This window comes from Pan paniscus, chromosome 19 (genome assembly GCF_029289425.2).
Source record: "Pan paniscus chromosome 19, NHGRI_mPanPan1-v2.0_pri, whole genome shotgun sequence".
Classification (NCBI taxonomy): Eukaryota; Metazoa; Chordata; class Mammalia; order Primates; family Hominidae; genus Pan; species Pan paniscus.
In genome coordinates, this window is record NC_073268.2 from 14,491,161 (window position 1) to 14,562,580 (window position 71,420).

The 71,420-nt window shown below is 42.3% G+C and overlaps 1 protein-coding gene and 1 pseudogene across 1 annotated transcript in view; one reads left to right on the top strand and one right to left on the bottom strand.

Moving 5' to 3' along the window:
* The window catches only part of LOC100993999 (polyunsaturated fatty acid (12S)/(13S)-lipoxygenase, epidermal-type-like), a 7,084-nt gene extending 4,370 nt beyond the window's left edge, over positions 1–2,714 (top strand). Inside the window, 5 exon segments of the mRNA XM_055101414.2 lie at positions 375–544; positions 653–775; positions 1,220–1,319; positions 1,422–1,589; positions 1,697–2,714. Coding sequence (XP_054957389.1) covers positions 375–544; positions 653–775; positions 1,220–1,319; positions 1,422–1,589; positions 1,697–1,876 — 741 coding nt within the window. The 3' untranslated portion in view covers positions 1,877–2,714.
* A 25,374-nt stretch (positions 2,715–28,088) lies between these two features.
* Positions 28,089–60,547, bottom strand: LOC129394420 (transcription factor Spi-C-like; annotated as a pseudogene).
* Between the last annotated feature and the right edge of the window lie 10,873 nt (positions 60,548–71,420).

Below are 71,420 nucleotides of genomic sequence, written 5' to 3' on the forward strand. Positions count from 1 at the left end.
TGGGAACTCTCTTATTTGACCATGTCCCATTTCTTTCTTCCATAATCAGCTCCTGATCCCCCACTTCCGCTACACCATGGCGATCAACACGCTGGCCCAGAGTAGTCTTGTCTCCGAATGGGGAATTTTTGACCTCGTATGGAAATGGATGGGTGAAGGGGAGGATGGTTCAATATTGGAAGAATCCTAGGGGTTGTTCCCCTTTCCCACTCATCCCCCAAGCTCTCCTTCCTCCATGGAAGGCCTCTCCCAAACCTGCCTCATGCCTGAAGAGCTTCCTGCTTAAAAGGGCTAGAGTAGGATCATAGGCCTGGAGTTTCCTGATACTCATCTCCCTCCCTCTGCAACTTGGCATGCCTGTGGATTATCCTCAGGTGGTGGGCACTGGTAGTGGAGGCCACGTGGACATTCTTCAGAGAGCCATGGCTTGTTTGACCTATCATTCCCTCTGTCCTCCTGATGACCTGGCTGACCGTGGGCTCCTGGATGTGAAATCTTCTTTTTATGGCTAAGATGCCATCAGGCTGTGGGGAATCATCAGCCGGTAGGTGAAGGTGGCACAGAGAGGCAATGAACGGAGGGGCGGGGGACTGTAGGTCCAGAAGGTCCTGCATTGGCCCCTGAGACTGAGTGTCTTCTTCCCAGGGAACAGGTACGTGGAGGGGATGGTTGGGCTTTTCTACAAGAGTGACCAAGCCATGAAGGATGATCTAGAGCTGCAGGCCTGGTGCAGAGAGATGACTGAGACTGGACTGCAGAGGGCCCAAGACCAGGGGTGAGACATGGATCCCTCCCCACTGACCCCTGTCAATACCCACTCCTCTGCAAACAATCTGCTTCTTCTCACATCATCATGAGACACCCCACCTGCCCAAGGAAGCTGAGAATTCTCCAGAGTGTGTCCAGAAATGCTAACAAGCACTCCTGATCTCCCCAGCCCTGTTCCTACACAGTGTTCTCTCTCCTCTGCACTAAGAGCTTCCTCTGGAACTAGATACAAAACTTCTCTTAGGTATTTTCCCTCACTCTTCCCTCCCCTCTCCCCATAGCTCAAGGTTCATCCCAAGTGCATTAACCTTTGAGCACACACAAGGTGGGAGTCCTAGGGTGTGCAGGCCAGAACCACAGAAAAGTTCTTTTCTGTATCTCCACATAGCTTTCCCTGCCTGAGACCTATTTCGTGTTCTGGTTTCGAGATCTCTGATTCTCATTTCACCAGGTTCCTCATCTCCTTAGAGTCCCGGGCTCAGCTCTGCCACTTTGTCACCATGTGCATCTTCACATGCACAGGTCAGCATGCTTCTAACCACCTGGGCCAGGTAACCTATGTGATCATCCCACAAGGGCTCCTGGGATGGAGAAGTGGGGGATCAAATGCCCAGGTCATCAGCCTGCATTTCTCTGGGCTCTCCTCCCTGCAGCTGGACTGGTGCTCCTGGATCCCTAATGGCCCATGCACTATGCAGAAGCCCCCGCCCATCTCTAAGGATGTGACAGAGAAGGATATAGTGGACTTACTGCCCAATCTCCACCAGGCACGTATGCAAAAGACCTTCACAAAGTTCCTTGGCAGACGCCAGCCTGTCATGGTGAGAAGGAAATGCCTGGGTCCTGGGAAGGAGGCAGCTCAAAGGAGGGGAAGTATTCTGGGCTGAGAGTCCCAAGGGGCTGAGCCAACTTGTCTTCTGCCTCTCAGGTGGCCCTGGGGCAGCGTGAGGAGACATATTTCTCTGGTCCTGAGCCCCAAGCTGTGCTGAGACAATTCCAGGAGGAACTGGCTGCCATGGACAAGGAGATTGAGGTCCGGAATGCAGTCCTGGACCTGCCCTGTGAGTACCTTTGACCCAGCATGGTAGAGAACAGCGTGACCATCTGAGAGGCCTTGCCCGCCTCAGCTCCAAAGCTCCACCATCCCTGAGTGCCGTTGAGTATTCCGTCCTCCTCACATCCTCTGGTGAACAAATCGTCCCCAAAGCTTTGTGGTCAGGGTATCCAGAGCTGCTCACCACACAACTATGGGGAATACACAGTGATGGTCCCCATTTCATTTGGAAGCGGCATCCCCCAAAGCTGCCCTACCTTAAATTTCCATCCAGTCCTGTACTTCCTCACCCCGATCCCTGCACACCTCCTCATTGCCAAAGGACCTGGCTTAGATACAAGTAAAAATACATGATTAAATAACAAAACGGATTATATGTGTGGTGGTGGAAGGTGGGAGGAGAGACCTTGCTTTGTTTCCTGCCCCTTTATTCAGATTCCAAAGAAGGAAAGAAAAGTTTTCCTGGAATGAAAATTTTTTCTAGCAATCAATGCTTTTTCCAAGGGTATCTTGGAACCTCTCTAAGTTAAATGACAAGTGTTCTGGATGACTGAGTCCACTGGGGCTAAGAAACCTGGCTCTTGACAAGGGTTTTTGGCTTGAGGCCTCTCTGAATCCTCAATAAGCCGTCCCTTAGGCTACCTGCAGCAACGCCTCTGGTGCAACTCCCAGCACAGCCCTCCTGCATGATCCCTCCCCAGCTGCATCCCAGCCTTCCTCTCAGTCCTGTCCCAGGACTCTTGATAAACCCTCTTCTTATCATGCTCTATCCTTGCATCCTTAAAACATACCATCTAGCCCACAGTCCTAGATATTGGAGATAAATGGATAAAGAAGGAACTAGTAGGCCAGACTCTATGTTAGAAATTTTAAATATATAATCTCAATTTATCACACCAGGCGCAGTGGCTCATGCCCGTAATCCCAGCACTTTGGGAGGCCCAGGCGGGCAGATCATCTGAGGTTGGGAGTTCGAGACCAGCCTGACCGACTTGGTGAAACCCCTTCTCTACTAAAAATACAAAACTAGCCAGGTGCGGTGGCAGGTGCCTGTAATCCCAGCTACTTGGGAGGCTGAGGCAGGAGAATCACTTGAACCCAGGAGGCAGAGGTTGCAGTGAGCCGAGATTGCACCATTGCACTCCAGCCTATACAACAAAGAGTGAAACTCGGTCTCAAAAAACAAAAAAAATTTATCCTCACAACTTCTCTGTGAGGTTGGTATCACTATCACCATCTTATAACAGGAAAATGAAGGTTGGAGAGATAAGGGCAGAAATGACCTGGGGCCAAAATGCAGCAGAGTCAGATTCCATTTGCTAGAAGGAAGCAAAGCCCAGGATTGTGGTCATAGCAATAACAGTTAAAAGACTGATCATAAAATCTAGAGGCCAATGAAAGCCTCGGATGGATCTGATGTAATGGGAAAAAAAGGAGAGAGAAAGATTCTTTGAGTCTTTTAAAGAATCTTACCCATTCAAATTACTTATGTCCCATATATTTTTAAAAGGAACATATACAATACGGTTAATACAGTAGAAATAGACATGTGTGAGCCATCCAGATTCACCTACTGATGCCCTCAACCTTCTAATGTCCCGTCCTGTTCTGTGTATTGCTTCCGTCCATCATATGGCTTTTTTCAGTAGATGACAAAAGAATTTTAAGATAGCCACAGACCATAGACTCACAGAATCTTTGACTTGGTTGCTAGAAGTTTTTGTGGTTGCATGGAATGGTAGCAAGGAGAGTCAGAAGAGAGGGAGGGGATGAGGCAGAGGTCACGCTGAGGTTTTCAGTTGCGGCACAACTGGCGAGAAATACAAAGATTCAGAAGGAAGGTTGTTTAAGTTTGATGTAATACTGTGGTTCTTATGGGAAGAAATTAAACAGGTAATTGGAGAGGCTGAACTGAAAAGAGAAAGGAGGTGAGTTCTGGCTGGGCGCGGTGGCTCACGCCTGTAATCCCAGCACTTTGGAAGGCCAAGGTGGGCGGATCACGAGGTCAGGAGATGGAGACCATCCTGGCTAACATGGTGAAACCCCGTCTCTACTTAAAAAAAATACAAAAAATTAGCCGGGCGTGGTGGCGGGAGTCTGAGGCATGAGAATGGCGTGAACCAGGAGGCGGAGCTTGCAGTGAGCCGAGATCGAGCCACTGCACTCCAGCCTGGGCGACAGAGAGAAACTCCGTCTCAAGAGAAAAAAAAAAGTGGAGGTGAGTTCTACAGTTCGGATGATTTATAAGCTGAATTTATGAACAAGGGAAAAAGAAGAGTCAGACGGCCAAGGTGTCCTTGGCCCTAACAAGAATTAGGGATATAAAAAAGAACATGAGGCCAGGAATGGTGGCTCATGCCTGTAATCCCAGCACTTCGGGAGGCCGACTTAGGTGGATCACCTGAGGTCAGGAGTTCAAGACCAGCCTGACCAACAAGGTGAAACCCCATCTCTACTAAAAGTACAAAAATTAGCTGGGCGTGGTGGCACGTGCCTGTAGTCCCAGCTACTCGGGAGGCTGAGACAGGAGAATTGCTTGAACCCAGGAGTTGGAGGTTGCAGTGAGCTGAGATCGCACCACTGCACTCCAGCCTGGGCGATGGAGCGAAACTTGTCTCAAAAAAAGAAAAAAGAAAATGAAGCCAGGAAGTGAGAATGATCCTAGTTTGAAAGGTGAGAAGAAAAGCTGGATGATGCAGGTCACGGAAGCCCTGTCATCACTCCCTATGACTGGGTTGTCTCCCTGAGCTCTCTCATTTTCTTTTTTCTTTTCTTTTTTTCTTTTTTTTTTGAAATGGAGTTTCACTCTTGTTGCCCAGGCTGGAGTGCAGCGGCACAATCTTGGCTTACCGCAACCTCCGCCTCCCAGAATCAAGCAATTCTCCTGCCTTAGCCTCCCAAATAGCCGAGATTACAGGCATGTGCCACCAAGCCTGGCTAATTTTTATATTTTTAGTAGGGATGAGGTTTCATCATATTGGTCAGGCTGGTCTCAAACTCCTGACCGCAGGTGACCCACCCGCCTCGGCCTCCCACAGTGCTGGGATTACAGGTGTGAGCCACCGCACCCAGCGGCTCTCCCATTTTCTAGATGCGTCACCTCACTCCCATTTTCCTCCCCAGTCTACTCCCCATCCTCACGTGTTTCCTCAGCAAGTGTCCCCATCTCTGCACAGCACAGTCATATCCTCAGTCCAGCTTTCAAATTCTCCCACCTCATCTCTCAGGAGGGTCTGATATAACTACTCTTTTACTCAGATAATCTGTTCAGGCACCTGTGCCTATGAGAGGCTTACTGTGATCTCTGAATCTATGTTTGTGGTAATCCTACGTGGACTGCTCACCTCTAGATGTCTTATGAAATCACCTCTCCTTATTTCTACAACAGGCTCAAATTGCCTTCGGGAATCGTTAAAGCTCAGTGTCCTGGCTTTGATCGGTCCTTCGCTCCCTAGTCCGCCTGCACTCATGTAGGGTCATGCTATTACAAAACTCCACAGGGTACCATTTATGTTGTATTCCATGTGGAAGGTGTCCTCTGGAGTTTGGCAATATAGCAGCTGTCTGTAAAAATGATATTGAAAGCATCCTGAGTTCTGGAGTTGCGCCGATTCTATTAGGCTGAGAACCCCAGTTTCAAGTTCATCTCTTCATTTTTCTCTCATTCCATTTCACAGCGGCTTAACAGCAGGTCCTTTGTATTCGTTTCTGGCCCATAGAGGGATCTTTATTCAAAATCACAGGGTTGTCTCTAAATTTCTGCTAAGCTAATGAATGGTGTTAGTATGTTCTCTTCTCCAGGGCAGAGGCAGAGTTTTTTTTTTTTAATTAGCCAAAAGCAACATTACACAATAAATCACATATCATTTTAGAAGAGAAGAGTTAACTATTATAACTAAAAGATAAAATGCCATGGCATTCAGGCAACGGTGGATTAAAAGTACTTCGAACCTATCAGTTCTGTAAAGCCTAGCTTAAGTCTGTTGGTCTAACTTTCTAACTAGACTTACCTTCCTTTAGAAAATATTTGATGTGCAGAGAGCTAGACTGAGGATCTAGCAGTCACAGATCACCTTAATTCAATCAGGAACTAAGATTATTTGATGCTGGGTTTTAACCCCTTTAAGGCCTGAATTTCCACCCCACCTTTACTGCTAGGGTGCAGCTCTTTGAGGTCCCAACCCAAAGTGGGTGAGAAAGAGACAGAGAGAGAGATACAGGGATGGTCGAGAATCCTTCAAAGACATCATCAGCCACAGATCAAAGAGAAATCTTCAATGTGGAGAAAAATCTCATTACTTTCACATGGGCATCAATAATACAGGTAGCATTTTCTCAAATGAAACATTAGCTGCCAGAGACAATGAATAATCTTGGAAGTGTTGAAAGAAAATACCTGCCAGACTAGAATAAAGACTTTCTACAAATCAGTAAGAAGAATAGGCAGTTCAATAAAAAATGGACAAAAGGCCGGGCACGGTGGCTCATGCCTGTAATCCCAGCACTTTGGGAGGCCGAGGCAGGCAGATCATGAGGTCAGGAGATCGAGATCATCCTGGCCAACATGGTAAAACCCCGTCCCTACCAAAAAAAAATAATAATAATTAGCTGGGCATGGTGATGCGTGCCTATAATCCCAGCTGCTCAGGAGGCTGAGGCAGGAAAATCGCTTGAACCCAGGAAGCAGAGGTTGCAGTGAGCCGAGATCGTGCCACTGCACTCCAGCCTGGTGACAGAGCGAGACTCCATATCAAAAAAGAAAAAATTATACTCAAGACTTAAACATACATTTCTCATGGGGACATCCAAATGTCAGTAAATATACGGAAAGGATTATATTTGATGATTCTATTTGTCAGTTTAATATCACATCACCTTTTATGGTATCTAGAGGAGTTGCTCCCATTCTGGGTAAGTCTGATGCCCGTATGGCTCAGTTCGTTGCTTGTATCTCTAGCTTTGGTTACTGCTCCAGAGAACTGCCTGATTCCATACTGCATGAAGTTTTAAGATATTTGAATACTAGAGAAATTTCCAAACCTAGCAAAAGGGTCCTGTATTATACAAATCTTACAGAAATCTCCAAGGCCTCTCATCACATCTCCAGGAGATCTACATCTGTGTCTCTTATATGTGGCCAAAGAGGCTATCCTTGACTAACTCTGGGTCACTGGGATGCCTATTTTCCCCATACCACCTTATTATTTGGATACTTTACCAGAATGGGTAGGAAGTCTGCTGGTCAGATATAGATCATAGTTATCACAGTCAACAGCAGTCTATGTGGATTCTTGGTAGCATTTGACACAGCCACTTTCACTTTGCTTAAATACTTTTATCTCTTACTTTCTATGACATCATAGTCTCCTGGTTGTCCACTTTCCTCAATGGTTCTCTGCCATGCAGGTACCCATTCCAGGGAGTCCCTGGTTCCCAAAGTCATCCTGATTTTCACTCACAAGCTACCCTTAATATTTAAACAAATAGGCTGGAAACTCTGTCTCTAGGCTTTTGGGAAGGGCCCATAGGAGAATGACTGGGTTTCTCATTAATTGATTAGAAGGTACATTGTTAAGGTAACAGCTGCTGTAACAAATCAGCCCAAATAAATAATGGTTCAAAGACCATAGATGTTCTTTTTTAAAATTTAAAACAATGGTTCCTAATTGGTGCGTAGTCCTCCTTCACTAAGTTAGGGACTCAGGCTCCCTTCGTCTTGTGGCTCTGCATATTTAACATGTGGCCACCATACTTAAGAACATTTAGGTAGCAAAATAAGAGAGAACATAAAAGATGACATGTATGATATTTTTATGGGACACACACATAGCAATCAGAATCCCTGGCAGGAAACAGTTGGCATAATCAAAGTCAGTGTTTGTTTGTAAATCTCTTATATTTTCTCTACCATAAAAATTGCTATTGTTATTTTATATTGATATTGATTATTGTTATATTTTTATTGTGAATTATTCCCTCTAGTCTTCAAAAGGCTGGGTGTGGTGGCTCATGCCTGTGATCCCAGCACAATGGGAGGCCGAGGCGGGCAGATCACGAGGTTAAGAGATCGAGACCATCCTGGCCAACACGGTGAAACCCCGTCTCTACTAAAAATACAAAAATTAGCTTGGCATGGTGGCACATGCCTGTAGTCCCAGTTACTCGGGAGGCTGAGGCAGGAGAATTGCTTCAAACCCGAGAGGCGGAGGTTGCAGTGAGCTGAGATCACGCCACTATACTCCAGCCTGGGCGACAGAGTAAGATTCCATCTCAAAAAAAAAAAAAACACGTAGCCTTGCTTTCTGCTCTGAATTCTATAATGTCTAATTTTTTTTTTTTTTTGAGATGGAGTCTTGCTCTGTCGCCAGACTGGAGTGCAGTGGCATGATCTCGGCTCACTGCAACCTCCGCCTCCCGGGTTCAAGCAAGCAATTCTCCTGCCTCAGCCTCCCAAGTAGCTGGGACTACAGGCGCACACGACCACACCCAGCTAATTTTTGTATTTTTAGTAGAGACGGGTTTTCACCATGTTGACCAGGATGGTCTCGATCTCTTGACCTCGTGATCTGCCTGCTTTGGCCTCCCAAAGTGCTGGGATTACAGGTGTCAGCCACGGTGCCTGGCCTATAATATCTAATTTTAAGATTATGAGTGATACTTTTTTTGTTTTTGTCTGTTATACATTTGCCCATCCTTTTATTTTCAACTTCCAGAATCAGTTTATTTTAAATGTACCTTTTGTGTATAGTAGACAGTTGGGTTTTTCTTTGTAATCTAATATGAAAATATTTTTCTTGTAATACATGCTATGTTCATGTACATCATTTATGTAATACATGCTATGTTCATTTACATCATTTACATCTATTGATATGCTCTATTTTTAAGTTTTTCATGTGATTTTTTTATATATATAAATTATAATGTTTTACTCTGTGGCTTCTTATTGCAGTTAGACTATTCAAGAAGGTTTATAATTTTCATCTAGCAATAATCTTTATAGTTTCTATTTGATATAAAGACCTTAATCTCCTCATTTAAAATATTTCTTAGTATGAGCAATGATGAAATTGGCTTGTAGATATTTCCTCCCTCTCATCACCAAATTTTTATGGATATCTTTTAAAAATTTATTCTTAAATGTGTGTGTACTTCTACTACTTGAATTGTCATTATTAAACAGGCAATAGTTGTGTACTAGAGTTCTCTAGAGAGACAGACCCAATAGGATAGAGAGACACACATATAGATTACACACACAGATATATATATAGATTTATAGATACATATACACACACATACACATATATGAGGGGGGTTATTATGGGAATTGGCTCATGTGATTATGGAAGCTGAGAAGTCCCACAACAGGCCATTGGTGAACTGGAGACTCTGGGATGCTGGTAGTATGGCTTAATCCAAGTCTAAAGGCCTCAGGTCTAGGGAAGCTGATTGTGTAATTCTTGGTGTGAGGCCAAGGTCCTAAGAACCTGTGAAGCTGCTGATGTAAGTCCTGGAATCCAGGCTGGCAAACCTGGAGTTCTGTCGTCTAAGGCAGGAGATGAGTGTATCCCAGCTCTAGGAGACGTGTTTGCCCTTTTCTTGATTTATCATAAGTATTTTAAACTCATATGGAAGGGTTTGGATACATGTTTTATTTGCTCCCTAGCAATATATTTCTGGTGAGTTGTTTTGTTTGTTTGTTTGTTTGTTTGTTTGTTTTGAGACAGAGTCTCACTTTGTCGCCAGGCTGGAGTGCAGTGGCGTGATCTCGACTCACTACAACCTCCACCTCCTGGGTTCAAGCGATTCTCCTGCCCCAGCCCCCAGAGTAGCTGGGATTACAGGCACCCGCCACCACACCTGGCTAATTTTTTGTATTTTAGTAGAGAGGGGGTTTCACTGTGTTGCCCAGGCTGGTCTCGAACTCCTGAGCTCAGGCAATCCACCCGCCTGGGCCTCCCAAAGTGCTAGGATTACAGGCGTGAGGCACCGCCCCTGGCCTCAAGATTGTTCATCACATGTGCAGTCTCTTTACCACGTAAGAAAACATTCACAAATGCTGGGGATTAGGACATGGACATTTTCTACCTACCACGATATCCATCAACTCTGAAAGTGTCCCTGTGCCCTTTTATGAACCCTTCCTATGGTTCCTTCCTCCCTGCATTCTGCACCCATGACCCCAGGCAACCACTGATCTACTTTTTGTCACTATAAATTAGTTTGCATTTCCTCAAATTTTATATAAATTGAATTATAAAATATGCAGGGTTTTTTATTTGGCTTTTTTCACTCGGCAAAATTATTTTGAGATTTATCTTTGTTGTGACCTGTCTCCACAGTTCACTATTCTTTTCTGTTGAGTAGTGTTCCACTATACGTATATACTGCAACTTAAGAAAAATCTGCCACTTGCTGATGGACATTTGAGTTGTTTCCGGTTTTTGACTCTTGTAATAGTCAAAATATTGACATATATATAAATTATAATACAGCTGCTATGGACATTTGTGAACAAGTCTTTGTATGGGCATATGATTTTATTTCTGTTGGGTAAATATCTATAAGGGAAATATTTTGCTTGGGGATGACTGGTTCACATGGTATATGTATGCCTAACTTTTGTAGAAACTGCCAAACTGTTTCCCAAAGTGTCTGTATCTGTTTACGTTCCTACTAGAGTTCCAGTTACTCATAGGGTGGTGGCCACTGGATTAGTTTTCATTTGCACTTACCAGCAGCAACAGCAGTGACACCATGGTAAGGTGAATGCTCCTTGGCTGCGGCAGGATGCTAGTGGGTGCTGGGGTACCAGCCTCCATGCAGGCATTCATAGCAGCAAAAGAGGTAGCATGGCTTGGGCGGCACAAGGGTCTTCCGCCAGTGACCATGCATGTGTTTGTGGTGGTGGTGGTGTTCGCATGGAGACAGGGTGGTGGTGGCTGCTCAGGGAAGGGGTGGGATTCGCTGTTCTCCATGCCTAGCTTTGTGCCAGTTGTAGTTTTGGCACAGGGCCAGGGCACTGTTGGTAGCAGAGCTGGTGTGTTCCATGCCCACCAACACTGACAGGTATGGTGAGGGGCAGGAGAATGGAGTGTATTCATGCCAGCAGCAGTGGCATGGCAGGGTGTGCACACATGTGCACTGGTGGGGAAGGGAAGGCAAAGTTTGCCTGTAAACACATGCAGTGGCAAAGCAATGTGGGTGGCTACAAGTAAGTGTGTACAGAGAAAGCTGCATGGGGGAGGCTATAGTTAAGGGAGGGCAAGGAAAGCCTGGTGCATATCTGTGAAGGCTGCGCTGCTGAATCCATATATTGGTCAGGCATGGTCCACCAGCACAGGAGCTATGATGTGGGCCCCCAAGGAGGTATCTGGGAGCTGCACTGCAGGCAGGTGCAGCCAGGCTGGGGCTCTGTGAGATGCCAGCAGACCAAGGGATGCTGAGGTCAAACTGGTCCTGTCTCATGGGCAACACCACCCTTCAGAGTTCAGGTCTGACTGTGCCCCTAGGGCTAAAGTGTCGTATGGGAGTAAGTCAAGCCTAGGGACATGGGTTTCCCTGGCTGTACTCCAGTACAAATACTGTTGCACCGAACTCTCTGGGCTCTGCACCAGCAGGATTTCTGCCCCTACCCCTTCTCTAGACATCTCTTCCTGCCAACTCAAGTATATCTGGTGGTTGAGAGCTCTCCTCTTGTTGGGATTCTGGAGGCCCATGGTGAGGGTGGGCTGCTCCTTGCCTGTTAGACTCACCCCTTCCACAGGAATCAGTGGGGGCCAGAATGAGTCCTGGTGTGCAGTATCCCTGTTCAGGGTTCCCAGCTTCCTCCCCTTCAGCCCAGCCTCTGTGCCTTCCCTCTGTCCACTCTCAATGCCTTCCCTCTGAAGATCTGCTAGGAGTGCACCGGTCTTCCTGATGTCTTGGTCCCTCTTTGGGAGATGTTTCTACTGGCTGCATCTAGTAGGCCATCTTGGAGCAGCAATTTGCATGTTAAGGCTCAGAATGTTTGTTTGAATGCACACAGAAAAGAAAAAAAGAATGAAAAGAAATTAAAAACACCTACTAGATCTAGGGAAAAGCCTCCAAAGAGCAAATGTAAGAGTCACTGGAATTTGAGAGGGAGTTGAGAAATAGCAAGGTGTAGAAAGTTATTCCAAGAAATAATAGCAGAAAACTTTCTAAACCTAGAGAAAGAAAGAAATATACAGGTACAGGGAGTTCAAATATCATCAAATAGATTCAGATCCAAATAAGACCACCCCAAAGCGTATAATAATCGCACTCTCAAGGGTCAAGAACAAAGAAATGGCCAGGCGCAGTGGCTCACACCTGTAATCCCAGCACTTTGGGAGGCCGAGATGGGCGGATCATGAGGTCAGGAGTTCAGGACCAACCTGACCAACATGGTGAAACCCCATCTTTAACTAAAAATACAAAAAAAAAGTTAGCTGGGCATGATGGCACATGCCTGTAATCTCAGCTACTCAGGAGGCTGAGGCAGAAGAACTGCTTCAACCCAGGAGGTGGAGGTTGCAGTGAGCCGAGATAGAGACTCCATCTCAAAAAAAAAAAAAAAAAAAAAAAGAACAAAGAGAGGATCCTAAAAGCAACAAGAGAAAAGAAGACAATAACATGTAAAGGAGCTCTGATTTGTCTGGCAACAGACTTTTCATCAGAAGCCATACAGGCCAAGACAGAATGGGAAACACATTCAAAATGCAAAGAAAAAAACTTTTTTTTTTTTTTTTTTTTTTGAGACAGAGTCTCACTTTGTCACCCAGGCTGGAGTGCAGTGGCACAATCATGGCTCACTGCAGCCTCTATTTTCCTGAAGCCCAAGTGCTTCTCCCACTTCAGCCTCCCGAGTAGTTGGGACTACGGGTATGAGCTACCAAGCCTGGTTAATTTTCAAATTTTTATAGAGACAAGGTCCCCCAATGTTGCCCAAGCTGGTCTTGAACTCCTGAACTTAAGTTTTCCTCCTGCCTTGGCCTTCCAAAGTGCTGGGATTACAAGTATGAGCCACCACAACTGGCTGGAAAAAAAGTTTCAGTCATGAATACTATATCCAAGAAACTATCCATGAAACATGAAGGAGAGAAAGACTTTCCCAGAGAAATGAAACTGACAAGGTTGATCATCAGCGGATCTATCCTATAAGAAACGCTAGAGGGAGCTCTTCATTCTGAAACAAAAGGATCCTAATATGTAACAAGAAAACATCTAAATGTATAAAACTCGCTGGTAAAAGCAAGTACATAGACAAATAGACAAATACTCTAATACTGCAATAGTGATGTGTAAGCTACTCATGTCTCTAGTTTGAAAATTAAGAGATAGGCATTGTAAAAAATGTGAGTTGAGACAATGAAAAATCAAAATGTAGGGAGATGGAGTTAAAAGTGTAAAGTTTTCTTCAGTTTTTCTCCTTGTCTTTGTGACTAAAGTTAATTTTCATCTTAAATGACAACTGGTTAAGTTTAAAATAATGTGTTATGTTTTCTGTAAGCCTCACAATAGCCACAAAGCAAACACCTATAATAGATACACTAAAAATAAAAAGCAAGGAAATTAAAACATACTACCAGAGAAAATCACTTAAGCCAAAGGTAGACAGTAAAAAAGAAAGTAAGGGAGAGAGGAGTTGCAAAATGACCAGAAAACAACTATGTAATGTCAATAGTAAGTTCTTACCTATCAATAATAACATTAAATTGACTAAATTTCAAATTAAAGACAGAGTGGCTGAATGGATTTAAAAAAAAAAAGATCCAACTATATTTTGCCTACAAGAAACTCACTTCATAAAGATGCACATAGGCTGAAACTAAAGGAATAGAAAAAGATATTCTATGCAAGTGGATACCAAAAAGGAGTAAGAGAAGTTACACTTAGATAAAATAAACTTCAAGTCAAAAACTGTAAAAAGACACAAAGTGGATTAGGCCATTTTTGCATTGCTATAGAGAAATACTTGAGGCTGGATAATTTATAGAGAAAAGAGGGTTAACTGGTACACAGTTCTGCAGGCTTCACATCAAACCCCACAGACTGGTACATCCCAAGCAGAAAAAATGAACATAAATCCATAACTAGACACATCAGAGTGAAACTTCAGAACACCGCAGATAAAAAGATAATCTGGAATAAAGGCAAAAAGGAAGGAAAGATCACCTACAAAGGAACCAGAATTAGCACAACAACAAAACTCCCAACAACAACGGAAGCCAGAAAATAACAGAATCAGGTCTTCAGTGTATTGAAAAAAATTATTGGTCAACCAAGAAATGTGAACTCAGCAGAACTCTAAAAAAAATGGTTTCAATCATTTTTTAATGAGAAAATTTACTTCTAAAGACCTGCCTCACAAAAACTTTTGGTAATGTGCTCAGAAAGAAAAGGAAAAATAATACTATAAAAGTTATCTGAGATGCCAAGAACGTGGTAATATGTAAAGAAACCAAAAGCAACAGTGTCAGGTTGAAACAAGCATGCTTTATAATTTGTAGTATTTTTTTAAAGGCAGATATGCTGGTTCCTCTCTGCCACTGAATGTAACAATGAAGACCTGGGCAGAATGCGTGAAGCAGCAGTATCACGTGGGTTGGAGTGAAAGCAGAAAGAAAACTAGTAATCGGCTTACTAGACTTTCCCTGCAGAACTCCTAGACTGACTTCAAGGCAGCCTAAAACCTAGAGGTGCAAGTCAGCATGGACAGGTCAAACTTTAGGGAAAGCCCTCAGTTCTGGGATAAGGGAGTGATAAAGGGGTCTCCTGGAAATGACAACAGCAGCGGCGGCCAATGAGAACGTGCAGTCTGAAGAAGGGGAATCTTCCTCTCCAATCAGAAGAAGTGTGGTCCCAAGAGCGTGGGGAACACCTCCGTGGATTTTTTTCCTCTCTCTTTCCTCTTACCACTTGATCCCGAATGAGGGCACAGATGCAAGAAGTGTACAGCAAGGTAGGGTAAATTAGGCCCTAAATTTCTGGCTGAAGGACCAAAAAGGAAAATGCCAGGAAACTGAAAAGCACAGAGGAGATCACAGGGAGAGAGGAGCTCAGGAAGGAAACCCCAAAATATTGTTTATAAGCTCAGGGGCTCATTCCTAAACTGCACAAACAGAGGTTAGATCACGGACCAAACTACTAAAGACTGAGAGCTGAATTCAGAGGTAGGGTCCCATCCAGGTTCCTAACTGGGTGGCACATGCATGGGCTAGATCCAAATAGCATTGCAAAGGCCTGGAAAACAGAACTAGAATTGAAACCACCGCAGAAGACTCATTCGAACTCGTGGGCTGAACTCAACCAGGTCAATGCTTCAGAAAAATACCAGCATTCTCCACAGGACATAAACAAGATTGTCTCATAACATAACATTCAAAATATTAGGATACAATCCAAAATTGCTCATCATAAGAAGACAGGAAAATCTCAGGTCACATGGGAAGAGACATAGATGACTATGAAGAGAAGTTATAAAATACTCCAAGTCGGGGCAAACACTGTTGAAAAGGTAGAAAACCTCAGGAACTAAATAGAAAAATATAAAGAAGAACCAAATGAACATTTCAGAACTGAAAAATGCATAAGGTTTTTTAACTGTTTTTGTCAAGATGGCGGATGAGGGCATTGCTGGCACGCCTCTCCCACGTGGAAGGACAAAATAGTGTAGGGACACTCACTTTGTGAACTTTTTTCAAGAGGCGATGCAGTCATTGAACAGGAAAACCCAGGGACACTTTGAAGGACGCAGGAGGCTGCCGTCTACACTGTGAGTCAGGTGAAGGGCTGTGAGTCCCAGAGTGTGAGAGGGGAAGAGTTTTTGCCTCTGGGATACACACCCCCACCAGGGACCCGGAAAGTACAGGACACGGAGGAAGGCCCTAACCCCACCCAGCAAAGGGACCAACTGGGGGAGGGTGGCGGAATATAAAAATAGGAGCAGTGGCAGAAGACACTTGCGTGCACTCCCAAATCCCAACACAGGAGGGCAGCCGTTCCTTACTGTTCCTCACAGGGGACCCCGTGGAGGACAGGCAAAAAGTTTAAACGGCGGTCGCAGGTTGAACGAAGCTCCCGAGGGGTTTCACGATATATATACATAACCTTGGGTGGGGACCAACTCCCTTGGCCAGGGCCAGGCGTGGGAGAGTGAAAAGTGAGCTGCGAGTGCAGGGGGCCGTGAGTGCAGAAGCCGCGGGTGCAGAAGCCGCGGGTGTAGGAGCCTCGGGTGCCGGATTTGCAGGACAGGGAAGGGTGTGGCGTGAAAACCACAATTGCGACCTCCCGTGGGGAAAGCTTATAACTGTGGCAAGTTCCGATTACAGACTGGCTGGAATTCAGCTCGCCGCTGCCAGTGGAAGCTGTGGTAGTAGATCTGCCTCACTAAGTGCATGGGAATTGGGGGACTCACCGCTGCCTGCTACTCCCCACTCTGCACAAATTCTTCTGCGCAGCGGAGGCAGAAGAACATCAACCCAGTGGCCTGAGACCCACTCCATCCCCCAACATTCACCGGAGCTGCTGCTTGCCCTGCACACGGAGAATCAGAGCACAAACCTCACCGACGCAGCCCCCATCTGGCTTTGCCCCGCCACCTGCCCTGGTAGCTTAAGACAAAGGACAGAATCTCTTGAGAGCTACGTGGCCCTGACTATTGCCTGTGAAACCAGAGTATTCCTCCCTCCACGCCCCCACCCCCCCCCCCACCCCCAACACACACACACCTACCGCAGCTGGTGTTCATTTGCAAGCACCACCTCCTGGCTGGAGGCCAACCAGCACAGTCCATTACAGCATCTCCTGGTAGAATAACATTGCACCCAGGAAGAAAGAGGCTCTGTGATCTCAGCTGTTACCACTGCCTGCATCACTCCGGCTAACCAGGAGGTCCTGAGTCCACATGACCAGCTCATTACTACTGTAACTAGCATTCAAGAAAGCCAACATACTACGGCTACCAATAACCAAGGAATTTCAGAGTCTACGTCACTCCCCTGCTACCCCCAGTAGAGCTGGTGTTGCTACCCACGTCTGGGAAACTGGCATTCACAACTGGCATTTCCCAACACCAGCCTGGAGGGTGGCAACGTCACTGGGCAGCTAGACCCAGAGGAGCAACAACATTCACAGTAGCGTGGCTCACAGGGACTCCCACTCATAGGAAAAGGGGGAGTGCGCCCCATCAAGGGAAGACTCTGTGGGACCAAAGAATCTGGATGGCAGGCCTTGAGCATCAGATCCTTCCGCTGGTGGAAAGCTTCCTTGAGCAGAGGCGCAGTTGAAGTGCTGGGCTCAGCAGGGAAAGTCTTCAGCTCTATCGCAACAGTCAGACAGCTTTGGTGCATGGGAAGGATCTTGGAGAAGAGGCAGTCCTTCCCCCCTTGTTCACCACCATATGCACAGTTGGGACTTCTCCCACAGGAGCTCGACATGGGTGCAACTATAGACGGCCATTGTGGAACACATCAAGGTGACTGCATCCCCACAAGAGGAGCACCCTCCAGGATCAGGCTTGCACAAGAAACAGTCACAATTCCTCTCTATTTGGAACACCAACATCCTACAGATGAAAAGAGGTGCCTGTCTGATCTGAATAGCCAGAGCGCTGGGACAGGAGCATATCTAAGAGGTGGAAAACATCCCTGCTGACCTTGCAGGGGAGCCAAGGTGGCTGCAACCCTTCTCCCTGATAAGACCTCACTGTGACTCACTGAGGGCTCCTCCAGCCACCTCTGTCAAGCCTGGGTCTTCATTTACCCACTTGCTTTACCCACAACCGATTCCTACTCAGGGACACCTCTTCTACTGGCCTGAAACCTGAACCATCAAACCAGTAAATAAAATACTGGGGGAAAATAAATAAATAAAAAGTGCATGAGATGGGAGAAGGAGATAAGCTTTAAGAAACCTCTACCTTTCCAACCCCCTAGGGGATAATGGAATGGAAAACCAAACACTGTATGTTCTCACTTATAAGTGAGAGCTAAGCTAGGAATACGCAAAGGCATACAGAGCGATATAATGGACTTAGGAGATTCAGGAGGGTGGGAAGGGGACCAAGGAAACAAAATCTATGCATTAGGTACAATGTACACTATTCAGGTGACGGGTGCACCAAAATCTCAGACTTCACCGCTATATAATTCATCCATGTCACCAAAAACCACCTGTACCCCATTAATAAATTAATAATAAAATAAATTTTTTAAAAAAGTTTTAGCTCACTGAGTGAGCTTGCAGCAGAATGGAGACAGCAAAGGAAAGAGTCAGTGAATTTAAAGATAGCTCAATAGAAACTATGCAATTTGAATGACATCAAGAAAAAATTGTTTAAGTAAATAGAGTCTCAAGAACATGAAGGACAAAACCAAAAGGTCTAACATTCATGTCATCTGAGTCAAAGAAAGATAAGAGTGTGTGGTGCAGAAAAAAATAAATAAATAATGACTTCCAATTTTTCAAATTTCATAAAAGATATAACTTACAGCTTCGAAAATCTCAACAAATCACCAACAGGATAAAACAAACAAATCCTCATCCAGATAATCACAATCAAACTAGTGAAAACTAAAGCCAAAGAAAAAAATCTTGAAAGCAAGCAGAGAAAAGCAATGTATTTCCCATAGAGAAACAATAATTTGAATGACTGCAGGGTTCTCATCAAAAACAATGGAGGCCAGAAGATTCATCTGACAAAGCACTAATATCCAGAATCTACAACAAACTCAAACGAATTAGCAAGAAAAAAACAATCCCATCAAAAAGTGGGCTAAGGACATGAATAGACAACAATTCTCAAGATAGACAAAATGACCAACATATGAAAAATGCTCAACATCACTAATCAGGAAAACACAAATCAAAACCACAATGTGATACCACCTTACTCCTGCAAGAATGGCCATAATCAAAAAAATCAAAACATAATAGATGTTGGCATGGATGTGGTGAACAGGGAACACTTCTACACTGCTGGTGGGAATGTAAACTAGTACAACCACTATGGAAAACAGTGTGGAGATTCGCAGAGAACTAAAAGTAGAACTGCCATTCGATCCAGCAATCCCACTACTGGGCATCTACCCAGAGGAAAAGAAGTCATTATACAAAAAAGGTACTTGCACACGCATGTTTATAGCAGCACAATTCGCAATTGCAAAACTGTGGAACCAACCAAAATGCCCATCAATCAACAAGTGGATAAAGAAACTGTGATATGCATATACACATACATACGATGGAATACTACTCAGCCATAAAAAGCAATGAGTTAATGGCAGCAACCTGGATGCAATTGGAGACTATTATTCTAAGTGAAGTAACTCAGGAATGGAAAACCAAGTATCCTATATTCTCACTCATAAGTGGGAGCTAAGCTATGAGGATGCAAAGGCATAAGAATGATACAATAGAATTTGGGGACTCGGGAAAGGGCGGGAAGAGGGTGAGGGATTAAAGAACACAAATTGGGTGCAGTGTTTACTGCTCAGGTAATGGGTGCACCAAAATCTCATAAATCACCACTAAAGATCTTATTCATGTAACCAAACACCACCTGTTCCCCAATAACCTGTGGAAAGAAAATTTTTTAAAAAAAAAGAAAGTAGAATAATATTTTTAAAGTGCTGAAAGAAAAGAGTTATCAACTCAGAATTATATATCCAGAAAAAAATATCTTTGGGAAATGAAGGTGAAATGATGACATTCTCAGATGAAAAGAAGAAAAAAAAACTAAGACAATCAATTTCCAGCATATGTAATCTAAAAGAATTGCTTAAGAAATTTCTTCAGAGAGAAGGGAAGTGATGTGAGAAGGAAACCTGGAACACGGGGAATCAAGCGAGAACAACAGAAATATTAAATATCTGGGTAAATATAACAGACTATCCCTCTCCTAATGAGTTCTTTAAAATATATTTGATGGTTAGAAGCAAATATTTTAACATGACTAAAAGATTTTTAATATACACAGATGTGATTAATGGGCTGACCGTCTGACTTCATCTGCTCTCAGCCAAAAAAACAACCACGGCTTCTCCCTCTGCTCAGCATGTCTTTTCTCTACCATGAGGTTCTACTTCTTTGTAACTTCTGTTCCCCATGGCCATCTTGGCCCCTGTGGCTTCTCTCCATCTTTGTTCCTACTGCTAACTGCCTGATCCTCTCTGTATTTTCCAGATCAACACACACACACACACACACACACACACACACACACATCCATAGTGAGAAACTGACCCTGCTCTTTTGTCTGGGGAGTGGTCCCATCCAAGTACACCTCTGACTGTGGATGGGGCGGATTTCCTTATAAGGCGATGGCGGGCATTATGATCGCCATGTGGAATTCAGATGCATTAAACATTTTGTTATTCTGAGAATCATGCCACACATTTGCACCCCTCTAAGCCTTGATATGGTCTATTCCTTCTTCCTGGGATTTCTTTTCCTCTTTGCCTAGAAAACTTGTACATATCCTTAAAAATCCAACACAAGGGCTCAGTCACTCCTCCTTTCTCTTCAGTCCCCATTGCCCTTACATCCAACCTCTATTCAAGTATTTAATATGCTCTTTGGGCACTGGTTGTCTATACATTTGTCACCCCAACCAGACAGCTTGCTCCCAAAAGGAGGCATCAGGAGATTCTCATTACTATATTCCCATTACCCATTAACCGCTATATTCATTCATGTCTTGTCATCCATTCAACAAATATTAATTGAATGTCCACTGTGTGTCAGCCTCTGTATGAGGCACTGGAATGCAAACGTGAACAAGTCAGAGTCCCTGCCCCCTCAGAGATTAGCGTGAACCACACTGTGTCTGGCACATAGTGAATGTTCAGTAAGTTATTTTAAGTTGGATCGTACTTGCTTATAGTTCTCTACCAAGGATCCCTTTGACCTTTCTCAGACATCAGAGCTTTCACAGATGAAAAGGAGTGGAAAGTTAAGTGGGCCATGATTCCCAAAAGCACCTCAGACTTGGTTATCAAAAACCAAGCAACTCTTCTAGTCCTTATGTGTCCCACATCTCAGCAAATACACACACATCATATACCTAGTTGCCCCAGCCAAGAACCAGGGAGTAACAATGACCAATCTTTCCTTCTCTTCTGCTCTCTCTCACACAGTCTACTCTTTCTCTTTCTCTTCCTGTCATCACCAATTAAACAATGGAGTCCTGACCGCTCCACTTCCTTCTCATGTCTTCCACCCTGCCCGTCTCCATTCCTGCTTCCCCGGCTTGCTGCAGGCCTTTATTATCTCTCCTCAGCACACCAAAGACGTCTCCTCATGGGTCTCCTGTTTTCTGTGCAACCACATCACTTATCTCTTCCTGACCCAAAATTCATGAATTTCCCTGAAATTTCATCAGCTCCCTGCAACTCTTGCTGTCTGTTTGCCCACAATGCCCACCCTCTCCCCAACTGTCCTTTATTCCCATCAACCTGGTAGATATCTACACAGATTTAAAGACTCAGCTCAAGTTGACTCCCTGAGAAGCCTTTTCTATCTCCTCCAGGTGAACCTATCCCTCCCTGCTTTGTGCCCCCCTAATACCCCACACGGGCTTCTTTCTCCATTGTAACACACTGTTGCATCTACTTTTTATGTCTTTGTTTCCCCCCACTAGACTAGGAACTCCTTGAGGGAAAACAAAATCTCTATGTTCTCAATGCCTGGTGCATAGTATATGCTCAATAAATACTTTTCTGAATGAATCCAGTAAACAAAATACTTCCCTGTCTTTGGCCTTTGTGAAACAAGCAGCTAGACCTTCCAGGAGGGGCTTCTTTGAGCCTCTACAAGAGTCAAATTAAGTAAGTAATTCATTGGGTTGTCTGCCTTTGTAGATCTGAGGAGGCCAAACTCCACCTAATTTTCCCTACCCTGAGGCCCATCTGGTTCTCACCCAACAACCTCATGAGCACATCCAGATGGTCCCTCTAACATGAGCACTGCCAATGACATGTAGGACAGTCTCACACAATCTCATACTCGTATCTCTCTTCTGCGATCTTAATCCCCAAACCCAATTTTGCCTCTCCTTTAACCCTTTGTCCCCACCACAGTTTTATCCTTCATCCATTCCTATAACATCTCCCTTGTTTATTCCCCAAACTTTATCTTCTTGCCCTCAAACCTTCATCCTATGCATAAGCATAATCATTCCACATAAAAGCTATTGAGACTAGGCATGGTGGCACATGCCTGTAATCCTAGCACTTTGGGAGGACAAAGCAGGAGGAATGCTTGAGGCCAGGAGTTCAAGACCAGCTTGGGCAACATAGCCAGACCCCCATCTCGATGGAAAGTAAAAAAAAAAAAAAAAAAAGTTAGCCAGGTGTGGTGGCCTGCACCTGTAGTCCTAGCTACCTGGGAGACTGAGGCTGGAGGATCCCTTGACCCAAGGAATTCAAGGCTGTGGTGAACTATGATCGTGCCACTGCATTCCAGCCTAGGTGACAGAGAGACCCTGTCTCTCAATATATAAATAATTTTTTCAAAAAGTTATTGAACATCTATGATGTCCAGATCCTGTGCCAGGCACTGAAGATAAATAGAGAAATAGAAGGTAAATAGAGATAGGTATAGTCTCTGCACAGGGGAAACTCAGGGAGGCCAAAGAGATAATATATAATATGTAAATACCAACCCAGTCTATCAATAAGCATTGGCCTCAGGTTTTGGAAGGGTCAGTTCCATGGACTGTGGAGGTGGTCAAAAAATGCTTTGTGTGTGTGTGTGTGGAGATGGGGTCCCACTATGTTGTCCAGGCTAGTCTCAACACCAGGGCTCAAGCAATCCTCCCACCTCAGACTCCCAGAGTGCTGGGATTACAAATATGAGCCACCACGCCCAGCTAAAAGAATGCTTCTTGAAAGAGACAGGGCTTGACTGGGATTTGAGCTGGGAAAAAAGTTCTTGAACAAGTTCAAAAAAAAGGAAATCAAAATTTCAGATTGAGTTAGTGGCTCAAGGAAAGACCCAGGAGTCAGCAAATGCAGTGTTTTAAGAGACCAATAACTAAATGATTTGGGCTGGAGTGGAACACAGGTGTAGGAAAAGCAGGAGGTGACTAGGAAGACAGTTTGGTGGTAGACAGTGGGAGGTATAATTACCAGGATTAGAAATTGGGACAGTGGCAGGTAAGCAAGAAGGTGAGGAATTCTGTGTTCAGGAGGAAGAGGATTAACATGTAAATATCATTTTATAAAGGTTCATGTGGCAGCTGTAAGGAGACGGGTTGGAGTGGGGACAGATTCATGGTAGGAAGTCTATCATGATCTAGGTGGTAAAATAGACTGAAACTATGGGATGGAGGAGAAAGATATTACAGGAGAAGAACCAGTTAGAGCTGGATGTTAATGAGAAAAGTCAAGGATAAGGCCAATGTTTTGAGCCCATGACTTTGGGTATACACAAATGCCAGTGATAAAAAATGGAAAGCTTAAAGAAGGAAACTGAGACAAATGACTGACTTTGGTCATCGACAAATCTTTATGAACAGTGGTGGGTATGCGATAAAGGAAGAGATGTCCAGCAAGTAATGGCAAATCCAGACTTGGAACTTTTGAGAGAAGTCAGATATTGAGGAGGAGATGAGGGAGCCACCTGCATGGAAGAGGAGACCTGCAAGAGCAAAGGATGTGGAGGGAAGAGCAGGACTGAGCCTTGAGATCCGCCTTTTCAGGAGGAGGAAGGGGGCCGGGCGCCGTGGCTCATGCCTGTAATCCCAGCACTTTGGGAGGCCGAGGCGGATGGATCACCTGAGGTCAGGAGTTCGAGACCAGCCTGGCCAACATGGTGAAACTCCATCTCTACTAAAAATACAAAAATTGGCCGGGCACGGTGGCTCACGCCTATAATCCCAGCACTTTGGGAGGCCAAGGCAGGTGGATCATGAGGTTAGTGGTTTGAGACCAGCCTGACCAACATGGTGAAACCCCATCTCTACTGAAAATACAAAAAAATTAGCTGGGCGTGGTGGCGGGTGCCTGTAATCCCACCTACTCAGGAGGCTGAGGCAGGAGAATTGCTTGAACCCGGGAGGCAGAGGTTGCAGTGAGCCGAGATTGCACCACTGCACTCCAGCCTGGGCAAAGGAGCAAGACTCTGTCTCAAAAAAAAAAAAATACAAAAATTAGCCAGGTGTGGTGGTGCACACCTGTAGTCCCAGCTACTTGGAGGCTGAAGCACAAGAATCGCTTGAACCTGGGAGGCAGAGGTTGCAGTGAGCCGAGATCACAGCCCTGCACTCCAGTCTGGTGACAGAGTGAGACTTTGTCTCAATCAGAAAAAAAAAAAAAGAGAAGGAAGGGGAAAGAAGAGAGAGCCCACCTGGAGGTTAGGAGGAGAACCAGCACAGGGACGAAGCAGCCAGTGGCAGACAGAGGTTCGAGGCTTAGGAGGTTGGTATTGTCTGGTATCCTGTAAGTTTGTATTCTTACGGTTTGTATGCACAGGAAGAAAGTATGTAAAGAAATACACCAGATTGTTAGGAGCGGTTAAAAAACAAAAAACAAACAAAAAAGTGGTGAAAAGGAGCTGAGGATATTCCCTTCTATTGTCCATGAATTTTTACAATTAGTAGTGATTATTTTAATAATTATCCCCACTGCCACTCCAGCCAAAAAGCAGTGGTGACAAGTCACTTTGCTCTCCCACATCTCTCTCTCTCTCTCTCCAGCCATGCCTCTTCGCTCCTTCTCAGCACCCCGTCTCTCCCCCAGCACACCCCTAATCTTTCCACTCCAGGCTTTAAACTCTTTGCCATAGTTTCCTCCAAGTGTTGGTCAGCTACTCTTTGTGGGGAGAAGAGTAAACTGTCCCAGGGGCCAACATAAAAAGAGAGCTTGTTTCTGCCTCTAATGTTTTGTTCATGGTGGTTCCCGTACCTGTTACTTTCCCTCCACTTATTGTTTCCAGCATTTTTTTTTTTTTTTTTTTTTTTTTTTTTTTTTTTTTTGAGACAGAGACTCACTGTGTCGCCAGGCTGGAGTGCAGTAGCACAATCTCGGCTCACTGTAACCTCCACCTCCTGGGTTCAAGCGATTCTTCTTCTCAGCCTCACAAGTAGCTGGAACTACAGGCGCATGCTACCGTGCCCATTTAATTTTTGCCTGTAGTCCTGGCAACTCAGGAGGCTGAAGTGGGAGGATCACTTGAGCCTAGGAGGTGGAGGTTGCAGTGAGCTGAAATTGTGCCTGTGCACTCCAGCCTGGGTGACAGAGTGAGACCCTGTCTCAAAAATAAAAATAGTAACATACAAGAGTGGTTTCTTAGTTATGACAATTGACCCGTCATGTGAGATGAGAACATCAGGAGAAGCAAACTGGGGGAGGGGAATACAAGAACTCTCTGTTGTCTTCATTAATTCTCTGTAAATCTAAAATTATTCCAAAATAAAAAGTTTATTAAGAAAATACATTAGCAACATGGAAAATGCTTATGATATAATATTAAATGAAAAAAAGGATGACAGGTATCTGCTCAGGGTAAAAAAGAAGACAAATGGGGAGAGAAGGAGGAAGTGAGAGTTGGCTTCCTCCTACCTGTCCCACCTCGTCTCAACTCCCTGATTCCAGTCTTGCTGATGCAGCCGCCCAAAGGAGTATCTGCCACTTTATTTCCTGCCAGTTCAAATCCCATCCCATCAGCTCTCATTAAGAAACCCTTTCTGGCCGGGCATGATGGCTCATACCTGTAATCCCAGCACTTTGGGAGGCCAAGGCGGACGGATCACCTGAGGGCGGATCACCTGAGGAGTTCGAGAGCAGGCTGGCCAACATGGTGAAACCCTGTCTCTACTAAAAATACAAAAATTAGCCGGGCATGGTGGTGGGCACCTGTAATCCCAGCTACTCAAGAGGTGAGGCAAGAGAATCACTTGAGCCCGGGGGGCAGAAGTTGCAGTGAGCCAAGATCAAGCCATTGCACTCCAGCCTGGGTGACAGAGCAAGACTCTGTCTCAAAAAAAAAAAAAAAAAAGAATAAGAAGGAATAAAAAGGATAGAAAGGAAGGCAGAGTACTGATGACATCTGATCCAGCCACACCTTAATCCTATTGACCTCAGACTTAGCTCTATGAGCCAATAAATCCCCTTCCTACTTTATTTTTGAAATTGTAAATTGATAATTTATAATTAAATTTATGGGATACAAAGTGATGTTACAATTTATGAATACAATGTGGAATAATTAAGCTGGTTAACATATCCAGTACCTCAAATACTTAACATTTTTGTGGTGAGAACATTTGAAATTTACTCTCTTGGCTATTTTGAAATGTACAATACTCTATTATTAACTATATTCACCATGCTGTGCAATAGAACTCAAAAGTATTTTTAAAATCCTCCTGTCTGACTAAAATCTGATGCCCTTTGATCACCATCTCCCCCTTCCCCACAACCCCCAGCCTCTGTAACCACCATTCTACCTTCTGCTTCTACGGGTTTGTTTTAGATTCCACATATATGTGAGAACCTGCAGTACTTGCTTTCCTGAACCTGACTTAATTCACTTAGCATAATATTCTCTAATTCCATCTATGTTGTCACAAATGTCAGAATGTCTTTCTTTTCTGTTGTTGTTCTTGTTTTTTTTGTTTGTTTGTTTTTTGAGACTGAGTCTCACTCTGTCACCCAGGCTGGAGTGCAGTGGTGCAAGCTCGGCTCACTGCAACCTCCACCTCCCCGGTTCAAGTGATTCTCCTGCCTCAGCCTCCTGAGTAGCTGGGATTACAGGCACCCACCACCATGCCCAGCTAATTTTTATATTTTTAGTAGAGACGGGGTTTCACCATGTTGGCCAGGCTGGTCTTGAACTCCTGACCTCAACTGATCCATCCACCTCGGCCTCCCAAACTGCCAGGATTACAGGTGTGAGCCACCATGCCTGGCCGAGAATGTCTTTCTTTTTTAAGGCTTCATAGTATTCCTTTCTGTAAGTATGCCACATTGTCTTTATCCACTCGTTTGTTGATGCACAGTTAAGTTGATTCTGTAACTTGCTATTGTGAATGGTGCTGCAGGGAACATGGGGTATAGACATCTCTTCGACAAACTGATTTTAAACCTTTTTGGTAAATACCCAGAAGTGGGATTTCAAGATCATATGGCAATTTTATGTTTAGTTTTTTGAAGAACCTCCATACTGTTTTCCATATTGACTATACTAATTTATATTCCCACCAACATTGTACAATTGTTCCCTTTTCTCCACATTCTTGACAACATTTATCTTTCATATTTTTGATAAAAGCCATTCTGACCAGTGTGAGATGATGTCTCATTATGGCTTTAATTTGCATTTCCCTAATGATTAGCAATATCGAGTATTTTTCATTATATCTGTTAGCCATTTATATGTATTCTTTTGAGAAATGTCTTTATCCCTGGAATGCAAGGAGGGTTCAACATATGCAAGTCAATAAATGATATGCCACATTAACAGAATAAATGACAAAAATCATATGATTATCTCATCAGAAGCAGAAAAAAATTGACAAAATTCAACATCCCTTAACCATAAAAACAATCACCAAATTAGGTATACAAGAAAGGTAGCTCAACAATAAAAGCTATCCAGAGATGCTGACAGCTAACAGTGACTCAGCAGTGAATAACTGAAAGCCTTTCCCCCAAGATCTGGAACAAGACAACAATGCCCACTCAACATGGAATTGGAAGTTCTAGACAGAGCAATTAAGCAAGAAAAAGAAATTGGCAATAGATTTAACCAAGGAGACAAAAGACTTATACAACGAAAACTATAAGGTGTTGATGAAATAAACTGAATAAGACACAAATAAATGGAAAGATATTTCATGTTCATGGTTCAGAAGAACTAATATTACTAAAATGTTATACTACCCAAAGTGATCTACAAATTCAATGCAATCCCTATGAATATCCCAACATCACTTTTCATAAAAATTAAAAAAAAATCCAAAACTTCATATGGGGCTGGACATGGTGGCTTACACCTGGAATCTCAGCACTTTGGGAGGCCGAGGTGGGAGGATCACCTGAGATCAGGAGTTCGAGACCAACCTAGCCAACATGGTAAAACCCCATCTCTGCTAAAAATACAAAAATCAGCCAGGCATGGTGGCACTCACCTGTAATCTCAGCTACTTGGGAGGCTGAGGGACGAGAATCACTTGAAGCTGGGAGGCGGAGGTTGCAGTGAGCCTTGATTGCACCACTTGCACTCCAGTTTGGGCCATAGAGTGAGACTCCACCTCAAAAAACAAAACAAAACAAAAATTCATATGGACAACAAAAACCTCAAACAACCAAGGCAATCATGAACAAAAAGGACAAAGCTGGAGGTATCACACCACCAGATTTCAAAGTATACTACAAATCTATAGCAATCAAAACAACATGGTATTGGAAAAAAAAAAAAAAAGACACATTGACTAATGGAGTGGAACAGAGAGCTTGGAAATTAACCTACTACTATACAGTCAATTGATTTTCAACAAAGGTACCAGAATATGCAATAGGAAGAGGACAGTCCCTTCAATAAATAGTGTTGGGAAAATGAAATTTCCACCTTCAGAACAATAAAATTGTTCCACCATATACAGAACTAAAAATCAAATTAAAATGAATTAAAGATTCAAACGTAATACCAGAAACTCTAAACTTACTGGAAGAAAACGCAGGGAGGAAAAACTACATGACACTCTCTGGACAACGGTTTTTTGGATGTGACCCCAAAAGCACAGGCAACAAAAGCAAAAATAGACAAATCGGATTACATCAAACTAAAAAGCTTCTGCATAGCCAATGAAACAACCAACAGCATGCAGAAACAACTCACAGATTGGGAGAAAACAGCTGCAAGTCATACATCTGACAAGGGATTAATATCCAAAATACAGAAGGAGCTCCAACAACTCAATATTAAGAAAACAAGAAACCCAATTAGAAAATGAGCAAGGGACCTGAATACACATTTCCACTAAAGTTTTTAAGACATAAACATACTTTGGCATAAACGCTGTATTATATGCAATTACTTTTTGTAAATAATTTTTGTAAAGCCATCAGATATATATCCAAATGATTTTTCACCTGAGTGTAAGACAGGAAAATGTTTAAATTAATACATAAATCAAATCATCTGCACTGGCATTGTTAACCTAGAAGAAAGTGGCTGCATAGAGAATAGTAAAAGCCAGGATATTTAGTCCATACTTTCAAATGGGGCTTGATGATTTGAAACAACAAAGTTGTTCACTGGCAGAATTTCCCACCAAGTGTGTATAAATTAGGTGCTAGTTGATAAAAGCCTCAATGAAGCTAATATTTTTATCTTCAGTATTTGCTTTAAGAGAAAAATCCTGAAGCTTGTAGGGATTTCTAATGCCAAAAAATATGATGAAATGGGAGAGTATATTTAGCAATCATGGTGACTAAGCTCATGGTAACTGGCATATGTATAATTTTAGTTTGCATTCCAATTACTTAAACTGAGATGTTCTTGATCAGTTGAACATACTGTGAGTAGACGATCTCTTTCTCAGAGAAACAAGATGGAGAGATCTTCAGAGAATGGCCCCACTGAAGCTCATTGGTAAATGAGCTTTCTCCAGATTTTGCTGATTTCCTGAGTTTTTCCATAATTCCTCAGTTCCCTGGCCATTTTCTGATAGATCATGGTCTTCCTGTTGCCCTTTCCTACTCCTCAAAGTTTGGCAAATTTTTCTTCCTTTTTTGATACAAACTGGAAACTGCCTTTGGTTTTATCTACTTACTGAATGCAGATGCCATCTTGGGATTATACTGAGATTTGTGATGTTATTCAAACAGTCAGAGAAGCTTCCTGCCTTGTCCTCCCTCTTGCTGGAAAACAGCAGACTGTACCAGCTGGCTTTCAGTTATGTTCCACAAAGATCAATGAATAGTTCCTTCAAAATAGAAGTCTGCAGCATTATTTATTAAAGTTCTCCAATTATAAATAGATTCCTCTGTAAGCAACATTCCATAGCAGTTGGAATCTCCTCTGACATGGGGACAATCACTGATGAAAACCAGGTAAGTTTTGAAGATCTCCAGTTGAATGTTGCCTCAGTACCTCAAAAGCATCTTCAAATGCTTGAGCCAGCTTGTCTTGTTCACACAAGTTATGCTTCACTAATAAACTGATGATTCTGTCCATCAGTGCCCAATCTAGCATGTACTTGTAGATGTGGAGATAATCTTCCCTCCTCTGAAACACACATCTGCACTCCCCACCACCCACTTTAATTTTGTTAAAGCAGTTTTGAGTTGGGTTTCTGTCATCTGCAAAGGAAAAAGTCCTGAGTCATTTATACCTAAGAATGAGATAATTTAAGTAACAGGCCCTAACATATGAAAATAGCTGAGATAGTGTGGGGTGCAAAACAGAGAGGAGATAATTATTCCCATCCCTAAATAATTATTTGAAAAGTTTTGTTATACAGTAGAAATGCAACTGGCTGTCCGATGGTTTGTTAAATCTTTGGACTCAGCCCCAAGAAAAATAGCAAGATATTGAACATTACTTGTGGCCTCCAATAATATTATATGAGAAAAGCAGAAGTTCAGTCCAAGCTATACTATCTAAAAGCAGAGAGGGAATAATGAAACTTCATTTTTTAGAAAAATCTTTATACCCATACCTTGCAATCCTTGAGGACTGGGAGTCAGAATTTGAAAAGGGCAAATTCTGCATCCTAAGCTAAAATTTGTGAAGACAAAAGCAAAGAGATAAATACCATACTAAAATATTGAGAAAGATATTGAAAGGGACACAACAAAATGAAAAGATATTCCAGATTCATGAACTGAAATACTTAATATTGGTTAAATTATAATACTACTCAAAGCAACTTACAGATTAAATGCAATCCAATTACATTCTCTACAGAAATAGAAAAAAATCTTAAGATGTATATGGAACCACAAAAGACCCCAAATAACCAAAGCAATCTGAGCAAAAGGAACAAAGCTGGAGGCATTACACTACCTGACTTCAAATTTTACTACAAAGCTATAGTAACCAAATCAGTATGACACTGGCATAAAAACAGACAGAACAGACCAACGGGACAGAATAGAGAACACAGATGTAAATCCACACATTTACAGCCAGCTCATCTTCAACAAAGGTACCAAGAACATATAATGGGGGGAAGGATAGACTTTTCAATAAATGGTGCCAAGAAAACTAGATAACTATATGCAGAAGAATGAAACTGGATCCTTCTCTCTTACCATATACAAAAAGCAAATCAAAAATGATTAAAGATTAAATCTAAATCCTCAAACCATGAAACTACTAGAAGAAAACATTGAGGAATCACTCCAGGACATTGGTCTGGGTGAAGATTTTTTTATGTCAGATCTCAAAAGCATAGGCAAACAAAGTAAAAATAGACAAATGGGATTATTTCAAGCTAAAAACTTCTGCATAGCAAAGGAAATAATCAATAAAGTGAAGAGAAAACCCACAGAATGGCAGAAAATATAGCTAACCACCTGAGACGGGGTTAATAACCAGAAGGTATGGGGAGCTCAAACAACTCAATAGCAAAAACAAACAAACAAACAAAAACAACATAATCCAATTTAAAAATGGGCAAAAGATCTGAGTAGACATTTCTCAAAAGAAGCCATACAAATGGCCAACAGGCATATAAAAAATATTCAACATCACAAATTATTAGAGAAATGCAAATCAATGAGATATCATCTCACCCCAGTTAAAATGGCTTTTATCAAGAAGACAGGCAATAATGCAGGCTAGCGAGGATGTGGAAGAAAGGGAACCCTTGTACACTGTTGGTGGGAATGGAAATTAGTACAGCTACTACAGAGAACAGCTTGGAGGTTCCTCAAAAAACTAAAAATTGAACTACCATATGATCCAGGAATCCCACTCCTGGGTATATCTCCAAAAGAAAGGAAATGAATATATCAAAGAGCTATCTGCACGCCCATGTTTATCGCAGCACTATTCACAATAGCCAAAATATGGAATCAATCTAAGTGCCCATCAATGAATGAATGGCTAAAGAAAACGTGGTATATATACACAATGGAATATTATTCATCTGTAAAAAGGAATAAAATCCTGTCATTTGCAGCAACATAAATAGAACTAGAAGTCATTATGTTAAGTGACACAAAAAGACAAATACCACGTGTTCTCACTCATATGTGGGAGCTAAGAAAAAGTGGATCTCATGAAGGTAGAGAGTAGATTGGTGGTTACCAGAAGCCAGCAAGGGTAGCAGAAGTAGGGGATTCAAAGAAGTTGATAAATGAATACAAATATAAAGTTGATAGAAGAAATAAGCTCCAGTGTTCAACAGATGAGTAGGGTGACTATAGTTTACAAAAACATACAGTACATTTCAAAATAGAAGAGAAAAATTCAAACATTTCTAGGATAAAGACAAATATTAAGGTGATGGATATCCCAAGTACACTGATGTGATGTATACAAATTATATGAATGTATTAAGTTATCATGTGTGCCCTGAAACTATGTAACTTATTATCCATCAATTTTTTAAATTGTTGAAAAAATGATTAAATGAATAAATAAAATATTGGGTCTTGGATGAGCCAGAAAATTTGGGAAGTCTGATTCTCTCTCAAATATTATATTCTAGGTATTCTTTGCCAGACAAAAGCATCATATCCCTTATAAAAATGCATCCAGTAGGTTATAATCTTGGGGGAAATGCCACATTATTTAGCTTCATTTTCCCCTTCAAGTCTTTCACATTGTTCAAAGCAGACAGCAAAGTGAAAGCATTATTTTGGGAGATGGGGAAAAGCCAGAATAGATTATTGGCAAGAAATAGAAACCACAAGATGAGGATCAAGAGTCAAGGTCCAGGTTTAGACAAGATCTCTGGATGTGGTTATTATGCCATAGAATCACCAAATTCATGTCAACTGAGGTTTTAAATACTGCTTAAAAATGCCAAGCCGGGAAATAGGTGCCCGTAATTCTTCAGTCCTTCAGTAAATACCCAGGCTATTAAAGTAGGTCATTCCCAGGAATGAAATCCTCCTTGCACCTCTCTTAGGGGTGGCCATGGAGGACACAAAACACAGATATTTATCTTTGGAAGAAGGAGGTAGATCTGTTTTTGAAAATATATATAAAGTATAGTTGTGTTTGGAGAAGCAGAGGCATTTTTGAAACTATATGTATAATTAGAATGGTATGTGAATATATATACAACCAAAGACACAAGGGGTAAAATGGGGTAAAAATCTACTATTATTCACTACACGGCACTCATTCTCAACTACCTTCTCAGATCTAAACTCTACTTTTCTGTATAGAACCCCTTCCCTGTGGTTAGGACAGGGCCAACACTGACTTGTCACCATGACGACATCAGCGGGTACATGACCTAGACTCAGCAAATTATGCTACCCATAACATCGGCTACCATGTTCATTTAAGACCTGGACATGAAATCTAAACTAGGTTCTCCGTGGACATTTTCTGAAAGGTATTAGAGAGTGGGTGTAGTGGCTCACACCTGTAATTCCAACATTTTGGGAGGCTGAGGTGGGAGGATTGCTTGAGCCCAGGAGTTCAAGACCAGACTGGGCAACACAGGGAGACCTTGTCTCTATGAAAAACAAAAAAATTAGCTGGAGGCCGAGGCGGGCGGATCATGAGGTCAGGAGATCAAGACCATCCTGGCTAACATGGTGAAACCCGTCTCTACTAAAAATACAAAAAAATTAGCTGGGCATGGTGGTGGGCGCCTGTAATCCTAGCTACTCGGGAGGCTGAGGCAGGAGAACGGTGTGAACCCAGGAGGCGGAGCATACAGTGAGCTGAGATCTCGCCACTGCACTCCAGCCTGGGTGACAGAGCAAGACTCCATCTTAAAAAAAAAAAAAAAAAAAAAAATTAGCCGGGCATGGTGATGCACACCTGCAGTCCCAGCTACTCAGGAGGCTGAGGTGGGTGGATCACTTGAGCCTGGGTGGTCAAGGCTGTGGTGAGCTGTGATTGCACCACTATACTCCAGCCTGGGCAACAGAGCAAGACCCTGTCTCTAAATAAATAAATAAATATAAAAGTAATTTTTTATTATACATTAAGTTCTGGGATACATGTGGAGAACGTGCAGGTTTGTTACATAGGTATACATGTCCCGTGGTGGTTTGCTGCACCCATCAACCCGTCATCTACATTAGATATTTCTCCTAATGCTATTCCTTTAAAATGGAAGGTATTAGGAAGATTTCTTTCCACTGTCGGTCAGGAATGAGATGGATGTGGTGCTACTGAAGGTCGCCTTACCACTCTGTAGTAAAAGAAACCTCTGCAACGAATTTGAGGAAATCACAGCTGACAGATGTAAAGAGGACACAGAGCCCTCCTCACATTGTTAGAATTCCTGGAACTAAACAAATCACTCCTTTTACCTTCCAGCTGTGTAAGCCTCCTCCTCAAAAAAAAGAAAATCATTTTTTGTGTAAGCTAGTGTTTTCCACAATTTAAAGCTTTAAAAATCCAACTCAACAAGAAAACACAATCCAATTTAAAAAGGGACAAAAGACTTGAACAGACATTTCTCTGAAGATATATAAATGGCCAAAAAGCACACAAAAAGATATTCAACGTCATTAGTCATTGGAGAAAGGCATCAAAAGCACAATGAGATATACCATTTTACATCCACTAGGATAGCCATTTCTTAAAAATAGAGAATAAATGTTGGTAAAGATGTGGAGAAATTGGAACCTTCATACATTGCTGGTGGGGATGAAAAATGGTACAACCACTGTGGAAAACAGTCTGGTGATTCTTCAATAAACACAGAATTATCATATGACCTAGCAACTCCACTCCTAAATATGTATCCAAGAGAAGTGAAAGCAGGTGTTCAAATAAAAACGTTTCCATTTGTTTACAAAATGTTATACACCAGTGAACACAGCAGCTCTATTCACAATAGCCAAAAGGTTAAAACAATCTAACTGTCCACCAACAGATGAATTAAAAAAATGTGTTTTGATACCATAAAGTTAAATGTTATTCATCCATAAAAAGGAATGAAGGAAAAATACAACATGGATGACCCTCAAAAACATTATGCTAAGCTGGCCGGGTGCAGTGGCTCACGCCTGTAATCCCAGCACTTTGGGAGGCTGAGGTGGGCAGATCATGAGGTCAGGAGTTCGAGACCAGCCTGACCAACATGGTGGAACCTCATCTCTACTAAAAATACAAAAATTACCTGGGCATAGTGGCGCACGCCTGTAGTCCCAGCTACTCGGGAGGCTGAGGCAGGAGAATCACTTGAACCCAGGAGGCGGAGGTTGCAATGAGCTGAGATCATGCCACTGCACTCCAGCCTGGGAGACAGAGTGAGGCTCTGTCTCAAAAACAAACAAACAAACAAACAAAATTATGCTAAATAAAGGAAGCCAGACACCAAAGACCACATATTGAATGATTCCATTTACATGAAATGTCCAGAATAGGCAAATCCATAGAGACAGAAAGCAGATTAGTGGTTTCCAAGTGCTGAGAAGAGAGAGAAATGGAGAGTGACTGCTTAGTTAGCATTTCTGTTTAGGGTAATTTTTTAAACTTCTGGACCTAGATAGAGGTGATGGCTGCATAACATGGGTGAACAGGCTTGATGCCACTGAACTGTACACTTTAAAATGGTTAAAACTTCGTCCTGATTTTAAAAATGTTAAGGGCCCTGACTAATTTAAGCCCACTCTGCACCGTGTAGTCAGGAACTAGGACTTAGAGCTGGCATAGAGTGGGAATTTGTCAAATAATCGCTATCATTTTGGATTCTTAATGAGTCACCAACTGTCCTAAGTATTACTATTTTACATATTGTAATGAATGCTTTGTGAAACAAAAGCTTTTGTGGTTGTTGCTGTTGATTACAAATTTTATTTTTTTTAACTTTTATTTTAGGTTCAGGGTACACATGCAGGTTTGTTGTATAGGTAAATTGAGTATCATGGGGGTTTGGTGTACAAACTGTTTTGTCACCCAGCTGATAAGCATAGTACCCAATAGGTAGTTTTTGATCCTTAGCCTCCTCCCACTCTCCACCCTCACAAAGGCCTCAGTGTCCACTGTTCCCTTCTTTGTGTCCACGTGTACTCAATGTTTAGGTCCTACTTCTAAGTGAGAACATGCAGTATTTGGTTTCCTGTTCCTGCATTAGTTCACTTAAGATAATGGCCCCCAGCTCCTTCCATGTTGCTGCAAAGAACATGATCTTGTTCTTTTTTATGGATGCATAGTATTCCACGATGTATATGTGCCACCTTTTCTTTATCTGGTGTATTGATGATGGGCATTTAGGTTGATTCCGTGTCTTTGCTATTGTGAGTAGTGCTGCAATGAACATATGAGTGCCTGTGTCTTTATGGTAGAACAATTTATTTTCCTTTGGGTATTGGTATGGTTTGGCTGTGTCTCCACCCAAATCTCATCTTGAATTGTAGCTCTCATAATCCCCATGTATCATGGGAGGAACCCAGTGAGAGGTAATTGAATCATGGGGGCAGGTTTTTCCCAAGCTGTTCTCATGATAGTGAATAAGTCTCACAAGATATGATGGTTTTATAAAGGGCAATTTCCCTATACACACTCTCTTGCTTGCTGCCATGTAAGATGTGCCTTTGCTCCTCTCCTTCACCTTCCGCCATGATTGTGAGGCCTCCCTGGCCATGTGGAACTGTGAGTCCATTAAACCTCTTTTTCTTTATAAATTACCCAGTCTTGCGTATGTCCTTATAGCAGTGTGGTCTACTGCAGGTGTATACCCAATAAGGAGATTACTGGGTCAAATGGTAGTTCTGTTTGAAGCTCTTTGAGAAGGCTCCACACTGCTTTGCACAATGACTGAACTAATTTACATTTCCACCAGCAGTGAATAAGCATTCCCTTTTCTCTGCAATCTCACTAGCATGTTTTTTGTTGTTGTTGTTGTCGTTCGAGACGGAGTCTCGCTGTGTTGCCCAGGCTGGAGTGCAGTGGCACGATCTTGGCTCACTGCAAGCTCTGACTCTCAGGTTCACGCCATTCTCCTGCCTCAGCCTCCTGAGTAGCTGGGACTACAGGTGCCTGCCACCACGCCCAGCTAATTTTTTTTGCATTTTTAGTAGAGATGGGGTTTCACCGTGTTAGCCAGGATGGTCTCGATCTCCTGACCTCATGATCCACCCGTCTCGGCCTCCCAAAGTGCTGGGATTACAGGCATTAGCCACCACACCCGGCCAGCATCTGTTATTTTTCAGCTTTTTAATAATACCTATTCTGACTGGTGTGAGAGGATGGGACATTTAGAGGAAAAATCAGCCTTTCTTGTTTCTTCCCTCACAGTCAGTATTAATAAAGACTAATCCCTTTAGACTATCACAAGAAGATACTGCAGAGGAAAGATGAGGCTTCTTTTAACTAAGGGGTCACGGCCGTTATAATTTGAGAATCAAAAGACTGGATGAAAAGAGATGTGGCCAGAGTTCTAGTTCTTGTTTTGGAGGACTAGACGGTATCAGATTAACCCCTCTGCCAAAATTACTTATAAACTCTGGGCAAAATATAACAAACAGGTCTTTGAAGGGACTGGAGATAACCCTAAGCAGGCAGAAACTGAGCAGGGAACAGACAGTCCTCAAAATGAAGGAAGCACGTGAGATGAGCTCCACATTTACCAAGATTTTTCTCCTGAGGGACTTCCCAGCTTGCTGCTGCTGCACACAGCGGAAGAGATCTCAAACAGAAAGAAGCAATTTTAGGGGCTGTGGAGCTAGAGATTCGATTTGGGGCTTCCAGATAAGCTGGAAATTGAGGAGGAAATCCCCAGAAAAGGAGGACCTATGGAAGGAAAATAAGTGATAGAACAAGTAGATGAAAAATCAGTAAGAACATAGATTTGAACACAATTAACAGACTTGATCAAGTGGACATTCACACAACACAGCACCCAACACTGCATACCACACATTCTTTTCGAGAACTCACAGGACCTTTACAAAGTGAATCATGCTGGACAATAAAGTAAGTCTCAACAAAATTAGGAGATTGCAATCAGGCAAGACATGCTATGGCTAGTATGAGCAAACAAGCCAGACATCAATAGAAATGACCTGTTTTGAAGATGGCATGGTATTAACACAGGGATTGACAAGTAGAACAATTGGAATAGAAGAATGGACAGCCCAGAAACAGGTATATATGGACGCTTCATTTTTGACAGAGGCGGTGTTACCAGCTGAGGGTAGTTGTCCAGGTTCTTGGCGTTTTGAACAAAGAACTGGACAAAATGGACAAAGCAAGGCAGCAAGAGCAGAGATTTGTTTTAAACGAAAGTACACTCCACAGGGTGGGGGTGGGCTCATGCAAGCAGCTCAAGAATCTTGGTTACAGAATTTTCTGGGGTTTCAATTCCCTCTAGGAGTTTCCCATTAGCCCCCGACCAGTCTGATTGGTTGCAGGAGGGGACCAATCAGAGGTACTTTCACTTTTCAACCGCCAGGCAGAAAAAGGAGGGGCAGCAACTGTCGCGCAGAAAAAGGGGGGGTTGAAGAGTAGCCTCTGATATCCAGTGAGCATGAACCGGCCTTAGGTTTCCTGCCTCCAGACCCTATTCTCCTGCCTCATTTCCCCCCTGAGAGAGAGACAGGATCCCCTAAGTCTTTATGTGAGGCAGAGGGACTGATGGTCTTTTTTCTGTAACTGCCTCACACTGACTTGACTGACAGTCCCTGCCTATTGGGAATCACAGAACTCTCACCCTGCTCTGTCTGGTAGAGACAGGGTAGTTTCTTGATGGCCAGGGGTGGTGAATTCATTTGGAACTGGCTGGAAACCTTACTGCACAATCATCTCCAGGCAAGAGGAAATGAATTTGGTTAAAAGATTTCATGGGAACTTCAGGAGGTGGACACCTATGCTGTCAGGAATGTTTGTTATAGAAATGAATTAAAATATTCTACTTAATTACTATGAAGGAAGTGATTCCAACTGTTTGAAAGAAAGCAATTAATCTGCAAAAAAAAAAAAACCAAACATGGCTACTATTATCCAGCCTACAGTAACTATGCAACAAAAACACCAAGGAACGTTGGTAGGCATTTCTCTTTTGGCTGTCTTCTAAACAGGTACTTCAGGGCTTCCACAGGTTCACAGGTGCAGTGGCTGATGGGAACTTCAGGTTCCAGGTCCGGGGCTTCAGGTATCACAGACTTGATCCTTGAAAGGTGTATCCAACTATCTAATCCTAGTACTTTGACTGCAGAAGGCGTGGCCAGTATCACTGAAAACGGTGCCTTCCATTGGGGTTGTAATTGCTGAGCAGGTGACCCCTCCGTCCATGCTTTAACAAGCACCTTATCTCCTGGCCTGATTTGAGGTTGCTGGTTAGTTCCCAGTACCGGAAGCCTTTGAGTTCCAAACTTCTGTATAAACCTGCTGACATTGTCCTAGGTTAACTAGGTATTTTACTAAACCAGCTGTTTCTGAATCAGTAATTAGACCATTAGTTAAGAATAGCCTTCTGTAATCCCAGCACTTTGGGAGGCCGAGGCGGGCAGATCACCTGAGGTTAGGAGTTCAAGACCAGCCTGACCAACGTGGAGAAACCTCATCTCTACTAAAAATATAAAATTAGCCGGGCATGGTGGTGCATGCCTGTAATTCCAGCTACTCGGGAGGCCGAGGCAGGAGAATCGCTTGAACCCGGAAGGCAGAGGTTGCAGTGAGCCGAGATCGAGGCATTGTACTCCAGCCTGGGCAACAAGAGCGAAAATTCCGTCTCCAAAAAAAAAAAAAAGGCCAGGCGCAGTGGCTCACGCCTGTAATCCCAGCACTTTGAGAGGCCGAGGCGGGTGGATCACGAGGTCAGGAGATCCAGACCATCCTGGCTAACACGGTGAAACCCCGTCTCTACTAAAAATACAAAACATTAGCCGGGCGTGCTGGCGGGCGCCTGTAGTCCCAGCTACTTGGGAGACAGAGGCAAGAGAATGGCGTGAACCGGGAAGGCAGAGCTTGCAGTGAGCCGAGATCGCGCCACTGCACTCCAGCCTGGGCGATAGAGACTCCGTCTCAAAAAAAAAAAAAAAAAAAAGCTAAACACTAATAGCCTTCATATAACATTTCGTATGGGCTCATGTTAATTTTTGCTCCAGGGGTATTACAGATTTTTAAAAGAGCTCTGGGCAGTAAGCTGACCCAAGCTTCTGATGTTTCCTGATCGAACTTAGCTAACGATCCTTTTAGAGGTTGATTAGCCCTTTCTACTTTCCCAGAGGATTGAGGCCTCCATGCTGAATGTAAATAGTATTTGATTCTGAAAGCCTTAGCAACCCCTTGAGTTATCTGGGAGATAAAGTATGGGCCGTTATCACTTTGGAGACTCTGAAGTAACCCAAACTGGGGGATTATTTCTTTTAAGAGAACCTTATAACCACAGTAGCCTTCTCTGATCTGGTAGGATAAGCTTCGACCCAACCAGTAAAGATATCTATTAGCACTAACAAAAACTTATAACCTCTGCCAGCTGGCGTATGTGTGAAGTCTAATCGCCCATCTTTTCCTGGGTATGTTCTATCAGCGTCCTCTAATACAACTCCCCTCTGGACTGGTTCTATTACAGGAGGCATTCTGTTTCCTGGGCTGTTCAGTGCACACAGTGAGCAGGTTTGACAGACATGCTTAACCACAGAAGCTAAGTTAGGCTCAATGAACAGCCTGTTAACCACGGCCAGGGTGGCTTCTCTGCCCATATGGAAAGAGTCATGCAGAGTTTTTCTAATTCTCCATCAGGCTGCTTGAGGGAGATGTGGTTTTGATGCCATATACCACCAGCATCCTGGGTTTTGTCCCCCTTGCTCCTTTATTAACTGTTCTTCCTGTGGTGTGTATTCAGGCTCCATTGGGGAATCACAGAAAAGAAGTAGAGCTGGAATCTGTTGGGATTGCACCCTGAGAACTATAGCTTTCGCTTCTCTATCAGCCTTTCTGTTTCCTTGTGCTATAAGGGTTAAGGCCCTTTGATGCTCCCTGCAATGAATTACAGCTACAGCCTTTGGCAGGTGTATTGCTTCCAAAAGCTGCAGAATTTCAGGCCTATGCTTTACAGGGGAGTGTTTGCTAGTTAGCAGCCCTCTTCCTTTCCAGATTGTAGCATGAGCATGGCAAGGGTTACCTTGTCCTGTGGAACCTCCCTTACTTCATCATCACTTACTGCCTTAGTTATTCCCTTTCTCATTCCTCCAAGGAGAGCCTCAAGAAATTTAGCCCAGTTTTTCGTTCCCACGAGAGCGTTAGAGTCCCAATTAGGATCAGTTGTGGCGACTGTGTCTGGGCCCAGGTGATTGCCCTGAGGGTTTTGGGCAAATAAATCGTCTGCTTCCCAGTGGGCAGCCTCAAAAGATTCATTCCTTTTCAAAGGGGGTACAAGAGGTTGCTAGAATGAATTGAACATTTCTCCGTGAGAGATCGAAGGCTGAGGTCAAAGTTTGGAACCCATCTGCTAATTTCCTGGCATTCTTAGAAGAGCCTCCTAGCTTTCCCTGACACTGTTGTATATCAGTTATAGAGAAGGGGGCCTGCACTAGGACTGGCCCCTCGGCTCCTGCTACTTCCTGAAGGGGTAGCAGGGCTGCAGGGAGCGTGAGGGGGACCTAGTAGGGTGTCCAGTGTTTGGGTTTTAGCCTCAAGAGCACTTGGCAAGGGGCTACGTGGGGGCGGTTATGTTCACCCTGAAAGACAGGTGGCCCTTATAAAAGGGGGTCATCTATAGTATCTAGTCCTGTCTTTGGACTTTCTTTGCGGAGATGATTAGGTTTTGGAGTAGGGCCGTGAAGGCCTGTACATATGGTATTTCTGACCATTTGCCCTGCCAGGAAACAGCTGCTGCAAGACTGAAAAGAAAAGGACTCAGGTCCCTCACCCAAACCGGGTGGTGGTGATCAGGCGCTTCCACACGGAACTCTTTCAGTTTCCCTGGAGAGTGGCCCCGACCACAAACCTGCGGTTGCCTCCATGCCTAGGCGCTGTCCACCGAGAGTCCCGAGTTGGAAAGGAAAAGAGAGAGAAAGAGGACAAAAAGAAAAATAAATCCCAAACGCTGGGCTTACCTGCTGGCTGGCTCACCAAAATACGTTACCAGTTGAGGGTAGTTGGCCAGGTTCTTGGCGTTTTGAACTGAGAATTGGACAAAACACACAAAGCAAGGCAGGGAAAGCAGAGATTTACTCCAACAGAGGACGGTGGGCTCAAGCAAGCAGCTCAAAAGCCTGTTACTGAGTTTTCTGAGGTTTAAATACCCTCTAGAGGGTTCCCATTGGCCCCTGACCAGTCTGATTGGTTGCAGGAGGGGACCAATCAGAGGTACTTTCATTTTTCAACTGTCTCGCAGAAAAAAGGAGGGGTTGAAAAGGGATGAATCGGGCTTGGGTTCCGAACCTAAGCCCAATTCAACCCCTCCTTTCCCTCATAAGCAGCATGAATCAGCCTTAGCTTCCCTGCCTCCAGACCCTATTCTCCTGCCTCAGTGGTAGTGTAGATCAGGCGAGGAAGTAGAAATTCTAATAGACAGTGGTGGGACAGGGAAGTGTCCATATGGAAAAAAATGGACCTTTATATCATACATAAATAAATTTCAAGTAGATTAAAGGTCTAAACATAAAAGGCAAAATTAAGCAATGCATATAGAAGTGTAAAACTGTAAACATTTGCAAGGAAGTGATTGCCACACGTTTGGAGAGTGGTTACTTCCGGGAAGAGGAAGAGGTTTGTTGCAGGTAGGGGATGGAGTGGGGAAAGGGACTCTGTCCATATTCTAACTCTTGGACTGGGTTGTAGCTATCTGGGTACTTTTTAATTTGCTTTAAATTTTTTTTAAATTGTATATAAATATGGTGGCCTTTTGTGTATTCTATACAGTCCACACTAAAAATCGTTAAGAAAAAAAGCATGACATATTTAAAGATAACCACCACCGTAAGTCAAATCACTGAGTAACTTAAAGCTCACAAGTAATATTTAAGAGTACCCAGAAACTTGTTCTCCTCCTAGAAAATATATACAGTCAAAAACAACAAGAGCCCTCAAAAGTGTTAGTCCAAACTGCACCATTTTGTAAGTCTCCCCTTTCACAGACCTTGGTCAAAGTGGAACATTCCACGGGGGTTCGTACCGTGAGAAACAGCCTGCCTCTTATCCTATTCTGCTAGGAGAAAATGCAAGGAACACCACACTCCACCAGAACAAGGGCCAAACCGCCTGATCAAAGGAACATCTTATCAATATCCTGTCAGGCAGCAAGCCATACTGCCCAGGCCCCTCCCGCCCATACCTATAAGTTCCCCAGCCTGTAAGCAGTGGGCACTGACATTAAGCTGGTCCCCCACCTCTATAAGTTTATCCTGGACATAAATGCCTGCATTTGCTGTTGAGTCATTTTCTCTCCCTCTCTCTCTCTCTCTCTCACTCTCTCTCTATTTTTTTTTTTGAGATGGAGTTTCCCTCTTATTGCCCAGGCTGGAGTGCAGTGGCACAATCTCAGCTCACCACAACCTCCGTTTCCCTGGTTCAAGCGATTCTCCTGCCTCAGCCTCCTGAGTAGCTGGGATTACAGGCAGGCGCCACCACGCCCGGCTAATTTTGTATTTTTAGTAGAAATGGAGTCTCTCCATGTTGATCAGGCTGGTCTCGAACTCCCCACCTCAGGTGATCCGCCCGCCTTGGCCTCCCAAAGTGCTGGGATTACAGGCGTGAGCCACTGCGCCCAGCCAAGTTGTTATTATCTAAGGACCTGAAATCAATAGAAAGGAATTGTCTGGGTTAAGATAAGGGGTTTTGGAGACCAAGATTCTGAGGTGGGAGGCAGGACTTGACTCCAGAGGTGGGGCTAGGACACTAGACCAGTTGAAGGCTAGCTAAAAACAGGTCGGGGTGCAGGGTGGGGTGGGGGGCAGAAGCACCTTCTCATAAGACACACCCACCAGTGTGCCAAGTCAGTTGACCATTGCCATGGCAACACCTGGAGGTTACTGCCCCTTTCCATGGCAACGACCTGACAACTGGGAAGCTATCACCCTCATTCTAGAAATTTCTGCATAACTCGTCTAATTTGCATATAATTAGAAGTGGGTATGAGTGCAGACCTGCCTCTGAGCTGCTACTCTGGGCACACTGCCTATGGGGTAACCCTGGTCTGCAAGGAGGAGGACCTCGGCTGCTGCTGGCACACTGGTGCTTCAATACCAACCTGGCCAACATGGTGAAACCTCGTCTCTACTAAAAGTACAAAAATTAGCCAGGCGTGGTGCGTGCCTGTAATCCCAGCTAATCAGGAGGCTGCGGCAGGAGAATCACTTGAACCCGGGAGGCGGAGGTTGCAGTGAGCCCAGATAGTGCCATTGCACTCCAGCCTGGGTGACAAAGTGAGGCTCTGTCTCAAAAAAATAAATAAATAAAAAAGATAACTCTTTCAACCAATTTCCAGTCAGAAAATCTTTCAATCCACCTATGACCTGGAAGCTGCTGCCTTGAGTTGTCCCACCTTTTCAGGCTGAATTGACGCACACCTGACATGTATTGATTGGTATCTGTGTAATTTCTGTCCCCCTAAAATGTATAAAATCAAGCTGTGGCCCGAGCACCTTGGGCCCATGTTTACAGGACCTCCTGGGGCTGTGTCGTGGGCCTTGGTCACTCATTTCACTCAGAATAAACCTTTTTAACTATGTTACACTTTAGCTCTTTTTGTCGACAGCCTCCTGTCACTTTCCCTTGAGAAGACGCTGTTTTCGAGAATACTCCCAGTACCTGCCTTTCTTGTGCCAACTAAGAACACTCCTATTCATCATAACCTGCATTCTCACGGAGGGTCGCTTGTTACTCACCAGGCAAACAAACCCTGGCTTTCCAGGTAACAGTCGGCCCTCTGTATCCACAGATTCCACCTCTGCCATTATAGAGGGCTAAGTGTATGTAAAACCTGTCATTTAGAGCCATGTGATTTAAAGAAAAATATCTCACTCATGGATTTGATGGGTACGGATATGCACTTGGCTATAAGCTATTGGTGTATCCACAAGCTCATTGGAACAGAAACCCAACTATTACAACAGACCCTGAAATTTTGTGAGCTCTCAAAAATTTCTGCTCGAAAAATAGATTCTCACTTTCTGCTTAATTTTTCCGTAAATCTAAAATTTCTCTTAAAATGAAGTCTATTAATTGAAAAAATATATACTCTGGAAATGGGCAATGTTGTCTTTAAGAAAAACTTGTAGTCGGTGTGTCTGTTGTTAAGCAGTTACAAAATTTAAGTTATAGCATTTCTGACTTCGATTCTTAGAAACAAAACTAGATTTGTTTTGCTTTAGAAAGAATGTAAGGAAAGCTAATTTGTGAAGTAAGTACTTCCTAAAATGAAGATGAATTCCTGTTTAGATAAACCAGGAGAGGAAGTTAAACTGAGTGAGTGTGGGAAGGAAAAAAAAAAAAGATTCCTTTGAGAAATGCGCCTTTTGAGCATAATTGAAAGTGACTGAGATGTACAATAACGAGGGAACCAGGCAATAATTCATTAATGGAGCAGCAGCTTTACTCTAAACAAATATTTGCTTTTACATAATTAACCAAACTAAAATGATCTGAATGGAAAAGTAGTTTACAGTAACCAAAACAGCATGGTACTGGTACCAAAACAGAGATATAGATCAATGGAACAGAACAGAGCCCTCAGAAATAACGCCGCATATCTACAACTATCTGATCTTTGACAAACCTGAGAAAAACAAGCAATGGGGAAAGGATTCCCTATTTAATAAATGGTGCTGGGAAAACCAGCTAGCCACATGTAGAAAGCTGAAACTGGATCCCTTCCTTACACCTCATACAAAAATCAATTCAAGATGGATTAAAGACTTAAACGTTAGACTTAAAACCATAAAAACCCTAGAAGAAAACCTAGGCAATACCATTCAGGACATAGGCATGGGCAAGGACTTCATGTCTAAAACACCAAAAGCAATGGCAACAAAAGACGAAATTGACAAATGGGATCTAATTAAACTAAAGAGCTTCTGTACAGCAAAAGAAACTACCATCAGAGTGAACAGGCAACCTACAAAATGGGAGAAAATTTTCACAACCTACTCATCTGACAAAGGGCTAATATCAGAATCTACAATGAACTCAAACAAATTTACAAAAAAAAAACAAACAACCCCATCAAAAAGTGGGCAAAGGACATGAACAGACACTTCTCAAAAGAAGACATTTATGCAGCCAAAAAACACACGAAAAAATGCTCATCATCACTGGCCATCAGAGAAATGCAAATCAAAACCACAATGAGATACCATCTCACACCAGTTAGAATGGCAATCATTAAAAAGTCAGGAAACAACAGGTGCTGGAGAGGATGTGGAGAAATAGGAACACTTTTACACTGTTGGTGGGACTGTAAACTAGTTCAACCATTGTGGAAGTCAGTGTGGCGATTCCTCAGGGATCTAGAACTAGAAATACCATTCGACCCAGCCATCCCATTACTGGGTATATACCCAAAGGACTATAAATCATGCTGCTATAAAGACACATGCACACGTATGTTTATTGTGGCATGATTCACAATAGCAAAGACTTGGAACCAACCCAAATGTCCAACAATGATAGACTGGATTAAGAAAATGTGGCACATATACACCATGGAATACTATGCAGCCATAAAAAATGATGAGTTCATGTCCTTTGTAGGGACATGGATGAAATTGGAAATCATCATTCTCAGTAAACTATCGCAAGAACAAAAAACCAAACACCGCATATTCTCGCTCATAGGTGGGAACTGAACAATGAGATCACATGGACACAGGAAGGGGAACATCACACTCTGGGGACTGTTGTGGGGTGGGGGGAGGGGGGAGGGATAGCATTGGGAGATATACCTAATGCTAGATGACGAGTTAGTGGGTGCAGCGCACCAGCATGGCACATGTATACATATGTAACTAACCTGCACAATGTGCACAGGTACCCTAAAACTTAAAGTATAATAATAAAAGAAAAAAAAAGAAAAGTAGTTTGGAGTATTAACTATGTACATGATTACTCTCAAGCAGATTACAGGCATAAAGGGCGGTTATATTTCACATAACTGCACATCAATAGCTTTCAAAAGAATCTCAACCCTCCACTGACCACAGTTCAGACAGATTTTCCATTTAGATGCCTGTTTGATGCCTCAAGGCCTTAGACATTGCCAGAAATGACAAATACAGTTGTCCTGGATATTTCTAGGAACACCAGTTATTATGCTCAGAATGTTATAATAACCCTTCTATTTATTACCTACAGCTAAAAATCTAATGATGGTTATTTTATAGTGTCTCTGGAAATTGGAAAGGTAATCATGACCTCGAACTTCTACAAACAGAGTGGGGGGAGACTTAAAAGAAAAAGGCTTGAATTATATAATTAATAAATATCAATTTTTAAGCATAAAAGCCATTGGGTTTTTTATTATTTTGGTAGTGTTAGGTACATAGCTATAAGAAGGTACCCCAAGCCCGTTTTCTCCTCCCAGTCCTGTGTCCTAAAATTTTCCTGATGTGTCAATAGAGTGTCACTATAGCCCTGTGAATTACTAGATATCGCTCTAATGAGATATTTATGCAGGATGAAGTTGGGAGAAAGTAAAGGAATGCCTAAGCCAGAGATCTCTGCCAAGATTCACACCAGCACCTTTCAAAACTTTGCAGCCTATGAAGAGCCAAATATTGCATAATCCAGATCATGTTTTCCAATATTGTCAATGGAAAATCCTAAAGTAAGAGATTCTCAGAATCAGAGATACTACTTCAACCCAGATTCTTGTCTCAGTGCGGGTGGTAAAGACAAATAGGTTTGACTCTGACTTGGTACTTTCTTCTAAGTTCCTAAGCTATAACATAAATATGCAATACTAGAAGGTCATAATTATTCACAATAAAATGTCAATGCATTTATTTATTAATATGCTTCATTTCAGACAGAATTAACAATCTTATTCTTCTAACATATAGCACTTAGTGAGCCCAATGAATAAACTCTTGAGAGAACCTTAATCACACTCTGACTAAATACATGTTTTGGCAGATGTCTTAGTCCATTTTCTGCTGCTATAATGGACTGTCACCAACTTGGTAATTTATAAAGAATAGCAGTGGCTGCCGGGTGCAGTGGCTCATGCCTGTAATCCCAGCACTTTGGGAGGCCAAGGTGGGTGGATCACGAGGTCAGGAGATCGAGACTATCCTGTCTAACATGGTGAAACCCCATCTCTACTAAAAGTACAAAAAATTAGCCGGGCATGGTGGCGGGTGCCTGTAGTCCCAGCTACCGGGAGGCTGAGGCAGGAGAATGGCATGAACCCAGGAGGTGGAGCTTGCAGTGAGCCCAGATCATGCCACTGTGCTCCATCCTGGGCAACAGTGCAAGACTCCATCTCAAAATATATAAATAAATTTAATTTAATTTAAAAAGAATAGCAATTTATTTGACTCACAGTTCTGGAGGCTAGAAAGCCTAAGAACATGGTGTCAGAATCTGGCAAGGACCTTCTTACTGCATCAACCCATGGCAGAAGGGCAAGCAAGCACACAAAACAGAGACAGAAAATGGAGACCTAATTCCCATGACAACTAAGCCACTCCCATGATAACGTCAATCTATTCATAAGGGCCAAGCCCTCATGACCTAATTACCCTTTAAAGGTCCCATCTCTTAATACTATCATGATGGCAATTAAATTTCAATATGGGTTTTGGAGGAGACATTCAAACCATAGCAGCAGGTATGAGCAGGTTTAAGTCAGAAGTCCATTGCTAGCTATGACTTACTGATGGGAGCCATTGAAACAGTTAAACACCTAGGAAACTACCTTCTTTTGACTCTTCAAGACATTTTGTACCAGATTATATTGGATTATACGTAGGGTGGAAGCAGGTTTTCGCATGCCCTCACTTACCGTACATATTTCCTATGTTAGGCTCTTCTGTGAAAACTTCTTGTTAATTTTTCAAATCTGATACTTACTGAGTACCTCTACATTTTTGCACTTCTCATTTCCAGTAATCCATTTTATCTCTGATTATTTCTGTTTGTCTTGGTTACTGCAGTTTTATTGTAACCTTGCAGTCTATTTGATGTTTTCACTAATATTTCCTAGTCTTTTTTACTCATTCTCTATGAATTCTAACTCATGCTTCAGCTACTTTGGTACCCCTTTAAATTCTTCGGTTTCTAATGAGCTTTCCAAAATTCCTAAGGATAGCTAAGTAATTAAACGTTGAAAAAAGTGCCTTTAATTGTTATAAACAATCACTGTTATGTCGCCTATTAAATGTAAACATTTCCATAAGTACCAGTGTAGTTTTTTCTTGATCACTGGAGACTTGCCCATTTGTGAGCTAGAGTGATCACGTGAAAACCTCAACAACTAAACCATTTCCCATTTTACGATTTTGTTTTTTGTGAAATTTTTTAAATTATTAGATTATAAACTATATCAGACATACCAAAAAGTATAAGCATTTTATATGAAGAAATTTCATAAGAGTAGTCTCTTGTTACTCTTTTTATCATCTTACACTGAATGACCTTCTTATTTTTTCTATTTAAAAGGTTTGGGAGCCAAATGCTTTTGTGGGGGTATTAAATAAAATGTATCGGAGGCCATTGGTTTTGACTGAGCTCCTATACTAAGTCCAACAGACCAAACCAAAATGGAGTCACTCATTCTACAGGTCCACATCATCAAGACAAAACTAAGTTGTTTATCTGACCTTCCAAGAAATCAGGAGAGTGAGACATAATAGCCAAATCCCCAAACAACCCAATTTTAGCTGGTATAATAAGGAAGTCCACTCTGCTTTAATCTTTACGAGGAAAGTAACTCTGAAACAACCAGTCTACCTTTTATTTTCTATTTCTGCTTTCCTCAGCCATTTTCTGCCTATAAAACCAACCGCCTCTGCTCAGCTCCTCAGAGCACTCATTCTATTTTGTAGGATGAGGTGTTACCTTATTCTAGAATGGCAAATAAAAACCAATTAAGGTCTCTAAATTTGTTGTAATTTTGTCTTTTGTCTTTTGATGGGGGTTAGCCACTTTTGTATCCTCTGATAATATTTTATTGTGTACAACTTGTACACCTGTACACCATTCTCCTTCATTTGTTTACAAATATGGCAATTTTTTCTTCATGTCAAAAGTATCTACATCCATTGTAAAAAAAAATTTAGGTAATTTGGATGAACAGAAAAGAAGAAAAATAATATAAAAACCATGCAAAATTCTACCACCTTGAGATGTTTCTTTTTTGTATATTTCCTTTTGTGTAACCAGGGAGGAGGCCTACACTGCTTATTTCTCCTTATAAAGGAATTTCCACTCATATAACTCCTGTTGCTAATGCTGCCTTATTTTGTGCCACGTGGCCCCATTCCACAAGTCACACAAATCACACTGAGGATGAAAACCCTACCTATATTAGTCAAGGTTTAGTCAAGAAAACAGACACCACCCTAGACTTTTCAAACCAAATAAAGAGGAATGTTAATAAGGAAATTGGTTACACAGGAAATGGAAAAGCTGAGAAGCCAAACACAGGATGAGATGATGAGGCCACTGAGAGGTCGGCAACAGCCAAAAGCAACCGCCACCCTGGAACTAAAGGGTCAACGGGAGGAGGTAGTTTCATCAGAGCACAGAAGTTGAGGCCAAACAGAAAGAGCCAGAACTAAGGAGAGGGTATTTCCCCCACAGGAGCTGGAACCACAGAGAGCGTTTGGTTGGGAGGAATTGGAGACACACAAGAAAAGCTGTCACGGAAAACAGAGAAATAGGGGGCAATATCCTAGCCTTTCCCCTCCTCCCACCCACCAGTCATCTGCTATCATCTTTCTGTGGCCAAACTTACCCAAAAGACTTCAGGCAAAGGAAATGATGGGAGGTGGGGTGGGATGGGAGCAAAGCACAGGCAACTGGCCAACAATTGTCTAAGAGTAGCCCCTAAAGTGACTGGCCACACATCACCTATGGCGTAGTCTTGCTAAAAATGTTTAAGCTGAATCTAATCATGAGGAAACAATCAGGCAAATCCATATTGAAAGACATTGTACAAAACAACCAGCCTAGACTTTCCAAAACGTCAATGTCCTAAAAGACAAAAGAGGACAGAGAACTTATCTAAATTAAATAACAGTAGGGAGGCTCACGCCTGTAATCCCAACACTTTGGGAGGCAGAGGCAGGAGGATCACTTGAGCCCAGGAGTTCAAGACTAGCCTGGGCAACATAGTGAAACCCCATCTCTACATACAAGAAAAATCAAAAAATGAGGCGGGAGGATCACTTGAACCCAGGAGGTCAAGGCTGCAATGAGCCATGATCAAGCCACTGCATTCCTATCTGGGCAAGGGAGTGAGATCCTCCTGTCTTTCAAAAAAACAGAATATTAGGGAGACATGGCAACTAATTTTGATGTGTGATCACAGATTAAGTATTGGATCAAAAAAGAATGGTATATAAAGGACATGATGGGGCAATTGTGGAAATATGAATATAGTTAGTACACTAGATGATAGTGGTATATAAATGTTAAATTTCTTGAGTGTGGTAATTTGGTTGTGGTTATGTAAGAGAATGCCCTTGTTCTCAGCAGATACATGCTAAAGTATTTAAAGGTAAAATGTCATGATGTCTTCAACCAACTCCATATATATATGCATGGAGAAAGAATGTGTGATCAAACAAATGTGGCCAACGTTAAAATTGGTGAATCTAAGTGAAGCGTCTATAGGCATTCATGGTACTGTTCTTACAACTATCCCAAAGGCATTTTTTTTTTTTTTTTAGATGGAGTCTTACTCTGTTGCCCAGGCTAGAGTGCAGTGGCACGATCTCGGCTCATTGCAACCTCTACCCGCAGGGTTCAAGCGATTCTCCTGCCTCAGCCTCCCAAGTAGCCGGGATTACAGGCACCTGACACTGCACCTGGCTAATTTTTGTATTTTTAGTAGAGATGGGGTTTCACCATGTTGGCCAGGCTGGTCTTGAACTCCTGACCTCATGATCCACCCGCCTTGGCCTCCCAAAGTGTTGGGATTACAGGCATGAGCCACTGTGCCCAGACCCGAAGGCTTTTCAAAATAAAAACTCAGGAAAAAAAAAAAAAGGATGGCCTCTGACCTCCGACCACTGACACGAGGTAAAGAGATGAATTAAACCAACTGTTCTTAGGAATTTAAACCTAAACAAAAAGAATTTGCTACTTAGCAATAAAGTTGGAGGTGACAGAAAAACATGTGGAGTTCGGCTATAGCAAATTAAAATTACGTACACACCAAAATTATGAGATGGAAGAAAAGATATGGCAAATTGTTTGCAAAAATAGCTGCCACAAATGCTTCTCACCTAGTAAGCACTTCTCCCATCATGAGATGAAATCTATGTCTCCCTGCGTTCTAGACTGGCCTTGTGACTTACTTTGACCAACAGAATGCAGAGGTGACACGGTGCCAGTTCTTGACCACGAAGAGGCTTGACACCTTGCACTTTCCTTCTCTTGGAGCCCTGAGCCACTGCATAAAGAAGACCAACTGCCCAGGAAACAACAGATGCTGGAGAGGATGTGGAGAAATAGGAACACTTTTACACTGTTGGTGGGAGTGTAATTAGTTCAACCATTGTGGAAGACAATGTGGCAATTCCTTAAGGATCCAGAACCAGAAATACCATTTGACTCAGCAATCCTGTTACTGGGTATATACCCCAAAGGATTATAAATCATTCTACTATAAAGACACATGCACATGTATGTTTATTGCAGCACTATTCACAATAGTAATGACTTGGAACCAACCCAAATGTCCATCAATGATAGACTGGATAAAGAAAATGTGGCACATATACACCATGGAATACTATGCAGCCATAAAAAAGGATGAGTTCATGTCCTTTGCAGGGACATGGATGAAGCTGGAGACCATCATTCTCAACAAACTAACACAGGAACAGAAAACCAAACACCACATGTTCTCACTCATAACGGGGAGCTGAACAATGAGAACACATGGACACGGGGAGGGGAACATCACACACTGGGGACTGTTGGGGGGTGGGGGGCTAGGGGAGGGATAGCATTAGGAGAAATACCTAATGTAGGTGACCGGTTGATGGGCGCAGCAAACCACCATGGCACGTGTATACCTATGTAACAAAACTGCACGTTCTGCACATGTACCCCAGAACTTAAAGTATAATAAAAAATAGGAAGAAGAAGACCGACTGCCTGCTGGAGAGATTGGTCTGGCCAGTCTTTTGCTGTTCTAGACACCTCTGCTGAGCCACACAGGTGAGTGAAACCACCCGGACCCAGGCAAGGCGGCCCAGCCAACACCACATGAAACAAAACCAAGCTGTTCCTGTCAATCCCTTCCCAAAGTTCAGCATTGTAAACCAACAAATAAGTAGTGGTTGGTTTTTTTGTTTGTTTGTTTCTGTTTTCTTTTTTGGAGTCTCACTCTGTCGTCCAGGCTGGAGTGCAGTGGCGCGATCTCGGCTCACTTTGCAAGCTCCGCCTCCCAGGTTCACACCATTCTCCTGCCTCAGCCTCCCGGTAGCTGGGACTACAGGCGCCCGCCACCACACCTGGCTAATTTTTTGTATTTTTAGTAGAGACGGGGTCTCACCGTGTTAGCCAGGATGGTCTCGATCTCCTGACCTCGTGATCCGCCCGCCTCAGCGCCTCCCAAAGTGCTGAGATTACAGGCGTGAGCCACCGCACCCGGCCGGTTGTTATTTTAAGACAATACATTTTGGGGAGATTCGTTATACAGACAATCCCCAACCCACGATGGTTCAACTTGGTGTTTTTCAACTTTAGGATGGTGCAAAAGCAATACACATTCAGCAGAAACTGTACCTCAAATACCCATACAACCATTCTGTTTTTCACTTTCAGCATAATATTCAATAAATTACATGAGATAGTCAACACTTTATTATAAAATGGGCTGTGCGTTAGATCATTTTGCCAACTTGAGGCTAATGTAAGTGTTCTGACCACATTTAAGGTAGGCTAGGCTAAGCTACCTTAGACTAGGTTAGGTGTATTACATGCATTTTTGACTTAACGATATTTTCAACTTACAATGGGTTTATCAGGATACAGCCCCATCATAAACAGAGGAGTGTCTGTAGAGCTAATAGAGAACAGAGCAGACAGACACACAGAGATGCCTGTAGGAAATGGTAAGTTTTACTATTCCGGTTCCTTCCGTGCGTAGGCTCAAAACAACTCCTACTCTTTTTGAGATACAGCAAAAAAAGAGCCAGAGAAAAAAAAATGTCTCTTCCTGGCTGCTCTGCCTATGGAGTAGCCATTCTTTTATTCCTTCACTTTCTTAATAAATTTGCTTCACTTTTAAAAAAATAAAATGTAGGGCCGGGCGCAGTGGCTCACGCCTGTTATCTCAGCACTTTGGGAAGCCAAGGCGGGCGGATCACGAGGTCAAGAGATGGAGACCATTCTGGCCAACACGGTGAAACCCCCAGCTCTACTAAAAACACAAAAATTAGCCAGGCGTGGTGACAGGCGCCTGTAATCCCAGCTACTTGGGAGGCTGAGGCAGGAGAATCGTTTGAACCTAGGAGGCGGAGGTTGCAGTGAGCCGAGATCGTGCTATTGCACTCTAGCCTGGGTGACAGAGTGAGACTCCGTCTCAAAAATAAATAAATAAAATAGGCCGGGCGCCGTGGTTCACGCCTGAAACCCCAGCACTTTGGGGGCCGAGGCGGGCGGATCACCAGGTCAAGAGACTGAGACCATTCTGGCCAACATGGCGAAACCCCATCTCTACTAAAAATACAAAAATTAGCCAGGCGTGGTGGCAGGCGCCTGTAATCCCAGCTACTCAGGAGGCTGAGGCAGGAGAATTGCTTGAACCTGGGAGGCGGAGGTTGCAGTGAGCCAAGATCGCGCCATTGCACTCCAGCCTGGGTGACAGAGCAAGACTCCGTCTCAAAAAATTAAATTAAATAAATAAATTGTCCCTTCTTATCCTTTCTCTTTGCAGGTATTTTTGTTATCCAAAGATTCAGAATAAATATGTCTTATTTCTAATTGTTTCATTGACTTCCCCTTTTATTGAGTAACAGCACCTGATTTTTTTTTGAGACAGAGTCTCGCTCTGATGCCCAGGCTGGAGTGCAGTGGCGTGATCTTGCCTCACTGCAAGCTCCGCCTCCCGTGTTCAAGCAATTTTCCTGCCTCAGCCTCCTAGGTAGCTGGGGACTACAGGTGCCCACCACCAAGCCCGGCTAATTTTTTGTATTTTTAGTAGAGATGGGGTTTCACCATGTTAGCCAGGATGGTCTCGATCTCCTGACCTCGTGATCCGCCCTCCTTGGCCTCCCAAAGTTCCGGGATTATAGGCGTGAGCCACCGCGCCCGGCCAGCACCTGATTTTTTAAATGGTTTGTTGTAAAATGCATCATACAAATAGAAGGATGGATAAAATTTGCTCGATAGAAATATTTAAAAGTAAGAGCAAATGCCACAATTACTTTTGCACCAACCTAATATAATAATAAGGTAAATAATCATCTACCCAGTTTAAGGTATAAACATAACCAGTCCTTTAGAAGCCTCTGCTTATCCCTCCCAAATTGTGGTCTCTTCTCCACCCGCAGTGATAACCACGATGATGACTTATGTTAATCATTCTCCTGTTTCCTTTACAGTTTTCCACCAATATACACATCCCTAAACAACATGACTTAGTTTTGAAACACTGAGCAGCAAGCACCAATCTAGAAGAATAAGGAAAGGGTGATGTTACCACTGTTTGAGGAAGGCTCAGGAGGAGAAGATAAACTGAATAGCCTCTCGGTCATTGTCTGGCTTCAGCTTCCCTAAGCATTTATAAGAGCTTTTTATGGGAAAATCATTGAGTAAGATGATGAGTAACACTGGGAATCACTGGGCTCAGCACAGGTGAGACATACGGTAACGCTGGAGAATGGGCCGGGTTTTAGATGTTTGGCCAGGATATAGTCAGAAGGAGATGGCTGTTGTGTATATTCTGCTCATCACGACTTCTCCTCCACTTCCCAGAAGAGGTCAAGGCAGAACATTTCTGGATGACACCCACAGTAGATCAAGCATCAGAGCACTCGAGGAATGAGCAGGAACTTTATCAGCATGTGGTCAAAATAAAGAAAGTACAAAGGAAAAATCTGGGCCAGACTCTGGGTATTGAGTCCTTGATTTAAAAGTTAGCATGATGGCAGTGGGGACGGTGGTGATGGAAGCCCTCAGTGTGTCTCTCCCTGGAGTCCTGGTGTCCCACTTCTTCAGGCTGGACTTGTTTCCTTCTGCACCTAGTGCATAACTGTCATTCTGGACTCTCCCATCACCCTTACCCTAGAGTCCCTTCACCACTCTCCTGTGTTTGATTCCTACCTGTTGTGTCCTATATGTTCTTTCTTGGCTTGTCCTCTTATTCAAGAAGCACAGCCTCCAGTAGCCCCTTAAGAAAGAACGCATGGGAAGTAAATCTTGCATATCTGAAAATGCCCTTATTTTACACTCATATTTGATTGATAATTTAGCTGGGTGCAGAATTCTAGGCTGGGAATAGTTTTTCTTAAGAATTTTGAAAAGCATTGCTCTGGTGTCTCTTGCCTCTACCATTGTTTATTGAAGCCGGCAAAGCCAAAGCTGATTCCCGATCCTTTATATTTGATCTTCGTATGTACCCTCTCCCTTGCTCTCTAAGCTTTTAAGATCTCTTGGACTTTGTTCTGAAACTCCATGATAATGTGCCTTGACAGGTCTTTTTTCATCCGTTTCTCTGGGCACTTGAAGAACCCTTTCAATCTGGAAACTCATGTCCTTCATGAGTTTTGAGTAAACTTTTCTGTATGGTTTTATTGATGACTGCCTCTCCTACATATTCTTTTTCTCTCTTGAGCACCAATTATTCAGATATTGAACACGCCAGTGGTTTGTTTTTTTTTTTTTTTTTTTTTTTGAGACGGAGTCTCGCTCTGTCGCCCAGGCTAGAGTGCAGTGGCGCGATCTCGGCTCACTGCCAGCTCCGCCTCCCAAGTTCACGCCATTCTCCTGCCTCAGCCTCCCGAGTAGCTGGGACCACAGGTGCCCGCCACCACGCCCGGCTAATTTTTTTAATATTTTTAGTAGAGACAGGGTTTCACCGTGTTAGCCAGGATGGTCTCGATCTCCTAACCTCGTGATCCGCCCGTCTCGGCCTCCCAAAGTGCTGCGATTACAGGTGTGAGCCACCGCACCCGGCCTGAACACGCCAGTCTTAATCTCTAATCTTCCGTATCTTTTCTCTTCTATTGTTCATCTCTGTGTCTTCTTGGGCGATTTCCTCAAGTTTATCGTCCAACTCTTCTGTTACATTTTTCAGGTCTACTCTCTTGCTTTAATTTTTAAGGGCCCTTTTTTCTTCTCTTAAAATTATCAGGATCTTATTCTGTTCTTATAACATGGGTGCAATCTATTCTGTACCTTTCCAAGTATATTAATAGTAGACTTTTAAAGTTTTTGTATGCTTGTTTATTCTATGGGGCTGTTTTGTTTTTCTTTACTTTTGTTTTGGGCTTCATAGTCAATGTCTGAAGCAGCATCTGATTCTTCTTTGAAGAACTGCTGCCTCCCATATTCTCAATCCATGTGAGTGAATGCATCATTTGCTAATTCTTTCAACTTAAATAATAAACTTGCTTTAGTTTGGATGTTTGTCTCCTTCAAATCCCATATTGAAATTTGATCCCTAATGTTGAAGGTCGGGCCCAGTGGGAGGTACGTGGGTCATGGGGGTGGGTCCCTCATCAATAAATTAGTGCCTTCCCTCAAGGGTAAGTTCTTCCTCTGTTCATTAGCAGGAGAACTGATTGTTAAAAAGAGCCTGGCACCGCCTCCACACCTTGCTTCCTCTCTCGCCATGTGATCTCCACACACGCTGGCTCCCCTTCACTTTCCAGCATTAGTAGAAGCAGCCTGAGGCCCTCACCTGATGCAGATGCCAGTGCCATGCTTCTTGTAAAGCCAAAGACCCATAAGCCAAATTGGCCTCTTTTCTTTAGAAATTACCCAGCCTCAGGTATTCCTTTATAGCAATGCTAAATGGACTAAGACAATAATTAACGTGCCTGAGCTTCAGTTTCTTCATCCATAAAATGAGGATGGACATAGAATCTGTTTCACTAGGATTGCCAAGAGAATTTAATGAAATAATACAGAGGACACAGATTATGTGTTCTTTTCTGGCTTAGGAAGGTTAAATTGCTCAAAGTTACACATCAAATCATGGGACTCAGACTCATAATCTGACACATAATCAATATTCAATAAATTTCAGCTATCATTATTATGACATAGTTCAAATGGGACTCACACCTCCTCTCAGTTAAAGAGAGGAGTACATGAGCCAGACCTGGCCAATGAGATTCAGCCCTAGGATTTTTGCTAGAATGATTTGAAAGGAAATTCTCTTGTCCTGTTAGGTTATCAAGTTGGTAAAGCACAATCCCAGAGCTGCTAGTAGCTCTCTTTAACAATGCTTTTAGAGGGTCTATCTGAAAGTAAAGCCAAACCAAGAGACGGAAACAGATTACTGATGATGAGGCTGGATGCAGCCTTACCTGAAGGCACTGTGGCCCTGGACTTTCCAGTATTTTGAATCAATATCTTCCTTTTCTTTCTCTTAAGCCATTTTTAGTTGAGTTTTCATTACTTGCAGCAGAAAGAATCCCTTGTAATACAAAAAAATACTGTTTTGAAACTGTGTATTTCACTGAATGTAACATTATCATATGTTCATGTTATTAAAATTATTCTTCAACATTATTTTGTGTCTGGTATTTTATTTTATGAAGTCAGTATTAGTGGACAGATACATTGTTATTAATTTTTCAATATTATAAATAACACTGAAATGAATATCCTCATAGCTAAATTTTTGTGAATATCATGATTGCTTCCTGAAAATAAATTCCTAGAGGCAGAACTTCTGGATTAAAAGTTGCATGGAATATTAAGAGTTTTGTTATATATAGTAAAATTGACCCCTTGAAAGGTGGTACCAATTTGGTTTCACACCAGAAACATATAAGAATGCCTATTTTCTCCATCCATTGCCTATAGTTGGTAGTATTTCTCTTAAAATCTCTGCCAAGTTAGTAACCTCTGCACAAAAATGGTACCTCATTTTACTTCATATTTATGTATTGAGTTATCTACCATGCACAGATTTTTCATTAATTTGTGCTAGATTCAGTTGGTTACTGTTTTATTTAGGAATCCTGCATCTATATTCTGAAATTGGTTCTTCTGGTACTCTTATGTGCTCAGGCTTTTTTCTAGTTTTATACAATAAATTTTAAACACAGAGGTTTGAAGATGGAAAACCTGGGTTCGAGTCTGAATTCCACAATACGATGTGGAAGCTTGGGCAATTCAATCTTCCTTACCCTGAAGAAGAGTAACGCAATGGCAAGTGAGCCACTAAACCCCCGCAGAACCTGGAAAGGCTCGGCCCTGGGAGGTTCAATGTGGAAAGGTGAGCCATAGAGCAACAATCAAGGGGGTGCCTAACAGTGTGTCATAGAGGATCAACCACCAAATCCCCTCCTACCCCACACACGCAGGTGAAAAAACTGTTGTGTATACTCACCGTGGTCGTGGTTACATGAATCTATACATGTGTTAAAATGTGTAGAACTGTATACCAAAAAGCTAATTTTACTGTATGATAATTTTAAAATAAAAAAATTTGAAGGCCAGGTGCGGTGGCTCACGCCTGTAATCCCAGCACTTTGGGAAGCCAAGGCGGGTGGATCACGAGGTCAGGAGATCGAGACCATCCTGGCCAACACGGTGAAATCCCATCTCTACTAAAAATACAAAAAATTAGCCGGGCGTGGTGGCGGGCACCTGTAGTCCCAGCTACCTGGGAGGCTGAGTCAGGAGGATGGCGTGAACCCGGGAGGCGGAGCTTGCAGTGAGCTGAGATTGTGCCACTGCACTCCAGCATGAGACTCCAGCTCAAAAAAAAAAAAAAAAAAAAATTTAAGAGACATAAAAGGATACCAAAGGAAGGCTAGGGAACTGTTAGATTTTAATAGAGACAAGAGACCAAATACAATATGTGGCCCTGGATTTGAACCTGGATTCAAGGCACCTAATTTGATTGATTGATTGATTGATTGATTGATTGATACAGAGTCGCTCTGTTGCCCAGGATGGAGTGCAAATGGCGCACTCTCTGCTCACTGCAACTTCCGCCTCCCGGGTTCAAGCGATTCTCCTGCCTCAGCCTCACGAGTAGCTGGGACTACAAGTGCACGCCAACACGACCGGCTAATTTTTGTATTTTTAGTACAGATGGGGTTTCGCTATGTTGACCAGGCTGGATGCAAACTCCTGGCCCTCAAGTGATCCACCTGCCTGGGCCTCCCAAAGGGCTGGGATCACAGGTGTGAGCCACCACACCCGGCCCAAAGTAACTAATTTTAAAAAGACATTTTTAAACATAAGTGAAAATATAAATGCATAATAACTATTAAATAATATCATGGCACTATATATTATGATATGATAAATGATATGGTAGTTATGTATGAAGGCTATGTATTTTTAAAGTCCTTATCAGTTAGAGACATATACTAAAATATTCAAAGGTGAAATGACATGATGTCTGGGATTTGCTTTTACATACTCCAGAATATATATAGTAAATATATGGTGTGTAACAGAATAAGAGTGGGATTTTTGTCTCTTTGTTTACTGCTGTGTCTTCAATTTCTAGAAGTTTGGGAGTTTGTGGTAGATACTTAGCAAATATTAGTTGAATGAACTCCTCTTATTGCCTGTCTCGCAAACTGTGACGGTACATACCTCTACTGATGTCTCTATCTCTTAGCTCAACTATCACTCCTGACTTCTCCCATGTACAGTACTGCAACTGAGCATTGATGAATCCATGTCTAAAATCCTGCTCAGATAGAAAGAAAAGTCTTCGCTGGTAAAGTTCAATAAGCAGAGTCATCACGAGTTTTCCATTTTCTTTTATAGTTTTCACTGTACATATGAGCCCATGGTAATCTGGCCCCTGACTAACTTTCCAATTACATACTCCCACTGTCTCCTTCCATGAAACCTACATCCAAGTCCCACAAAAAATTTAACTGTCCATCACAAGCACCTTGATATATTAAATTTCTCTGCCTTTGTACCTGGAGTTCCCTCTGTTTAGGATGCGATTTTCTCTTCATACATCTAGTAGTGAGTTCTGTTCATTCTTCAAAATTCAGTCCAGGAGTGAAATCAGTAACATGGCAGAATAGGGTGTTCCAGCTCTCATCCCCCAACAGAAACACCAATTAAGGCAGGCAGTGGAAGATGAGAATCATTATGTGGGAGGCCTGGAGTCTGGCTGAGGTTCCAGCACCCCACTGGAGCAAATCAACCCAAGAGTGGAAGCATCGAAAAGGGTAAGAAGTGCAGCTCCACTTTACCTGCATCAGCCCTCCCCCAAGGAGGCACAGCTTGTGCTGAGAGAAGCTCCTTTGGCTTTCAATCTCTCCACAGGGGAAGATAAAAGCATAGTCAACACCTGGCTTCCCCAGACTTGAATAACATTGCCCAGGAGGCTCATTTCTGTCTCCCTGCCCAGAATACAGATGATCAGCATGAAGAACACTGAATACAGAATACAGATGATCAGCATGAAGAACACTGAATACAGAATACAGATGATCAGCATGAAGAACACTGAATACAGAATACAGATGATCAGCATGAAGAACACTGAATACAGAATACAGATGATCAGCATGAAGAACACTGAATACAGAATACAGATGATCAGCATGAAGAACACTGAATACAGAATACAGATGATCAGCATGAAGAACACTGAATACAGAATACAGATGATCAGCATGAAGAACACTGAATACAGAATACAGATGATCAGCATGAAGAACACTGAATACAGAATACAGATGATCAGCATGAAGAACACTGAATACAGAATACAGATGATCAGCATGAAGAACACTGAATACAGAATACAGATGATCAGCATGAAGAACACTGAATACAGAATACAGATGATCAGCATGAAGAACATTGCCCGGGAGGCTCACTTCTGTCTCCCTGCCCAGAATACAGATGATCAGCATGACTGATCATCTAGGAACAGGGAGAAGGGAATGGACTGCACAGCAACCAGCATGTGGTTTCAACAACCAACCACAGATTCTGCCACTTAGCTCACAGACTCCAGCAAGAGACTTGCCCACAAATCCCACCAGATGACTCACGTGAGGACCCTCCACCCAACGAGTCTATGCAACCTGCATGCCCCACCCCACCATGTATGGGGCCCAACACACCACTGTGCATGGCCCACATTAAATGCTGCAGAGAGAACATGAACATTAACAACAGGCATGGATCTTAGCAGCTGGCTCAACTCTGCTGGACTTATGGGAAAACATCAAGCAAACTAATATAAATATTATAGAAATCCCAAAAGGACCAGAGAAAGAGAAAGGGAAAGAAAGCTTATTGAAGGACATGAACAGACACTTCTCTAAAGAAGACATTTATGCAGCCAAAAAACACATGAAAAAATGCTCACCATCACTGGCCATCAGAGAAATGCAAATCAAAACCACAATGAGATACCATCTCACACCAGTTAGAATGGCAATCATTAAAAAGTCAGGAAACAACAGGTGCTGGAGAGGATGTGGAGAAATAGGAACACTTTTACACTGTTGGGGGGACTGTAAACTAGTTCAACCACTGTGGAAGTCAGTGTGGCGATTCCTCAGGGATCTAGAACTAGAAATACCATCTGACCCAGCCATCCCATTACTGGGTATATACCCAAAGGACTATAAATCATGCTGCTATAAAGACACATGCACACGTATGTTTATTGCGGCATGATTCACAATAGCAAAGACTTGGAACCAACCCAAATGTCCAACAATGATAGACTGGATTAAGAAAATGGCACATATACACCATGGAATACTATGCAGCCATAAAAAATGATGAGTTCATGTCCTTTGTAGGGACATGGATGAAATTGGAAATCATCATTCTCAGTAAACTATCACAAGAACAAAAAACCAAACACTGCATATTCTCACTCATAGGTGGCAATTGAACAATGAGAACACATGGACACAGGAAGGGGAACTTCACGCTCTGGGGACTGTTGTGGGTTGGGGGGAGGGGGGAGGGATAGCATTGGGAGATATACCTAATGCTAGATGACGAGTTAGTGGGTGCAGCACACCAGCATGGCACATGTATACATATGTAACTAACCCGCACATTGTGCACATGTACCCTAAAACTTAAAGTATAATAATAATAAATAAATAAATAAATAAAATATAATGACAGAAAACTTTCCAAATCTGTAAAGAGAAAAAAAAAACACTCAGATCCATTAAGCCCAAAGAATTCCATATACATTGAGAATAAAGAGGTCTTCACCAAGACACATTATAATCAAATAGTCAAAAATCAAAGACAAAGAGAGAATTTTCTTCCTTTTGTTTTATTTTAATTATTTTTTATCTCCTCAAATTCCTTTTACCAGAGAATTTTTAAAGCAGCAAAAGAAAAACAACTCAACACATACAAGGAAACCTCCATAAGATTATCAGTGGGTTTCTCACCAAAAACCCTGCAGACCAAGATAGAGTGGAATGATATACTCAAAGTGCTGGAAGAAAAAAAACTGCCAACCAAAAACATACCCAGCAAAGCCATCTTTCAAAAAGGAAAGAAAGATAAAGACCTTCCCAGACAAACCAAAACTGAGGAAGTTCATCACCCCTGGACTTGCCTTACAAGAAATACGAAAGGGAGACCTTCAAGTTGAAATGAAAGGAACATGTATCAGCAACATGAAAACATATACTCACTGATAAAGGTAAGTATATAGTCAAACTCACAACTCTCTAATACCATGATGATGGTATATAGTTCGATACACAATATAAAAAGCTGTAGATTGTGATATAAATAATATAAAATGTGGGGGGAGGAGTAAAAGTGTATAGTCTTTGCATGTAATAAAAATTAAGTTGTTATCAGCTTAAAATAGACTATCACAACTACAAGATGTTTTATGTAAGCCTCATGGTAATCACAAAAAGAAATCCTATAGTAGATACACAAAAGATAAAAAGAAAAGAATCAAAGCATACCACCACAAACAATAACAATAATAAAGCCACAAAGGAAGACAACGAGAGAGGAAGAAAGGAACTACAATTAACAAAATAGCAATAGTAAGTCCTTACCTATCAATTATTACTTTAAATGTATATAGACTAAACTCTCTCATTAAGAGGCATACAGTGGATAAACGCATTTTTTTTTTTTTTGAGATGGAGTCTCGCTGTCTCACCCAGGCTGGAGTGCAATGGCCTGATCTCAGCTCACTGCAACCTCCACCTCCCAGATTCAAGCAATTCTCTGCCTCAGCCTCCCGAGTAGCTGGGATTACAGGCACCCACCACCATGCCCAGCTAATTTTTGTATTTTTAGTAGAGACGGGGTTTCACCATCTTGGCCAGGCTGGTGTTGAACTCCTGACCTGGTGATCCACCTGCCTTGGCCTCCCAAAGTGCTGGGATTACAGGCCTGAGCCACTGCACCGGGTCGATAAATGGACTTTTAAAAATAAGACCCAACTGTCTACAAGAGACTCACTTTAGATTTAAGGACACAAATAGCCTGAAAGTGAATGGATGAAAAACACATCCCATAAAAATGATAACCAAAGAGAGCAAAGGCGGCTATACTTACATGTGACAAAATAGACTTCAAGTCAAAAACTGTCATAAGAGACAAAGAAGGTCATTATAAATACTAACAAAAGGGTCAATTCATCAGGAAGACATAAAACAGCAATACATAATAGAAGAAATCAATACCCCCACTCAACAATGGTTGGATCATCCAGACAGAAAATAAATAAGGAAACAGTGGAATTAAACACTAGATACCAAACAGATCCAATGAACATATACGTGACATTCTATCCAACAGAAGCAAAATACACATTCTTCTTAAGCCCACATGGAACATTCTCCAGGATAGATCACATGTTAAGCAACAAAATAGGTCTTAACAAATTTACGAAGATTGAAATCATATGAAATATCTTTTCCAATCACAATGAAATGAAACTAGGAATAATAGGAGGAAAATTGGAAAACTCACAAATATGCAGAAATTAAGCAACACACTCCTGAAATACCAATGGGTCAAAGAAGAAATTAAAAGAAGAGACAAAAATATCTTGAGACAAACAAACAAACAAACAAACAAAAACCAAAATGGGAAGCATGGGATGCAGCAAAAGCAGTTATTGGAGGGAAGTTTATAGCAACAAATGATTACATTAATAAAAGAAAAGATCTCACATAAACAACCTAAAGTTACACCCCAAAGAAATACAAAAATAAGAACAAAGCCCAAAGTTAGCAAAAGGAATAATAAAATTTAGACCAGAAATAAATGAAATAGAGACTAGAAAAACAATAAAGAGAAATCAATGAAACAAAGAGTTGGGTTTTTGAAAAACACAAAATTGACAAACCTTTAGCTAAACTAAGAAAGAGATGAGATATAAATAAAATTATAAATGAAGGATGAGTCATTCCAACAGATACCATGAAAATACAAAGGCTCAGAAGAGGTTACTGTGACCAATTATACACCAACAAATTGGGTAGCATAAAAAAATGGATAAATTCTCAGAACTTACAACCTACAAAAACTAAGTCAGGAGAAATACAAAATCTGAACAGAGCACTAACAAAGACTAGATGGCTTCACTGGTGAATTCTACAAACCTTTAAAAAGAATTAATGCCAATCTTTCTCAGTTTTTTCCAAAAATTAAAGAGGAGGGAACACTTCTAAACTGTTTCTACAAGACCAGCATTACCCTGATCCCAAAGCCAGATAAGAACACTACAAGAAAAGAAAAATACAAGACAATATCCCTGATAAACACAAATGCAAAAATCCTCAATAAAATACTAGCAAACAAAATTCAACAATACATTAAAAGAATAATACACCATGATCAAGTTAGATTTATTCCTGGGATGCGAAAATGGTTCAAAATACACAAATCAATAAATATGATCCATATTACATTAACAGAATGAAGGATAAAAATGATCATCTCAATAGATACAGAAAAGCATCTGACAAAACTTAGCATCTTTTCATGATAAAATCTCTTTACAAATTAAGTACTGAACAATGTAACTCAACATAAGAAGGCCATACATGACAAGCCCACAGCTAGCATCATACTCAACAGTGAAAGTCAAGTTTTCCTCTAAGACCAGGAACAAGACAAAGATATCCATTCTCACCACTTCTATTCAACATAGTACTAGAAGTCCTAGCCAGAGCAATTAGGCAAGAAAAAGAATGAAATGGCATCCAAATAGAAAAGGAAGAAGTTAAATTGTCTCATTTGCTAACATGATCTTATATGTAGAAAACCCTAAAGATTCCACCAAAAAAACTGCTAAAACTAATAAATGAATTCAGTAAAGTTGCAGGATACAAAAACCAACCTACAGTATCAGTAGCATTTCTATACCCTGACAACGAACTATCCAAAAAAGAAATTAAGATAACAATTCCATCTACAATAACATGAGGAAGAATAAAATACTTACGAATAAACTTAAATAAGGAGGTGAAAGACCTGTACACTGAAAACTATAAAACATTAATGAAATATATTGGAAAGTCACAAATAAATGGAAAGATATCTGCAGGACAGTTATTTAGGGAGGAGGTAGACTTGCACTGACTTAGTTCTTCCCCTTTCTTGCTTGTAGTTCCCAAGAATAACTATAAAATGTGCTGGGAATTCGCCATCCTGAGATAAGGAGTTGGCCAGAATAGCCCAGGCTCTATTCCAGTCTCCCCTAGAAATAAGATGTCCTTCAATGATTTAGCCCAGTATGTCACATACCCCAGGGTATTTAAAAAAAGCCAGCCAGGTGCAGTGGCTCATACCTGTAATCCCAGCACTTTGGGAGGCCAGGAGTTTGAGATCAGCCTGGGCAACAGGGCGAAACCCCATCTTTACTAAAAATACAAAAATTAACCAGGCCTGATGGCACACTCATGTAGTCCCAGCTATACAGGAGGCTGAGGCAGGAGAATCTCTTGAACCCAGGAGGCGGAGGTTGCACTGAGCCAAGATCATGCCACTGCACTCCAGTCTGGGCAACAGAGTGAGACTCTGTCTCCAACAACAACAAATAAAGCCAGGGCAGGCTGCTTTTTTTGAGGAGGCCCCTCAGCTGCAATGCAGGTGGAGCATACACATATGACACTCCATCCACCACAAGCAGCTTTCCAGAGACTCCGGGAATGCTTGCAATGAACACTGGGTTTCTGTTGTCCCTTGCTGCCTATCTGTAGGTAATAAATCCACTATATTTAATTTGCTGCGTATAAGTGTGTTCAGTCTTACTGGACCCAGGGAAGTTGGTAATCAGTGCACAGTAAACCTGTTCCACAAAATCCCATGTCCATGAATAGGAAAAATCGATATTATCAAAATGTCTCTACTACCCAAAGTGATCTAAAGATTCGCTGCAACCCCTTTCAAAATTCCAATGGCATTTTTCACTGAAATAGAAAAAAGAAATCCTAAAACTTGTATTGAGCTACAAAAGACTTCTAATATCTAAAGAAATTGTGAGCAAAAACAAAAGAGCTGAACATAAACATTAAAAAAATGAAATTAGACCTTATTTATAACATACACAAAAGTCAACTCAAAATGGATTAAAGACTTAAATGTAAGACCTGAAATCATAAAAATGTTAGAAGAAAACATACAGGAAAGCTCTATGACATTGGTTTTGACAATAATTTGGGGGGTCCATCAAAATCCATATCCATTTTTGGATACGGTACCAAAAGCACAAGCAACAACAGCAAAAATAAATAGAATTATATCAAACTAAAAAGTTTCTACACAGCAAAGAAAACAATCAACAAAATGAAAAGGCAACCACAGAATGGGAGAAAACATTTGCATACCATGTATCTGATAAGGGGTTAATATTCCAAATATATAAGGAACTCATACAACTCAACAGCAAAAAAAAAAAAAAAAAACCTGATTTTTAAAGTGGGCAAAATACCTGAATAAACATTTTTCCAAAGGAGACATACAAATGCCCAACAGGTATATAAAAAGGTGTTGAACATCAGTCATCATCAAGGAAATGCAAATCAAAATCACAATGAGACATAATCTCATACCTGTTAGCATGAGTATTATCAAAAATTCAAAAATAACAAATGTCGGTCAGGCGCGGTGGCTCACGCCTGTAATCCCAGCACTTTGGGAGGATGAGGTGGGCAGATTACCTGAGGTCAGGAGTTCGAGACCAGCCTGGCCAACATGGTGAAACCCCCTCTCTAGTAAAAACACAAAAATTAGCTGGGCATGGTGGCGGGTGCCTGTAGTCCCAGCTACTCAGGAAGCTGAGGCAGGAGAATCGCTTGAACCCAGGAGGCAGAGGTTGCAGTGAGCTGAGATCGTGCCATTGTACTCCAGCCTGGGCAACATGGGCAACAGAGTGAGACTCTGTCTCAAAAAAAACAAGGGATGCAGGGAGGGGAAAATGAGGAAGTGGTAATTACAGGGTACAAAGCTTCGATTATGCAAGATAAATAAGTTCTGGAAATCTACTATATGGCATACCGCCTGTAGCTAATGATGCTGTATTTTGTACTTAAAATTGCTAAAAGAGTAGATTTTATGGTAAGTGTTCTTGCCAAAAAAAAAAAAGAGCCACACATCATCATCATCATCATCACAGAAGGGGACAGGAGGAAACTTTGGGAGATGACGATGGGTTTGATTGTAGTGTTGGTTTCACAGGCATATATTTAACTGCAAATTCATTGATATGTGATAATTAAACAGGAATAGCTTTTCATATCAATCATACCTCAATAAAAGTAGTCTAAAGACTTCAGTATTAACTTCTCACTGAAAACTCCCCTGACTCTTCCAACCTCTGTGCTCCTAGGCTTCAGTCAGGATTCTTTTTTTTTTTTTTTTTTTTTTTTTTTTTGAGATAGAGTTTTGCTCTTGCTGCCCAGGCTGGAGTGTAATGGAGCAATCTCAGCTCACCACAACCTCCGCCTCCCAGGTTCAAGCGATTCTCCTGCCTCAGCCTCCCGAGTAGCTGGGATTACAGGCGCCCACTACCACGCCCGGCTAATTTTGTATTTTTAGTACAGACGGGGTTTCTCCATGTTGGTCAGGCTGGTCTCAAACTCCCGACCTCAGGTGATCCGCCCGCCTCGGCCTCCCAAAGTGCTGGGATTACAGGCATGAGCCACCGCACCCGGCCATGCCAGTCACGATTCTTACACATTTTATTTGTGTTTTCACTGCAAGGCTTCTTTTCCCAGTAGACAGTGGGTCATAATAATAATAGTTATTATCATACACTAAACCAGTGCTTACTAGTTACTATTCCGATCATTTCACTTGTATTGACCTTTAATTTTCGCAAAAATCATTCAGGGTAGGTACTTTTTTTCACAATTTACAAATGAAGCAACTGAGGCACAAAGATGAAATAACTTTCCCAAGATGACACATCTAGTAATAACGGAGACAGAATTGCAAACACGGGTGGTCTGGATCCATGGTCTGCGCTCTCAACAACTACTCTACACACAACAACTTCTCCACACAAAGTGCTGCGTGCTTGGCTGCAACCGCTGCCTAACGTCATTTTAAGGTTTGCCAAATGTATTTGTCTAAAGAATGCATTTTAAGTTGTAATACATCGATGAAAAGTCAACAAGGATTCAAGATATGTACTATATGGCTGAGTTTTAAAAGGAAAAAAAGAATAAAAAACTATAGAAAGGAGGGAAAGAGGAAGAGAAGGAAGAAGGCAAAAGAAGGATAGAGGGATAGAGAGAGGAAGATAGAAAGAAAATAAAACTGGTTTCAAAGTCACAAGAAATGACCGAAACTGAAAATTAAAATTCTACAGAATACTGAGAGACGTTGACACATAAATAAATAATAAAGAAGTACACCATGCCCATGGAGCAGAAGACTCAGTATACTTGAGATACCAATTTTCAGCCAGGCTTGGTGGCTCATGCCTGTAATCCCAGCACTTTGGGAGGCCGAGGCGGGCGGATCACCTGAGATCAGGAGTTCAAGACCAGCCTAGCCAACATGGTGAAACCCTGTCTCTACAAAAATACAAAAATTAGCCAGGCATGATGGTGGGTGCCTGTAATCCACTTCTCGACAGGCTGAGGCGGGAGAATTCCTTGAACCCAGGAGGTGGAGGTTGCAGTGAGCTGAGATCACACCATTGCACTCTAGCCTGGGCAACAGAGCGAGACTCCATCTCAAAAAAAAAAAAAAAAAGACATCAATTCTTCCTAGACTGATTTAGGCATCAATAAAAATCAGAACCTCAGACAGCTATTTTATAGAAGGGGACAAGCAGAATTTCAAGTTTAAATAGAAAAGCAAAATATCTAGAAGATCCAAAACAATCTAGAAAAATAAGAACAAAGTTGGAAGACTGATACTATCTGACTTTCAAGACTTAGCTAACTATAAAGCTAGCTCAGTAATAGATATTAATATATGAAACGGTAATATATATTATTAGCAAGAGTGTTGGCATCAGGATAGACATATAGATCAATGGGACACAGTCCAGAAATAGACCTACATGTATATAATCAATTGATTTTCAACAAAGGTATCAAGATAATAGAGGATAATCTTCACAAAAGGTGCTGGAATAATCAGATATCCATAGGCAAAACAATAGAGCTCAACTTTATCTCACGCCATATAAAAATAATTCAAAATAAATAATAAACCTCAGTATATGAATTGAAGCTATAAAACTTTTTTTTTTTTTTTTCTGAGACAGAGTCTCACCCTCTCACCCAGGCTGGAGTGCAGTGGTGTGATCTCGGCTCACTGCAACCTCTGCCTCCTGGGTTCAAGTGATTCTCCTGCCTTAGCCTCCCGAGTAGCTAGGATTACAGGCACCCGCCATCATGCCCAGCTAATTTTTGTATTTTTAGTAGAGACGGGGGTTTCACCATGTTGGCCAGGCTGGTCTCAAACTCCCAACCTCGTGATCTGCCCACCTCGGCTTCCCAAAGCTATAAAACTTTTAGACAAAAAGCATAGGAGAGAAATGTTGTGACTTTGGCTCAAGCAAAGTTTTCTTAAATAAGACACAAAAATACAAGCTACAAAAGAAAAAAAGAACAAACTTCATCAAAATTTAAAACTTGTTGTCTTCAAAAGACACAGTTAAAACAATGAAAATTTCAAGTCCAACAAAGCTTTCTTTTTAAAAAGACTACAAAAACACAAGGCACAGACTGAGAGA